The following is a 72,089-nucleotide window of genomic DNA, read 5'->3' as shown; positions in this document are numbered from 1 at the left end:
GGGCTTTCCTCGCCCTGTGCCTTCATGAGGGAAACGTGCCACAAAGCACGCCTCCAAGTGGTGCCCGAGCGCCTCCCTCGTGATGTTGGGGAGGTCTGAGGCCCTCCGGAAGAGAGCCCCCGAGCCCTTCCCAAGGAGGGCGCCAAGCGCGCCTTCCTATGTGATGGAAGGAGGCACCCCTAGCACGGGCGCTGATCCTGACACGGCTCCACCTAGGCCCCCGACCTCCTGAGGCCCTGCATGGAGCGACTGGTTCTTCTTCTTCTTAGGGATGGCCTAAGGAGGGTTCTCGCTCCAGGTGTCCGGGTGCTCGACTGCCGTGGCTTGGAAGGCACGCTCAAGGGAGCACACCGTGTCTCTCTCTTCACACAGGACCGTGATGATCCCACTACTTCCCGGCATCTTGAGGACGTTGTAGCCGTGGTGGGTCACCGCCATGAACTTGGCCAGGGCTGGATACCCAAGGATGGCATTGTACGGCAGGCGGATGGGAGCGACGTCGAAGTCAATGAGCTCGGTGCGGTAGTTGTCGCGCTGCCCGAAGGTGACAGGGAGGCGGACCTGCCCTATCGGGGTGGTGGAACCGTCGGTAACTCCTGAGAAGGGCTTGGTAGGACGGAGCTGATCATATGGCAGTTGAAGGTTGTCGAACGTCTCAATGGACAGGATGCTTAGACCTGCGCCGCCGTTGATTAGGGTCTTGGTGACTTGCACATTGCTGATGATTGGTGAGCAGAGCATCAGGAGAACGCGAGCAGTAGCCGCGCACTTGAGCTGATATGCCGAGCTGAAAGTGATGGCGCACTTGAACCACCTGAGCGGGCGCGTAGCCTCGAGCTTAGGGAGGGCTGCGTTCACCTCGCGAGCGAATTGCTTGAAGATGCGCTGAGAGGCTGTGGCCTGAGCTTCGCCTAGGATGCAAGCGATAGCTCGTGGCTCCTGGAAGCCCCTAGCCCCCTCGTCCTGATGGTGGTTGTCATTCCTTCTTGGCGATGGCGGCAGCGGAGGAAGTCCCGTGGTACCCTGAGGGCGGTCCTCACGAGGCTGATCCCTCTAAGTGCCCTCACGAGGCTGGTCCCTCTAGGCACCCTTGCGAGGCTGGTCCTGCCAGCGATCCTCACGAGGTCGGTCACGCCACTCCTGGCGAGGGCCACGATCGTCCCATCGTCCTCCGCCACATCCTCCTCCTCGTCCATAGCCTCGGTCGTTGCGCTCGGGGCATCGACCAAAGCGTCCTTCTCAAACGACCCTGAGCTCCTGTATCACATCCCTAGTTCTGGTATGCTCAAGGCTAGCTAGTCATGTGTGCATCATGTTTCAATTTCATTTAAATTTGAAATGGGGATTTGTGAAACCCTCAGAATCATTTCTGGAAATGACCCAGATAAAAATTGCTCCAAAAGGTCCAAGAAAATATTCATGTTGCTCTCTGAAAATATTGGACAGAGATAAAAACCAAACCAATATTTTTAGGAGCTCATAAGTATTTATTTTGGGCATTTGGAATTAATGCATAATTATTTGCATTGGATATATATTTGTTATATATATATAATATATGTCCAAAAATTATGCCATTTGTTGAGGAGCTCTGGAATAATATCACTAGTTCCTGCAAAAATTGGCATAAGAAATAAAATGATTTAGTATTTTTATTAAATCAAAACAAATATCAGAAAAATAGAAAAGAAAAGGAAATGGGAAAAACCTACCTGGCGCTTACCTCCCTGTGCAGCCTGGCCTGGCCCAGTGGCCCAACGGGCTGGCCCAGCCAGCAGGCGGCCCAACCCAACTGCTAGGAGCTTCTTCAAGCTCCTGCCAGTAGGAGCTGTTGCGTGGCCGCGCCACAGCCGGCCGTGGCCACGTCTCCCCGCCACCTCCTGCTTCTCCCCCTCGTCGCTCTGGCCTCCCTGGGCGTCGCCACGACGCCCCACACCTCTCTCCCTCTCTCTCATTCCTCCCCCTCCCCTGGTCTCTCTCCCACGCGCACGGCCGAATGCCACCGTCGCCACTACTCGCCGTCACCATAGCCACCGCCTCCCCCTCGCCTCTCTGACATGCGCAGGAGCTCCGCCTCCTCGCCCTGAAGCTCTCCGCGGGGCCACGCAAGCCGGAGCGCCCCATGGAGCCGTCGCTGTCGCCATCTTCATCTCCGGTCGCCGGAGATCATCTTCACCGCCCCGCCGTCTTCAGCGTGTCCCTGAGCTCGCCGACAAGCCCGTCGCGTCCGCTGTGAGCTTCTGCTCCGTTCCCCTCTCCCCACTCCTCCGTTCTCGCGTTGTAGCCCCCTTTCCCCGCCATGGCCGTAGCTCCTCGCCGCCGTCCATGTCGCCGCCGTCGCCCTGACCACCACAGCCCGCAACTGAGCGCGTCACTGTGCTCCTAGTGCCACGAGGGTGCCGCAGAGCCCCTCGGGTGGCCTCCCCGTGCCCTGCAGGCCGCTCCCGCTTGAAGCCGTGCTCCAGCCGGCGCCGCGAGCTCTGCTCCGGTGAGCTCCGGCCTTCCCGACTCCCCCCCTGCCCCAGTGGATGCGCGCGAGCACCAGCTCCTCGGAGATGGTCTCCACCGCCCGGATGGACGCCGGAGGGCAGATCCCGTGCCCTCCGCCGCGTTCGGCCTCGCCGACGGCTAAACGCCGGTGGGTTTGACCGCCTTGACCCCGCCGGCCTGACAAGTGGGCCCAAGCCCCTACTAATTGTAGTTAAATGTTAATTAAACTTAATTAGCCTACTGATACTGGCATGTGGGCCCCAGGCCACTAACTAAACTAGATTAGTGTTAGATTAAAGCTAACTAAATTAGATTAGTTAGGTTAGACACTGACATATGGGTCCCACTGGTCAGGTTTGACCTAGACCGACCTGTTGACCTGCTGATGCAGGCATGACGTCATGCTGACGCAGTTATCTATTTTCTGGATTTAAATTAATTAGGAAAATCTAGAAAATGATTTAAACTTCAAAAAAATCATAGAAATTTAACCGTAGCTCAGATTGAAATAATTTATATATGAAAAATTATCAGAGCTACAGAGGCTTGCGGTGGCAGAACTTCCGATCTAGGTTATTTTCTGGAGGTTTGGGCATTTATAGGAGAGGTTGGCATCGAGAACAAGTCAGGGGGCCCCATGGGAAGTCCATGAGGCATAGGGGGGCACCCTCCACCCTCATGGGGCCCACGGGCATCCCCTCCGATAACTCTTCGTTCAAGTATTTTTTTATATTTCCCAGAAAAATTCTCCATTGATTTTCATCGCATTCCGAGAACTTTTATTTCTGCACAAAAACACCACCACGGTAGTTCTGCTGAAAACAGCGTCAGTCCGGGTTAGTTCTAATCCAATCATACCAAAATCATATAAAACTATTGTAAACATGGCATGAATACTTCATAAATTATAGATACGTTGGAGACGTATCATGGAGCACGAAGATGAGGATGCGGAGGGAGCCATTTGAGCCAGACTCTCGGTGCGGTGAATCGCTGGGTCGAGCGGAGGTTGGAGGCGGTCTGGCGGAAGGAGAAGTAAAATTGCTCTTAATTTGGGTCGATCGACTTTTATGTGGATAATTTGGAAAATCCACAAGGGGGTGTTTGAGTCTCCAAGTTTAATTCACACACGTTCCCCATGCGACCTACGCGTGATGGACATGAAAATCGAGGGGACTGCCAATGATACTACTTCATGTGTGTTGGGGCCCGTAAAGGTTGCCATGATTAGATGCCTTGTGTTGGGACCATGAGCGGCATGAGCGCCCTCGAAGAACCCTAGATAGGATTGAATGGCGTGAAGATGATCAATGATGTCAAAAGTGGGTGCAGGATGCTCAGGCCCAATCGGGATACTTCACCCCTAAGGAACAGACATTTGAGTTAGCTCCCGGGCTTAAAAGATAACCTCGGGAAATTTTGTGGCTCTTAGATCTGGATAATTTCCTTGGATGCCCGGGATATACGACTCCCCAGAAAATCACGTACATGGTTGAACCAGCTTGCAAGACCGAAGACTGAAGATACAAAGTAGTTTGGGAGGACCGAGGAGTGTCCTCGGCTTGAAGACCGGTTCAGGGGCTACTAACAAAGTCCTGGATTAGGGGTGCTCGGTATGTCGGTCGCCCATTGACGGTGTCCTGGACTATGGGGTACTCACCACGTCATCTCCCGATCAGTTGGATTGGGCCGAGGACCCCCATGGCCGTTTACTCATGGGCCAGTTCGGACAGCCGAAGTATACACAAGGAAGATTCTACAAGACTTGGTGATCAAGACAAGGACTCCTCCCCACTGACATATTTGGCTTGAACTCTTGTTATCCTAGGCCTCTGGTACATTATATAAACCGAGGCTAGGCAAGTCGTAGATGATTATGACATTACTCATCATATCTCTAGGGTTTAGACCACAACATATGATCTCGAGGTAGATCAACTCTTGTAACCCATATACTCATTATAGTCAATCAAGCAGCATGTAGGGTATTATCTCATCAAGAGAGCATGAAGCTGGGTAAAATCTCGTGTTCAACCATTGATCCTAAGACGCACAACTTGGGACCCCCTACCCGAGATCCGCCGGTTTTGACACCGACATTGGTGCTTTCATTGAGAGCTCCGTTGTGTGATCGGCAAAAGGATCAATGGCTCAACTTTAGGTCAACTGCGACGTCGGCTTCTTCGTCACCAGCTCAGCTGGTCACCTTGGCTTGACCGAGGACTGCGCCGTACCTCCGATCGTCATGTTTGGATGAGGGCCTTCATCAACATCAACTCTGATCTCTATCAAGATCATGGAGGAATCATCCATGGAGCTCGGGGGCTCGACGTCAACATTGCCCTCGGGCGACCGTGCTGTTTTTCTGGACAGCAAACTCGTATCCGCTGCCACCGCCTCCTCAAGTGTCGCTTAAACGATTGCTTCGGTGGAATTATGCAGAATTAAGTCTACAACAACCCTGCAAAATTTTGTCGAGTTCCGATGGAGAAATCTCCGATATACCAGAGCCCTGTTGAATCTGGACGAGAATCCGGACGAGTTTGGAGCGTGGTGTCCAGCATCTAGCTCGGACGTACTTTGGAAGATCCAACCATAGATCGGCTGCGGAATTCCTATATCTACCACCTGTCAAAAATTCAGCTCGATCCGACCATCCAAACTCCAGGAACCTTCCGACTAGTGCATCACTTTCGGATCTGTTTTCTGCGCGAGAACGAATCCGACCCGAGTTCATCTTCTTTATGAACGGGATTTCGGACCTCCTTTTTGAAGGAAGTTTTCGTATGGGGTATTGTGTTTTATTCTAAAACACATCCCACTAGTATTAAAAGTATTTTTACAATACGATCTTCACCATCGCGCCAGTGTCAAACCAGCCCGACAACATCACTCCATGGCGGCCAACCTGCACTAGACACGTCGTCGCTTTGTTGAGCCGAGCTCAACTTCTTCGGATCATCATCTGAGCCGAACAATAGTTCAGCATCGCGAAGTATAAATCATCACCAACATCACCGCCCGACGGATTACACAGAGCGGGCACACCGGCATCACCGCGTGGTAACTTCATCAAGCCAACATTGACCATGTCACAAGTTACGACCTGCATTGACATGGCCGAACCGTTGCTTCATCGAGCCGATGTCCATCACGCTGAACTACTTCAACACCTCGGCTGACTTGGCAGCTGCAACATCTCCTTATCGACCTGCTCCGTCACCTCGGCTAGGCCGAGGGCTTTGCCATCTCTTCGTCAACTTACTTTGAAGACCTCGGTGTCACCAGCCGACCAACTTCATCACGTTAGCTGGACCACGGGCTTTGCCTCGGCTAGCCAACCTTTGCCAGCATCGCCATGCCTTCGCTTCATCACCCATCAGGAAATGGGTGTGCGGATCGAATCCCAATTTTGGGAGTAACCTTTCTTCGGACCGCTACGACAGATAAACCAGGTGCTATTAATCCTAGCAATTTTTGCTTGTTTGGATTTATTTTTCCCAAGGAATTGTTACTCTGCTTTGTTCCATCATCTATACACAGGTCTATCAAATGGTGGCCGCATCAACAAAGGTCGCGTGGTGGTTCGGACAGTTTTCGTACATAATTCGGCGAACACCGTATCCGGAACTCGGACCAACCTATGAATTCGGGCTTTGCCACGCCTTTACCACGCCTTTACCACATCACGCCGAGGCCCTGCATTGACATTGACATCGATGCTCAGGCCATATCTCTTTCATTATTTACTTCACTTGTATTAAATAAGTAGAAGAATTTTTTAAATATATATTATTATCTTTATTTGTCATTACTTTTGGTTTGCACTATTTTATCTGTGCAGCCAATCGACTTAGACTAAGCTGCGCTGTCGCCTCCGTCGACCGAATTGTGTTGTCGCCTTGGCGCGCCGACCTTCTCCATTACCGCGGCTGGACTGGGGGCTTCATCTTCTTGGAGTGCCGAACTCTCTGCTCGGCCACCTGGGGACCAGCCTGAGAAGCTGAAACCTTGTCCCGCATCAAGCTCGGACCGCGTCATGAATGCCGAACACATTAACTAGCTAAGTCGCTTTCATGCTCAAAAACTTTCAGTTTTAAATTTTGTTTGGTTCGACCAAGCATTATACTTCTTTGGCAAAAATTTGTTTGTGAGAAAATTCATTGTCATAACTTTGTTTGTGACATAGAAATTCAAATACCCCGTTTATTTGGGGGCTTCCTTTACGAAGTTTTTTCTCTTGCATATGATTATACTTGTACGGCTTCGTTCCTTGTTCGTGTATTACACCACAATATGCATCATATTGACTTAAGTGTTCCACAAGCTGGGTTGCCTGGCTCCTGTGCTTGCCCCTACATTCCCGATTGTTCGTCTAGGGAGTAAAGGGAGCACCTCTGCGATTGTCATGGCCGGGTCATCCGAGCTCTGACCTCAGACTAGGTGAAGCCGAAAGCTAGCGCTCTTATTTTTTTCAATCATGGTCGGCACACAAGGAACTCATGAATACAAAAAATCTATTGCACAAGTCTCATAGTAACAACGAGCAACCGAAGAAAGGTATCGGTGGAGGTACTATTTTCTTCGAAGATGCTTCTTACACTTTGTTAGTAATATAGCATAAGTTCCCTGAGCGCGCTTTGTCTGTTACAGCCTTATGGCCTAATTGCCTGGTTATCGGAAACACCGTCGATATTCTCGACAGGTGGAGTACATAACAATTTTCGGTCCTTGACCGAAGAGGGAGAAGCCGACGGTCGGTTAAGACGTGTTCAAAGTTCGGGTGAACACAGATATGATATAAGTACTTCGGTACATACAATCATTATACATAAAATTCTTTTACCCAAGTAACTTGGGGGCTCTTAAAATTTATATGAGTTGTTTTATAGTAAATGTGTTTTCTCCTTGGTCGTTGCAAAGGGCTGACCCGCGTGAAGTCTTGAGATCAGATGTGTCATGTTAAAGCACGACAGAAGCACATTTTTTTTCCAATTTTCGGATTGGTACCGAACACTTGATCTTGTTCGTACGTCAAGTTTTTACTGACGTTTTTTGGTTCTCCAAGCTTATGGCACTTTTAAACTATTTGTGTGTTTCCAGCACATGTCTCGCAGTGCAACGCCGGACACCTTTAGGGATTCGGCAAAAACATTCTCGGATATTACTATATATGCATCGATTTCAAATTGTGTCTTTGGTCAATAGTTGGGTTGCCCGGCTCCTGTGCTTGCCTCCTACGTTCCGCTTTATTCGGCTAGGTGTGCAAAGGGAGAACCACTACGATTGTGCTTCCAGCTCGCATGGTTAAGCACCTCAGTGGAGAAAGCCGAAAACTGACTGTCACAATAAGCGTAAACTCATCAGTGATCCAATGACTATGTTAAATGACGGGCCGTTCATAACATTGGCCGAAGTGTTTACGGCTTGACCTCGGCTATCGCTTAACACTAAGTAGGGGCTCATAGCTAGCTTCCCCAGTTTAAAGCTCCTATGACTAAGTGAAAGTTATAAAGCCCGCATATCTGATTGCCTCGTTTCCGCTAACACAACCTCCTTCGGGCACCGAGACATCGGTTAAGGGTTGTCTTTTTATTGCAGAAAAAACTTTGTGTAGTATTTACAAAGGAGTAGAAGCCGACGATGGGCTACTTTCAACTAATAAACGGTCGCAACAGAGTCAAAATAAACATATCATCAGCATTTGTATTTAATATACAAGGGCCGCCTTCCGTAATCATTGCTATAAAGCCATAAATATGCACCAATTTGACTTAAGATTTTGGCCAAGCTGGGTTGCATGGCTCCTGTGCTTACCCCTACGTTCCCGATTGTTCGGCTAGGTGGTAAAGGGAGCACCTCTGTGATTGTTACTACCGGTTCATCCGAGTAAGTACCTCAGACTGGGTGAAGCCGAAAGCTAGCAATCTTAAAGGATCACATTGGTCGGCAACGACGGAAGTGAAAATTGTTCTTCATTAATAAAATAGAGTTCGAACTTTCCCTGAAATAAATCCTCAATATTTTCCTCCCACATTGAGCAGAGGTGAGGTTTCATGATCATGATAAGCATGACGACCCAAAGAAAGGAACCGATAGCGGGACTATTTTCCTTGGAATATGTTTCTTACATTACGTAATATAACATATCTCTCCGTGTACCTTTGTTTATAAAACCGTATGGCCGGATTGCCTCGTTTTCCATAAATCTTTGCCCTTATAACGGCTTTATAAAATAGGAAAACACTCCTCGGCTACTAGCCAAAGAGGTTGAAGCCGATGGTCGTTCAACAAAGTTTGGTACAATGCGGATCCGAGCATTAATGATGAAAAGTACTTGGATACATAGAGTCATTACACATAATTTGTGATTTTACTATGGATATCGATCCTTAAATCAGCCACCCATGCCCGCATTAAGGCTCGGGGGCTACTGGTCTTGGCGCTCATAAGGGGCACATCGATCCCCTGATCTGGTGTTGCCACCCGACCAGTGTTTCTGGGGCTACTGCATTGCCTGTTCAATGCAAAAAATTCAAAGTGCTTAGGGTTTGGCTTGACCGAACTATGCGCAAACACGTCTTCAGAAAACAATAGGTACCATATGGACCTATCCGGCATCAAGCCAATATATTATGGCAACTTCTCAAGACCCTCTCTCAAGGGCCCGTTCGCCGATCACTACTATCTCTAGTATATTACACGGCGTTTCTATTCCTATGTATGCTGCCGAGCTAGAAGTTGATCCTCAGGCCGATTTCTCGCATTGACTTGAGTCTCAGGGGCTACTAGGATCAGCGGTTTCATATTTTCCTTCAGGTGCATCTCGGGGTTTAGACCGACACACACACCTTGAGAGCTACTGGCTATATATCTCGGTAGAGAATAAACTGCACCAATCAAAAAATCAGCCCGCAGTCAGGGGTGGTGCACCACCTCGGAAGCATTCCAGCATAAAGCTCGGGCGCGAGTGGTTGGCTCCATAGAGGGCATTTCCGGCATTAAGCTCGGCTAAACTCCTTCAACTTTCTTGAACCAAGGTGATCTATAACATCTCGGATACAGATCGGCGTTGGAGCTCGGATACAGTCTGGCCTTGGAGCTCAGATATAGTCCGGCGTTGGAGCTTGGACACAGTCCGGCGTTGGAGCTTGGATACATTATGGTGTTGGAGCTCGGAAGCAGTCCGACGTTGGTGCTTGGCTGCAAAAGATACCTCAAATGCAATCCGGTGTTGGAGCTCGGATGCAAGAGGACACTGCCGCCCGGGAGTAACTTCAAACCCGAAGTGTGGCGTAAAAAATAACAAGGCATTGATAAAGGCCGACAACTTAAAGGGGCTCCTTGGATACCCGACGTGTAAACTCTTCGAATTTACTTCGGCGATCCTCAAGATCGAAGATGAGAAGATTTGTTGAACTAGTTTTCAAGACCGACGACCGAAGATGAAGAACAGTTCGGAGGAATCAAGGAGCGTCCCCAACTTGAAGACCGGTTCAGGAGACTACTAACGGTGTCCTGGACTACAGGGTACTCACCACGTCATCTCCCGATCAGTTGGATTGGGCCGAGGACCCCCATGGCCATTTACTCATGGGGCAGTTCGGATAGCCGAAGTATACACATGGAAGATTCTACAAGACTTGGTGATCAAGACAAGGACTCCTCCCCACCGGTGTATTTGGCTAGGACTCTTGTTATCCTAGGCCTCTGGTACATTATATAAACCGAGGCTAGGCTAGTCGATAGATGATTATGACATTACTCATCATATCTCTAGGGTTTAGACCACAACATATGATCTCGAGGTAGATCAACTCTTGTAACCCCTATACTCATTATAGTCAATCAAGCAGCATGTAGGGTATTATCTCATCAAGAGAGCCTGAAGCTGGGTAAAATCCTGTGTGCATGTTACCATTGATCCTAAGACGCACATCTTGGGACCCCCTACCCGAGATCCGCCAGTTTTGACACCGATACCCATCCTTTGGGTTGGGTTGAGTACCCCCCTGCACAAGCCTATCCATGGTGGGCTTTGTCAATATGGTCTAGAAACTCCAAGAAGGAATGGTGAGGAGACTTGGTGAAAGTGCAACTAATCCCCGGGTGGTTTGGGTAATTCATAACAACATATAGCTCATTGAACTAATATCAATTCAAGTTAAATATTTCAGAAAGTTCAATGATTGGCATGGCATGGACTAGAGATGTGGACCCCTCAAAATGCTAAGGACAAAGAATGGAAAAAGCTCAAGACTCTTCATTTTCATTTTAATGATCCAAGATCACATGGAGTCCATAGGAAACCCAATACTATTAAAAGGGGATGAGATGTTGCTTAATGGTGTACTTGCTCAAAGTGCTTAGTGATATTGCTCCATAACCCTTAGCCACTTTCTCATTTCCAAATATGTCCAAAACCCAAAGTCAAACTCGGCCCTACCGATTTGATCTATCTGGCGCCACCGAGTTCTTTTGACATAGCCACTGCCAGAAACCATAGACAATTCAGTCTCACCGATACAGATCTCGGTCTCACTGAGATGTCCTTGCAAACTCTCTGTTTCCCTTTATAACATTTCGGTCTTACCAAAATGAGCGATCAGTCCCACCGAGTTTGTCTGACCAACTCTCTGTTAACTCATTGGTAAAATCGGTCTCACCGAGTTCATGCAATGGGTCACACCAAGATGAGGCTTTGCCTTAGCCCTAGCACATCGGTCCCACCGAGTTGATCATATTGGTCCGATCGAGATTCCTAACGTTCACATTTTGAACAAAATCGGTCTCACCGAGTTCTCCTATTCGGTCTGACCGAGTTGGGTCAAATGTGTGTAACGGTTGGATTTTGTGTGGAGGCTATATATACCCATCCACCCCCTTCTCTATTCAAGAGAGAGCCATCAGAACGTGCCTACACTTCCACTACTCATTTTCTGAGAGAGAACCACCTACTCATGTGTTGATACCAAGACATTCCAATCCAACCATAAGAATCTTGATCTCTAGCCTTCCCAAGTTGCTTTCCACTCAAATCATCTTTCCACCATAGCCAAATCTGTGTGAGAGAGAGTTGAGTGTTGGGGAGACTATCATTTGAAGCACAAGAGCAAGGAGTTCATCATCAACACACCATCTATTACCTTTTGGAGAGTGGTGTCTCCTAGATTGGTTAGGTGCCACTTGGGAGCCTCCAACAAGATTGTGGAGTTGAACCAAGGAGTTTGTAACAGCAATGAGATCGCCTACTTCGTGAAGATATACCCGAGTGAGGCAAGTCCTTCATGGGTGATGGCCATGGTGGGATAGACAAGGTTGCTTCTTCGTGTAACCTTCGTGGGTGGAGCCCTCCGTGGACTCGCACAGCCATTACCCTTCGTGGGTTGAAGTCTACATCAACGTGGACGTATGATAGCACCACCTACTGGAACCACGCCAAAAATCTCCGTTTCTACACTGTGTTTTCCTTCTCCAAACCCTTCTCTTTACCTTCATATGCAATGCTTTACTTTCCACTGCTACACTCTTAGAATTGCCTGTGTAGGTTGATTGCTTGACTCTTGCTAAGTTGCTAAAATCTACCAAGACTTAAAATTGGGAAAAGGCTAGATTTTTATTTGGTTAAGTGGTCTAATCACCCCCCCCCTCTAGACCTACTTTCGATCCTACAAGTAGTATCAGAGCTTTGGTCTGCATTTGCCTTGATTTCCATAACTTTGGTTATCATAGCCTTGGTTTCACAACCTAGGAGAGTATTGCGTCTAGCAAGGGAAATTACCACCATAGAGGTCCTTACTTCGATGGTACTAATTTTGCTAGTTGGAAGCATAAGATGAAAATGCATATTCTTGGTCATAACCCCGCCGTTTGGGCTATTGTGTGTACTGGTTTGCAAGGTGAATACTTCGAGGATGGAAGAGAACCGGATCGTGAAGCAGCCGCAGAAGAATTGAAGATGTTGCAATACAATGCTCAAGTTGGAGATATTATTTTCAATGGATTATGCCCCAAAGAATTCAACAAAATCAGCCGCCTTGAGAATGCAAAGGAAATTTGGGATACTTTGGTTGATATGCACGAAGGTACCAAGTCCATCAAGGAATCCAAATTGAATGTGTTTCAAAGTCAACTTGACAAGTTCAAAATGAAGGATGGTGTCGCTGAGATGTACTCTAGGCTTGCTCTCATCACAAATGAGATTGTCGGCTTAGGAAGCAAAGAGATGACCGGCAAATTCATCATCAAGAAGATCCTAACAGCCTTGGATGGAAAATATAACGTCGTGTGCACCTTGATCCAAATGATGCCCAATTACAAAGATCTCAAGCCAACCGAAGTCATTGGTAGAATTGTTGCTCATGAGATATCACTTAAGGATAAGGAAGAGCTTCACAACAAGTCTAGTGGTGCTTACAAAGCTTCATGTGATGCTCCTACAACATCAAGTGAGAAACAAGTCTTTGATGAAGAATTGAGCCTAATGGTGAAGAACTTCAACAAGTTCTACAAGAGTATAAGCAAAGAGAGAAGTTCCAAGTCAAGGTCCTACAATGACAAAAGATCTTCTAGTTGTGATTGCAATTGCTACAATTGTTGAAGACCCGCACACTACTCAAATGAGTGTACAACTCCCTACAAAAGAAGAGAAGACTCACCTAAAAGGAGAAGTAAAAGAGAGGAATCGCCACCAAGAGAGAAGGAGTAGAGATGATCATTATGAATGAAGACCCTCTCGTAGAAGCAAGGATTCAGAAAGGAAGGACAAGTCATCAAGGAGCTACACAAGACGACGACATCAAGCTCATGTTGGTGAATGGGTATCTGGTTCTGACTCCGACAACTACTCTGAGAGAAGTTATCACTCTGACTCCGAATATACTCAAGATGAAGGTGTTGCCGGTCTTGCACTTGTGTCGTCCAACTCCTACAACATATTCGACTCACCAAATGAAGGGATTGGAAGATGCTTCATGGATAAAGGCCCCAAGGTATCACAGCCCGAGTATGTTGATTTCAATAGTGATGAAGATGATTTGCTAGGTGATGATGATTTACTTGTTGACAACACTAGTGATGAAAACTATGATGAAATTGCTATTAATCATGCTAATCAAGATGAAGTGAATGACAATGATAAGAAGGAGATTGAGTGTCTAACTAAAGAACTAAACACTCTTAAGTTAGCTCATGAAACTACCTTAGAGGATCATCGAGAGCTTTTAAAGACTCATGAGAAGCTATGCTTTGAAAAGTTCAATTTAGAGCAAGAGCATAGGTTCTTAAAAGCAATCAATGATGATCTTTGTAAGAAAGTTTTTCTTACATTGCCAAGCGTTTACTCTTGTCTGCTTACATGCCCCAAGTAAAATCTAGCAACAAGAGCAAGAAAGATTCTTCTTCTAGTAGTAACAATAATCATGCTAAATCCAATATTGTTGCTTCTAGTAGTTCTCTTGATTCCACTAATTATTCTCTTAGCCAAGTTACACTTGAGCAAGAAAATAGCTTATTGAAGGGAATTATAGAGAAAGGTGTTTACAAGAGCCTTGCCGGAAGTAAGAAATTTGAGGAAATTGTACGCAAGCAAGGAAGGCACCAGAAGAATCAATGTGTTGGTTTTGAAAGCAAGTTCAATGCCAATGGAGTTGAATGGGAAGAACATCAATACCCCAAGACAAAGTTTGCTCCTCAACAAGAGAAGTATGATCCCACTTCTTTCAAGGGAACACAAGCTCAAGATGATCTTCCACCACAAGACCACAAACTAAAAGGCAAGGACAAGCTTCAAGAAGAGATTGATTCATTTGAAGAAGCTCCAAATTAAGGCCTTGGTTAAGTGGATTCCCAAGACTACATCAAGTTCTACTTCATCAAGTACAACTACAACTCCAAGGATCCCCACCAAGTTAATGTGGGTCCCAAAGAAGAAGAAGTTCTTGAGGGTGACTCTGCCAACATACTGCACTCATATTCATTTTGACAAGGACAAGTGCAATCAACTTCCATATCTTGCACTAGTTCAAGGAGTCACAAACCCTCTTGTTGGTAAGGCAAGGGACAAGGTAACCTAATGCTTTCATGGACATCATCTTATGTGTATTTCACTCTATGTCTATGAATATCCTTGTATGTTTCTTGTGGGACTAATCCATGTAGGTATTGAAAGTGCCACTCGCTCAAATGGATTGCTCCAAATGATCTACATCAACATTGAGCATCTACATACTGAAAACCTACATAAAGTCATCATCGACAAGACCCAAGGTTAGTTCATCCCTCTTAGGGGGATATCACATCTAGGGGGAGCTTTGCTCTAAGAATTGAGCTAAAGCAACTCTAATGGTGTGAACACAATAATGCTTTATGTAAAATTGGTAACCCCACTTGTGCTTAAACGATGAGTATGACCTACGATCAAATGTTCTGATTTGACTCCTCGGTCAATATACTCATCTATGGATGACCTAGTCATCGCCAATTGTTTGATAGATGCTAGAGTGTTCGTGCATGCTTTGCCACATATTTCATTTTCTATCTTATTGAGTGAGCATGTTGGTCGCATATTTTTCTCCATTCGAGGACATCCATTTGTTTATTTGATTGTTTGGTCTTTATTTTTGCCAAATGGATGGACAAGAATGCCTAAGAACTCCCTCTAGCTATCTATGCTTTTATCATCTCAAACTCTATTCATGCTACATAACAAAGTTTGAACAAGTTGAATTCGGACCCTCCGGGTGAGGAGCACTCGGGGCCACCAATCCGTCAAGGGCTTAAACTTCCAAAACCTCTTAATGGCTTTCGATCTGACCGATTCATTCCTCTTGGTCCCACCGAAATCATTGAGTTGATCTAGGTTTTCACCTCGGTGCAACCGATTAGAACTGTTTGGTCTCACCGAGTTGCAGTAACCGCTTGCGATTCTGCATCTCGGTGCCACCGAGTCGTTCCACTCGGTCACACTAACAGTGACTGGGTATTTATATGCCACGGGTTGAAATTCTGGAAAATTCTTCAAACACCCAACCACGCCTACCCAGCTCTACCGCCCTCCTAGACTCCGGATCGTCTCCGTTATCGCCAGCGTCCTCCTGCCACTGGTCTCCATCGCTATCAACGGAAATCTCACCGCCATTGTCACCGTAGCGAGTTTGTCGCCAAGTTAGGGTACGGATTCAACATCTTTGTGCTTTCCTTAACTCCATTCTTGCACAAAGATCAATGCCTAGTTTCTTGACACGATTGAGTTCAATCTATCCACCGAAAAGTTCCTTTAGAATAGATTTGATGCAAAAACTTAGGGTTAGGTTTCCGCCGAACTCATCTCAGGCCGACCGATCTGAAGATTTTGGTCTCACCGATTTGGCTCAGGCCATTGCACATGTACTAGTCGGTCTGACCAAAGTGTACTAATTGGTGTGACCGAGTTCACTTTCTCCGTGAAACCCTAGCATCTCAGAGTCACCGAACTGCATTTCAGTTTGACCGAAACTGTGTGTTTAGACTCTCATTGTGCTTCGGTGTCACCGGGTTTGTCATATCGGTAGCTCCAAAATGCTTTCTGCAGAAAACTAAAGTTATGTTTTTGTCTCAATGTTTTTACAAAATAGAAGTGCTTTGTGATGCTCATTCACTCTACCTATACCTATCTATTCACAGGGTCAGTTTTAGATATGTCAAAAGGCAGTGACAGTCAGAACAGGTCAGAGGAGCAAGTGAATCTTAGTGAGGGCACTAGTCCCTCCAACATCAGCTATGATGAAGGTAGCAGAAGTACACCCAGCAACTTGCCAAAGGCAGCCACAAGGACAAGAAAGAAGAGAACCTTAGATTGAAGATGAGGACTTTGTTGTTGATGACGAAGTAACCTCAAAGAAGAAGGCACTAAAGAAGGAGAATGTTGTTGTTGCTTGCCAAAGAAGGCTCCTGCTAAGAGGAAGCCGATGTCAAAAGCTAGAGCCTCCACTTAAGAAACCATGGAGTTCACTCTTGAACCAAGATAGGAAGAGGTTGTTGGAGGAAAGAAAAGGAAGGAGAGAGTCAAGAAGACTATGGCCAAAGTCATTGGCAGATCATCTATGATGAGAGAGTCAGATGAAGATGAGGAGGAGGAAGAGGCAGTTGCACCACCTCAAAAGTATCAGAAGCTCATGGGGGATGCCATAAAGTCTAGGGCTGCTCCATCTAAGCCCAAGACAGCCCCCAAGCCTCCCACTCAAGCTCAAGCTCCAAAACCTTCTACACCCAAGAGATCCACCAAGAACATTTATGCTGCTGAGAGGAACAAGGCCCCAGTGCCTGAAGTTCAAGAGGATGAAGAGCCACAATTGCCCAGAAAGTTAAAGCCAAAGATTCCTAATCATAGTGATGATCATCCTGTTGCTGAGAACATGAAGGAGAGAAAGGATGCAGGTATCAGACTGTGGAGACAGACTGATCCCTATGCCATCAGGAGAAGAACTGTTGTAGATTATCGTTTCCACACCAAGGAACATCAGGACTTCTATGAGACTGTCTTGCTAGACAAGAAGCCTATTGTCAGCGATATGAGATGGGTTGATTGGACATACATTGATGATAATGAGGACTACTTCCCATGTGTTCATGAGAGCTTTAGGATGAATGGAGTCGACAAGTTTGCTGGTCAAAAATTGACAAAATGGAATGATGAAATGATTATGCAATTCTACTCCACCGCTCATTTCTATCCAGATGGCAAAATAGTCTGATGACAAAAGGAACAATGTATCAATCTTCAACTATTGAATGGGCCAAGTTAATCAATGCCCCCGAGGAAGATGAAAATGACACGGATGTATATGTCAAGCCAAGGAAAGATCACAACTCCATGGCAAACATGTACAAGACCATTCCAGATGATGCCTTGGAGACTCACAAGCTTGGGTCCATATACTATCCACTGGCAGGTTTGACCACCATCAACACCATCTTGAGGCATACTCTGTTGCCCAAGTCAGGAGATCATAGGATGATCCATGGTCACTCCATCAACTTGCTCCATATGTTTGATGTGCCAGAGAAATTCAAAGTGATGAGCTTAATTGTTGAAACAGTGAAGAGAACTGCAGCTGATAAGAAAAGATCATGTGGATATGCCCCTCACATATAGATGCTAATCAACTCCAAGATGGGGACAGGGACATATCTTATTGATAAAGAGCATCTTCCCCTGAGACCAGAATTTGAAGACAATGAGATTGTCATGGATGAATCTCATCCAACCAGTGCAAAAGCCCAGGAGAAGAGAGAGAGAGAGAGAGAGAGAGAGAGAGAGAGAGAGAGAGAGAGAGAGCAAAGGCTGCTAAAGCAGCAAGGGTAGCTAGTGTACCAAATGCTTCACAAGTGATGCTCAAGACCAAGCAAGATCAACTCAGTTATCTGCTTGAGGCTACTGTGAGGATTGAGAAGGGCTTGGAAACCCTGACTTAGAATCAAGAAAGTCTTGAGAGGATCATTGAGACCAAATTCCATGATCTAGATGTGAAGGTCAAAGACATCCAGACTACTGTGGAGAAGCTCCGGGAAGAGATTGAAGACAAGAATGACAGACCTACCACCGACACTTTTTGGTGTGTGCCAAGGGCACAGAGGTCTTCAGCAGTGCCAGTAGTCAGTGATACAAGGACTACACTCTTAACACCTGCAGCAACAGCCACTATTGCACCTTCAGTTTCAACTCCTCCAGCTCCACACACGTTAGTTGAAGCTTTTGCAGACAAACTCCTCTCCACGCCATCTACGCACACCGGAGAAACCATCCAGAAGACCACTTCAGGAGCTCCCGGAGATCGTGCCTAGAGTGTCGCATAACACAATGCATTTTCGAGCTTTTTGGTAACTTGTTGCCAAAGGGGGAGAAAGTGTATAGATCATTAGGCTTCGAGAGAGCGAGAGCGCGCGTTTTGCCTTTTGTTGCCTCTCTTGCTACTTTGATCATTTGCTTTGATCGTTTGCTCGTTTGATTCCTATACTGCTATTTGTGCTTTTTTGTGAGATACTCTTGTGATCATGTGTTTGATCATATTATACTTTAATTTGTGCTTGAATGATGATATCTTGATACTTGTGTATGATCAATCATGTTTCCCTTGAATGATGATATCTTGATACTTGTGCATGTTCTTTATATCTTATCATTTTGAGCACTCCACCAAGATGTATGTGACATGGAAGAGTGACCCATGATCCTACGGTTGTGCATTTGCATTCAAAAGAAAATTTTAAATAATGCACAAATTTAGGGGGAGCTCTTGCTTATCACATACTTCTCAAAGCGACGATGTATTTCATTCATATTATCATTTGCCGAAACTTTGATCTATATGTTGTCATCAATTACCAAAAAGGGGGAGATTGAAAGTGCAACTAATCCCCGGGTGGTTTTGGTAATTCATAACAACATATGGCTCATTGAACTAATATCCATTCAAGTTAAATATTTCAGAAAGTTCAATTATTGTCATGGCATGGACTAGAGATGTGGACCCCTCAAAATGCTAAGGACAAAGATTGGCAAAAGCTCAAGACTCTTCATTTTCATTTTAGTGATCCAAGATCACATTGAGTTCATAGGAAAGCCAATACTATTAAAAGGGGATGAGGTGTTGCTTAATGGTCTACTTGCTCAAAGTGCTTAGTGATATTGATCCATAACCCTCAGCCACTTTCTCATTTCCATATATGTCCAAAACGAAAAGTCAAACTCGGCCCTACCGATTTGATCTATCCGGCGCCACCGAGTTCTTTCGACATAGCCACTGCCAGAAACCCTAGACAATTAGTTCTCACCGATACAGATCTCGGTCTCACCGAGATGGCCTTGCAAACTCTTGGTCTCCCTTTGTAACGTTTCGGTCTTACCAAAATGAGCGATCGGTCCCATCGAGTTTGCCTGACCAACTCTCTGTTAACTCATTGTTGAAATCGGTCTCATCGAGTTCATGCAAACGGTCACACCGAGATGAGGTTTTGCCCTAGCCCTAGCACATCGGTCCCACCGAGTTGATCATATGGTCCAACCGAGATTCCTAACGTTCACATTTAGAACTAAATCGGTCGAACCGAGTTCTCCTATTCGGTCTGACCGAGTTGGGTCAAATGTGTGTAACGGTTGGATTTTGTGTGAAGGCTATATATACCCCTCCACCCCTTCTCTATTCAAGACAGAGCCATCAGAACGTGACTACACTTCCACTACTCATTTTCTGAGAGAGAACCACCTACTCATGTGTTGAGACCAAGACATTATAATCCAACCACAAGAATCTTGATCTCTAGCCTTCCAAAGTTGTTTTCCACTCAAATCATCTTTACACCATAGCCAAATCTGTGAGAGAGAGTTGGGTGTTGGGGAGACTATCATTTGAAGCATAAGAGCAAGGAGTTCATCATCAACACACCATCTATTACCTTTTGGAGAGTGGTGTCTCCTAGATTGGTTAGGTGTCACTTGGGAGCCTCCGACAAGATTGTGGAGTTGAACCAAGGAGTTTGTAAGGGCAAGGAGATCGCCTACTTCATGAAGATCTACCCGAGTGAGGCAAGTCCTTCATGGGTGATGGCCATGGTGGGATAGACAAGGTTGCTTCTTCTTGGACCCTTTATGGGAGGAGCCTGCTACCTCTTGAGCATGCGTTGGTTTTCCCTTGAAGAGGAAAGGGTGATGCAGCAAACTAGCGTAAGTATTCCCCTCAGTTTGTGAGAACCAAGTCCTCAATCCAGTAGGAGGCTACACTCAGATCCCTCGTACCTGCACAAATAAATGAGAACCTTGCAACCAACGCGATAAAGGGGTTGTCAATCCCTTCACGGCCACTTGCAAAAGTGAGATCTGATAGAGATAATAAGATAAATATTTCTGGTATTTTTATGATATAGATTGGAAAGTAAAGATTGCAAGATAAAATAGATTGCAAACTTATATGATGGAAAATAGACCTAGGAGCCATAGGTTTCACTAGTGGCTTCTCTCAAGATAGCATAAGTATTACAGTGGGTGAACAAATTACTGTCGAGCAATTGATAGAAAAGTGCATAGATATGAGAATATTTAGGCATGATCATGTATATAGGTATCACGTCCGCGACAAGTAGATCAAAATGATTCTGAATCTACTACTATTACTCCACACGTCGACCGCTATCCAGCATGCATCTAGAGTATTAATTTCATAACATTAAAGTAATGCATTAGGCAAGATGACATGATGTAGAGGGATAAACTCAAGCAATATGATATAAACCCATCTTTTTATCCTCGATGGCAACAATACAATACATGCCTTGCCGCCCCTGCTGTCACTGGGAAAGGACACTGCAAGATTGAACCCAAAGCTAAGCACTTCTCCCATTGCAAGAAAGATCAATCTAGTAGGCCAAACCAAACTGATAATTTGAAGAGACTTGCAAATATAACAAATCATACATAAAATAATTCATAGGAGATTCAAATATTGTTCATAAATAATCTTGATCATAAACCCACAATTCATCGTATCTCAACAAACACACTGCAAAAAGTATTACAACGAATAGATCTCCAAGAAGATCGAGGAGAACTTTGTATTGAGATCCAAAGAGAGAGAAGAAGCAATCTAGCTAATAAATATGGACCCGAAGGTCTGAGGTAAACTACTCACACTTCATCGGAGAGGCTATGGTTTTAATTTAGAAGCCCTCCATGATCGATTCCCCCTCCGGTGGAGCGCCGGAAAAGGCCCCAAGATGGGATCTCACGGGTACAGAAGGTTGCAGTGGTGGAAATAGGGTTTTGTCGTGCTCGTGGATGTTTTCGGGGTATATGGGTATATATAGGCGAAAGAAGTCGGTCAGGGGAGCCACGAGGGGCCCATGAGGGTTGGGGGCGTGCCTACCCCCCCCCCCCCTGGGCGCACCTCCCTGCCTCGTGGCCGCCTCTTTGCTTCCTTGACATCCACTCCAAGTCTCCTGGATTGTGTTTGTTCCAAAAACGATTCTCCCGAAGGTTTCCTTCCATTTGGACTCCGTTTGATATTCCTTTTCCGCGAAACACTGAAATAGGCAAAAAAACAGCAATTTGCACTGGGCCTCTGGTTAATAGGTTAGTCCAAAAAATAATACAAAAGTGGATAATAAAGCCCATTAAACATCCAAAACAGATAATATAATAGCATGGAACAATCAAAAATTATAGATATGTTGGAGACGTATCAAGCATCCCCAAGCTTAATTCATGCTCGTCCTCGAGTAGGTAAATGATGAAAACAAATTTTTTGATGTGGAATGCTACCTAACATAATTTTCAATGTAATTTTCTTTATTGTGGCATGAATGTTCAGATCAAAAGATTCAAGATAAAAGTTTAATATTGACATAAAAATAGTAATACTTCAAGCATGCTAACCAAGCAGTTTATGTCTTATCAAAATAGCATAGCCAAAGAAAGCTTATCCCTACAAAATCATATAGTTTGTCCATGCTTCATTTTCGTCACACAAAATGCTCCCGTCATGCACAACCCCGGTTTCAGCCAAGCAATTGGTTCATACCTTTTAACGCGCTTCAGCCTTTTCAACCCTCACGCAATACACGAGCGTAAGCCATGGACATGGCACTATGGGTGGAGTAGAGTATGATGATAGGGATTATGTGAGAAAACAAAAAAAGGAGAAAGTCTCACATTGACGCGTCTAATCAACGGGCGATGGAGATGCCCATCAATTGATGTCAATACGAGGAGTAGGGATTGCCATGCAATGGATGCACTAGAGCTATAAATGTATGAAAGCTCATCAAAAAGAAACTAAGTGGGTGTGCATCCAACTTGCCTGCTCACGAAGACCTAGGGCATTTTGAGGAAGCCCATCATTGGAATATACAAGCCAAGTTCTATAATGAAAAATTCCCACTAGTATATGAAAGTGACAACATAGGAGACTCTCTCATGAAGATCATGGTGCTACTTTGAAACACAAGTGTGGTAAAAGGATAGTAACATTGTCCCTTCTCTCTTTTTCTCTCATTTTTTGGTGGGCTTCTTTGGCCTCTTTTTTTATTTGGGCTTCTTTGGCCTCTTTTATTTTTCATAAAGTCCGGAGACTCATCCCGACTTGTGGGGGAATCATAGTCTCCATATCCTTTCCTCACATGGGACAATACTCTAATAATGGAAATCATCACACTTCTATTTATTTACAACTCAAGAATTACAACTCAATACTTAGGACAAAATATGACTCTATGTGAATGCCTCCGGCAGTGTATCGGGATATGCAATGAATCAAGGGCGACATGTATGAAAGAATTATAAAGGCGGCTTTGCCACAAATACGATGTCAACTACATGATCATGCAAAGCAATATCACAATGATGGAGCGTGTCATAATAAACGAAACGGTGGAAAGTTGCATGGCAATATATCACGGAATGGCTATGGAAATGCCATAATAGGTAGGTATGGTGGCTGTTTTGAGGAAGATATAAGGAGGTTTATGTGTGATAGAGCGTATCATATCACGGGGTTTGGATGCACCGGTGAAGCTTGCACCAACTCTCAAGGTGAGAAAGGGCAATGCACGGTACCGTAGAGGCTAGCAAATTGTGGAAGGGTAAGAGTGTGTATAATCCATAGACTCACATTAGTCATAAAGAACTCATATACTTATTGCAAAAGTTTATTAGCCCTCGAAGCAAAGTACTACTACGCATGCTCCTAGGGGAAGGGTTGGTAGGAGTTAACCATCGTGCGATCCCGACCTCCACTCATAAGGAAGGCAATCAAAGAACACCCCATGCTTCAAATTTGTCACACAACGTTCACCATACGTGCATGCTACGGGACTTGCCAACTTTAACACAAGTATTTCTCAATTTCATAATTAACCAACTAGCATGACTCTAATATTACCACCTTTATATCTCAAAACAATTATCAAGTATCAAATTTATCATAGTGTTTAATGCACTCCATATGAAAGTTTTTATTTTACCCAACTTGGATGCCGATCATATTAGGACTAATTTTATAACCAAAGAAAATTACCATGCTGTTCTAAAAGACTCTCAAAATAATATATGTGAAGCATGAGAGATCAATAATTTCTACAAAATAAAACCACCACCATGCTCTAAAAAGGTATGAGTGAAGCACTAGAGCAAAATTGTCTAGCTCAAAAGATATAAGTGAAGCACATAGAGTATTCTAATAAATTCTGATTCATGTGTGTCTCTCCAAAAGGTGTGTACAGCAAGGATGATTGTGATAAACTAAAAAGAAAAAACTCAAATCATACAAGTCGCTCCAAGCAAAACACATATCATGTGGTGAATAAAAATATAGCATCAAGTAAAGTTACCGATAGACGAAGACGAAAGAGGGTATGCCTTCCGGGGCACCCCCAAGCTTAGGCTTTTGGTTGTCCTTGAATTTTACCTTGGGGTGCCGTGGGCATCCCCAAGCTTAGGCTCTTGCCACTCATTATTCCAAAATCCATCAAATCTTTACCCAAAACTTGAAAACTTCACAACACAAAACTCAACAGAAAATCTCATGAGCTTTGTTAGTGAAAGAAAACAAACCACCACTTTAAGTTACTGTAATGAACTCATTCTTATTTATATTGGTGTTAAACCTACTGTATTACAACTTCTCTATGGTTCATACCCCCCGATACTAGCCATAGATTCATCAAAATAAGCAAACAACATCATGAAAAACAGAATCTGTCAAAAAAAGAACAGTCTGTAACAATATGTAACTCTCGAATACTTCTGGAACCCCAAACATTCTACCAAAATAGGAAGTCCTAGACAATTTGTTTATTCATCCTCTACAAAAATAATCAACTGTAAAGCATGTTTCTATGATTTATGAAAATTATTCTCTTGCGTGCAAAAGTTTCTATTTTTCAGCAAGATCAAATTAACTATCACCGTAGGTTATCCTAAAGGTTTTAATTGGCACAAACACTAATTAAGACACAAAACCACATCTAACCAGAGGCTAGATGAATTATTTATTACTAAACAGGAACAAAAAGCAAAGAACAAAAATAAAATTGGGTTGCCTCCCAACAAGCGCTATCATTTAACGCCCCTAGCTAGGCATAAAAGCGAGAATAGATCTAAGTATCACCATAATGATAAGGTAAATCACGAAAACTCATCTCATATTCCCTATGTTCAGCAACAAGTTTTTTCTAGCAAGCAAAAGTAATCAAAAGGGCTAAATTTAATGGGACAAAAGTCCCCAAGATCGAGCTCGGGAGGTATGGGTTCCTCCTTTGGCCCCTCATATTGCACAACCAATTCATCATTATAAGCATTCTTTTGGCAAAAAGTCATGAGCCTTTGCTCAAGAGAAAATCCTAACCCATTGTTTTGAATAGGAAAATCATCATTAAGTTTGGAGATTCTATCAACTAGAACATCGGTAGGAACCTTTTTTCTAAGGTTTCATTATAAGCAACATGATCTAAAGATCATAAACGCATTATGTCTTCTTGATTAAAAAGGATCGCCTCTATGGGAGAACAACCAATGTCCACCCTATAGTGCGCAAAAATTTCTTTGGCTTCTTTCATTATAAATCTGAACTCATGTGCCAAAAAGATAGTAACTGCACGCTTAACAGAAGAATGCTCAATATTGGAAAATTCTAGGAAAATCCTTTGTATGCAAGGATGCATATGAATAAATTGTATTTCAAGTTCAACTATAAGCTAGGATATAGCATCCGCAAGACTACTAGTTCTATGAAGAATAGATCCACCCATAGCAGGCAAAGCACCGGCACAAGTAAAGAAATCTTGAATAAACCCTTTTCCAATAATATTACCACTACCGATTTGAAACTTTTTAGTATGTAAGATAGTGGGTTCTTCAGCGGGATCATCAAAAGATCAAAGTTTCCCATGTTATTACTATTGTCCTTATCAACGATAACCTCCCCAGTTTCAGACATGGTGGCAGCAAATACCACAAGAAGCAAGCGAAAAAAAGGCGAATGGGAAAAGGAGGGCGAATAAAATGGCAAGGGTGAAGTGGGGGAGAGGAAAACGAGAGGCAAATGGCAAATAATGTAATGCGAGGGATAAGAGTTTGTGATGGGTACTTGGTATGTCTTGACTTGTGCGTAGACTCCCCGACAACGGCGCCAAAAATCCTTCTTGCTACCACTTGAGCATGCGTTGGTTTTCCCTTGAAGAGGAAAGGGTGATGCAGCAAAGTAGCGTAAGTATTTCCCTCAGTTTTTGATAACCAAGGTATCAATCCAGTAGGAGGCTACACTCAAATCCCTCGTACTTGCACAAACAAATAAGAACCTTGCAACCAACGCTATAAAGGGGTTGTCAATCCCTTCACAGCCACTTGCAAAAGTGAGATCTGATAGAGATAATAAGACTAATTTTTTTGGTATTTTATGATATAGATTGGAAAGTAAAGATTGCAAGATAAAATAGATCGGAAACTTATATGATGGAAAATAGACCCGGGGGCCATAGGTTTCACTAGTGGCTTCTCTCAAGATAGCATAAGTATTACGGTGGGTGAACAAATTACTGTCGAGCAATTGATAGAAAAGTGCATAGTTATGAGAATATCTAGGCATGATCATGTATATAGGCATCACGTCCGCGACAAGTAGATCGAAACAATTCTGCATCTACTACTATTACTCCACACATCGACTGCTATCCAGCATGCATCTAGAGTATTAAGTTCATAAGAACAGAGTAACGCATTAGACAAGATGACATGATGTAGAGGGATAAACTCAAGCAATATGATATAAACCCATCTTTTTATCCTCGATGGCAACAATACAATACGTGCCTTGCTGCCCCTGCTGTCACTGGGAAAGGACACCGCAAGATTGAACCCAAAGCTAAGCACTTCTCCCATTGCAAGAAAGATCAATCTAGTAGGCCAAACCAAACTGATAATTTGAAGAGACTTGCAAAGATAACAAATCATACATAAAAGAATTCATAGGAGATTCAAATATTGTTCATAGACAATCTTGATCATAAACCCACAATTCATCGGATCTCGACAAACAGACCGCAAAAAGTATTACATAGAATAGATCTCCAAGAAGATCGAGGAGAACTTTGTATTGAGATCCAAAGAGAGAGAAGAATCCATCTAGCTAATAACTATGGACCCGAAGGTCTGAGGTAAACTACTCACACTTCATCGGAGAGGCTATGGTGTTGATGTAGAAGCCCTCCATGATCGATTCCCCCTCAGGCGGAGCACGGGAAAAGGCCGCAAGATGGGATCTCACGAGTACAGAAGGTTGAGGCGGTGGAAATAGGGTTTCGTCGTGCTCCCGGATGTTTTCGGGGTATATGAGTATATATAGGCAAAAGAAGTTGGTTAGGGGAGCCACGAGGGGCCCACGAGTGTGGGGGTGCGCCTACCCCCCTAGGCGCGCCTCCCTGCCTCTTGGCCGCCTCTTTGATTCCTTGACGTCCACTCCAAGTCTCCTGGATTGCGTTTGTTCCAAAAATGATTCTCCCGAAGGTTTCATTCCGTTTGGACTCCGTTTGATATTCCTTTTCTGCGAAACATTGAAATAGGCAAAAAAACAGCAATTTGCACTGGGCCTCCGGTTAATAGGTTAGTCCCAAAAATTATAAAAGTGTATAATAAAGCCCATTAAACATCCAAAATAGATAATATAATAGCATGGAACAATCAAAAATTATAGAAACGTTGGAGACGTATCATAGCCCTCCATGGACTCGCGCGGTCGTTACCCTTCTTGGGTTGAAGTCTCCATCAACGTGGACGTACGATAGCACCACCTATAGGAACCATGCCAAAAATCTTCATGTCTACATTGTGTTTGCCTTCTCCAAACCCTTCCCTTTACCTTCATATGCAATGGTTTACTTTCCGCTGCTACACTCTTAGAATTGCATGTGTAGGTTGATTTCTTGACTTGTGCTAAGTTGCTAAAATCTGCCAAGACTTCAAATTGGGAAAAGGCTAGATTTTTATTTGTTCAAGTAGACTAATCACCCCCACCTCTAGACCTACTCGATCCTACACTTGGCGTATACTCCAAGGCATAGAGATAGTCCTCAACAAGTTTATCCCTTAGATATGGCTGACCATGTTTAAACTCTATAGCCCCGGTTTCTATATAAGCCGAGGTGCTAGGGCCGTAGAGGGTAGATTTATTCACATCCAATCTCACGGTAGATCACATGTATTATGTGCCCCATCCGCAATCGATACAAACAAATCATGACATAGGGTTTTACCGCCTCGAGATGGCCTGAACCTGGGTAAATCTCGTGTCCTTTGTGTCCTTACTTTTTGTCCTTGTTACCATCTAGCCAAGACTAACAGATCGGGACCCCCTACCCGAGATTTGTCGGATCTAGCTCTGACATCCACCGTCTGGAACAACAGCTTCGGCATCCACTGCCTCGGCATCCCACCACAAACACAAAAGCCACAAGCGCTAACGAACCTCGTCTCCAATAATGGCGCCTCCAAGAAAGATAAACGATGCCACGAAAACACCGTCGCCATCCGATCCGGCAAACTAAATCTTGGTTTTCACCCGAAAGACAAGGTCCCATTGGTTGGAGGTGGGTCGGGGCTCCTCAACGGCACCATCAAGATGGAAATGGCGCAACAAAGCACCACCGTTGCCACCGACTAAGTCAGGAAAATCTTTCTCCTAGAACACCACAAAAACCACCATCACTTGGTTGTCGCAAGGACAGTCCACTGTGCCGCAGCTCTTGACAAATCCAGGGAGCCGTCGCCTTCACTAGAAGCACCACCAACCATGCCACTGCCGCCCACACGAGCAGGGGCATGACACAGATCCACCATGACCTGGAGTCGTCACTCCAGCAATCACGAGCATACCATCGCCAAAAGCCCCGACCACCACTCTGTCGCACGCACGACCGAACTTGGCAGTGCAAAGACCACACCGGAGGCCAGGGGCCCTCCCCCCACGACAACCACAACACACCCACCTACGTGGCGCCGCCGTGCCATCGTCTAGGAGTTGGAGCACACCGCCACCCATGGGCGGATTTGGGCCCCAGGCAGCCCAGGCCATTGCCTGGGGCGTGGGGAAGTTTCTCGGCCTATATCTATATTAAAAAAAAGTTTGGCCTGGGGCGCAGCCCACTTCCCCGCCCAAGCCAACTGGCCCAGCCGCTCAGGCCGAGTACCCCGCAGCGCAGAAACACGCAAGGCGCAACCCCCAGCCGTAGTCGCCTCTGTTCCTTCGCCGACCTGACGAACCCTAAGCTAGGGAATCACCTGCCGTCGGAGCCGCCCATCGCCACCGCCTACCGTCGCTGCCATGTCGGTTAGATCTGTCCGGCAGCGCCCCCTGGCTCCCTCCTTCCAGTCTTCGTCGTGCCGGTCAGTGCCCCCGACTCCCCTCCCCCTTCCAATCTTCATCAGCTCGTCAGGTTGCACCGCTGCCGGTTGCTGCCCTGCCCAGTGTACGGCGTGGTGGTCCTCAAAAATCAGTTGTGCTGCCCAGTGCAAAGGTACTGGTTTGATCCTTTGATGGCTTGATGCCCATGTGATGCCAGTTTTTTTCTAGATGCCACACTACCACTGTTTGATGATGATTTTAGTTGCTATATTCCACTGTTGTTGCTTGATGTGTTTTTGGTTTGATGGACCATCTAGTCCTGATGATGTGTGTTGGTGAACAGTTGCTGCTATGGTTTGGTATGAATAAGTGAATTTGAACCCATATGCTTGTTCATTTTACTTCTGATTTGATATCTCCCCGGTTGAATGTTTTTCCAGTTTTTATCTAGCAACTAGCAGTGATCTTACCATAGCGGCTCTCTGTGATTGCATTATATGGGCTATAGCTCCCAATGTTCCTGTGAAATCATTAGATTTTGCAAGTTATATATCCATGTTTCTTCTATCTTGGAATGCTATTGTGTTGAATTTGGGCACATTGAATCTACTGCCTGAATTCTTCATTCTGTTCTCTAAAACCTTCTGCTTACAATAGAAGAAATTCAAGAAATGGGCACATTGCCACTGTTTGTTAGATGTCGAAATTGATTTGGACATTCATTAATTTTTGTTTCTATCAAATTTGACAGGAAGGCAAGATGAGTAAAAGAAACAAGACATTGAATTCTTTTTTCAAGTTTGAACCACAGGTTATCGCACACGCAAAGGCCTTTTGCCTCGTCCCAGACGTAAGTTTTCACATTTTGCATCTGTTGTTAACTAGTTTTACCTGCTATATTATGCACTGATTTGCATTTCAAAATTTTTGATTGAAGGTTTAGCTTCTTCTGTGATCGAAGATGTAGTCATGGGAGGCTTAGATCAACCAATCCTTTGATTTGGTATCTATCTTTTGTATCATCAATATATGCTACATATTGTCTTTTGATTTGTCTTGCTTTATTATTTGACCCATCATGGAAGAAATGCTCCATTGAATATTATGTTTGGTTTCTTATTAGTTATACAACATACTTTGGCTTTTATATGCCTTGAAACTGGAGTTTTTTAGGGGTAGTTTTTAACCCTTAGTTTCTCGCCTGGGGCGTCAGTCAATCCTGGGTCTGCCAGTGCCGCCACCACCACAGCTCGACTAGCCGGATGTGCAAGTGTCGCAACCACATGCCTGGGCACCCCCACCGACGGATCCCGGATTCAGGTGCTAGATCTGCGGCGACCGGCCCCAACACCGCCCTGCACGACGCCTAGTGAGGGAGGAGTGAGGGAGTCCTAGATTAAGGGGTCATCGGACAGGCAAACTATATGCGTATGCCAGACTGTTGGGCTATGAAGATACAAGATAGAAGACTTCGTCCCGTGTCCAGGTGGGACTCTCCTTTGCGTGGAAGGCAAGCTTGGCAATTCGTATGTGTAGATTCCCTTCTCTGTAACCGACTCTGTGTAACCCTAGCCCCCTCCGTGTCTATATAAACCGGAGGGTTTAGTCCATAGGACAAGAACAATCATAATCATAGGCTAGCTTCTAGGGTTAGCCTCTACGATCTTGTGGTAGATCAACTCTTGTAATAAGCATATAATCAAGATCAATCAAGCAGGAAGTAGGGTATTACATACATAGAGAGGGCCCGAACCTGGGTAAACATCGTGTCCCCCGCCTCCTATTACCATTTGCCTTAGACACACAGTTCGGGACCCCCTACCCGAGATCCGCCGGTTTTGACACCGACATTGGTGCTTTCATTGTGAGTTCCACTGTGTCGTCATCATAAGGCTTGATGGCTCCCTCGATCAGCTACAATGATGCGGTCCAGGGCGAGACTTTTTTCCCTCGACAGATCTTCGCATTTGGCGGCTTTGCACTGCGGGCCAACTCACTTGGTCATCTGGAGCAGATCGACAGCTACGCCCCTGGCCATCGGGCCAGGTTTGGAAGCTTGAACTACATCGCCGACATCCGCGGAGACTTGATCTTTGATGGATTCGAACCCACGACAGCCGCTCCCAGTAGCCACGATGAACATGACTTAAATCTGTCATCGGACTACGCTCAGGAGACAGCGCCTGTGACTGTCCTGGCCCTAGATCCGGAACAGATCGCGCCGTCCGCGGACGGGGGGCTGGACCCCACCACGGAAGTCGCATACTCTATGGCGCTTGAGCCGAACACAGATTCAACCTCAAGCGAGGCCTGTGCCATTGGACCCTTAGACTCGTCTCTGGATATAGGTTCTGAACCGCGTGTGTCCGCGCCCGTCGAATCTGATTGGGCGCCGATCTTGGAGTTTACCTCCACGGACATCTTTCAACACTTGCCCTTAGGAAATGTATTAAACTCATTAGGATCTCTCTCCTTGTCAGGAGATTCTTGGCTGAACTATGTCCGGCTTGAGTGGGAAACGGACGACAAAGAAATTCGTTGCCCACCCACCACCCACTTGATAGCCACTATCAACGACTTGACCGACATGCTTGACTTCGACTCCGAAGACATCGACGGTATGGATGACGATGCGGGAGAAGAAGAGGAACCACCGCCCACAGGGCGCTGGGCATCCACCTCATTATACGACATCTACATGATGGATACCCCCAAAGAAGATAATGGCAAGGACAAAAAGGATACAGGTGAGGACAAACCTCTAAAAAAGCAGCCGAAGTGCCAACGTCAGCTACGCCGCTCTAAACCACGCCATAGCAAAAACAGCAATACCGGCACCAGAGACAATAGCACTTCGGATGACGCCGAAGACGAAAACAACCCCACCAAGCCAAGCCTCGAACAGGCCGGTCGGGAGAACGAGCAAGCCAGCCCCGACGAACAGGCAATGGATGAAGATTCGGAGGATGACAATTACATGCCCCTCCTTGAAGATGAGGTGAGCCTCGGCGACGAAGAATTTATCGTGCCTGAGGATCTCGTCGAGCAGGAGCGCTTCAAGCGCCGGCTTATAGCCACTGCAAAGAGCCTGAAGAAAAAACAGCAGCAGCTTCAAACTAATCAAGATCTGCTCATTGATAGATGGATTGAGGTCCTCGCAGCCGAAGAATATGGACTTGAGCGCCTAACCAAAAGCTACCCAAAGCGCAAGTTGTTGCCTCAACTCGATGATGAAGCACTAGAGCCCAAACTACCAGCGCACGATGTGGCTGACCGACCACCGCGTGGCCGAGACAAATCGGCACATCAGCCCGAACACCAGCCCGCACCATGTCGCCAAACAAATAGAAACACAAAAGCTCGGGGACATAGAAATGACCTGCGGTACACCTTGGAAAAGAGAGCAGGTCAGCCCAGATCGATCTACGGATCACAGGGGCACGCCCCAGCGCGTGACGACGGCCGCCACACCAGATACAATAAAAACCAACCTGTCCGGGCCAAATACCACAGACCAGCTCCATCCGAAATGTGTCGCGACATAGCCCGGCATAGAGGCGCCGCAAATCCCCTATGCTTCACTAATGAAGTAATGGAACATGAATTCCCATAAGGGTTTAAACCCGTAAACATTGAATCGTATGATGGGACAACAGATCCTACGGTGTGGATCAAAGACTTCCTTCTCCACATTCATATGGCCCGCGGTGATGATCTCCATGCCATCAAGTACCTCCCACTAAAACTCAAGGGACCAGCTCGGCACTGGTTGAACAGTCTACCCGAAAATTCCATTGGCAGTTGGGAGAACATGGAAGACGCATTCCTTGACAACTTTCAGGGTACTTATGTATGACCTCCGGACGCTGATGACTTAAGTCATATAACACAACATCCCGGAGAGTCAGCCAGGAAATTCTGGACTTGGTTCTTAACTAAAAAGAACCAAATCATTGACTGTCCGGATGCCAAAGCCCTAGTGGCCTTTAAGCATAATATCCGGGACGAATGGCTTTCCCGACACCTCAGATAAGAGAAGCCGAGATCCATGGCAGCCCTTACGACGCTTATGACCCGCTTCTGTGCGGGCGAGAATAGCTGGCTAGCTCATAGCAATAGCACCTCAAGTAAACCTAGAAATTCTAAATCCAGAGACGACAACGGCAAGTCCTGACGCAGCAAACACAAACGTAGAAACAACGGCGATAGCGCCAAAGACACATCTGTCAACGCCGGATTCAGTGGCTCTAAGACCATTCAAAGGAAGAAACCATTCAAAAGAAACAATCCGGGCATGTCCAGTCTGGACCGCATACTCGACCGACCATGTCAAATTCACGGCACCCCAGGTACACCAGCTAATCATACTAACAGAGAATGCTCGGTCTTCAAACAGGCTGGCAAGTCAAATGCCGAAAGCAAGGAGAAGGGGTCGCAAAGCGATGACGATGACGAGGAGCCCTGGCCACCAAAGACAGGATGGCAAAAGAAGTTTCCTCCGCAAATTAAAATGGTGAATATGATATACGCCACCCACATTCCCAAGCGGGGGCGGAGGCGCGCACTCAGGCACGTCTATGCGATGGAGCCAATCATCCCAAAGTACAACCCATGGTCATCCGGCTCGATCACCTTTGATTGCAAGGATCATCCGACCAGCATCCGTCACGGTGGCTCAGCCGCACTGGTCCTTGACCCAATAATCGACGGATTCCATCTCACGTGAGTCCTTATGGATGGAGGCAGCAGCCTGAACCTGCTTTATCAGGATACAGTGCGCAAGATGGGCATAGATCCTTCAAGGATCAAACCCACTAAAACCACCTTTAAAGGCGTCATATCAGTTGTTGAGGCCTGTTGTACGGGCTCAATCACTCTGGAAGTGGTCTTCCGATCCCCGGACAATTTCCATAACGAAGAGTTAATCTTTGATATCGTCCCTTTTCACAGCGGCTATCACTCACTGCTCGGATGAACCGCATTTGCTCGATTCAATGCGGTGCCACACTACACTTATCTTAAGCTTAAGATGCCCGGTCCACATGGCGTCATAACAGTCAATGGAAACACTGAACGCTCCCTCCGTACCGAAGAGCACACCGCCGCCCTAGCGGCAGAAGCACGGAGCGACCTCTTTTAATCGAACATTCATTTGACGGCCAAGTTCCTGCACACTGTCAAAAGAGTCCGAACTACCTCGCGGTAGGATAGCCCAGCTCGTCAAGAGCTCAACTAACCACTTCGGCTATAGACGGAGGCACAGCAAGGTTATGTCCCACAATACGGCTCACCTGGTGACCGGACAGATGAAGGGACGGACACACCATGGAGGGAAACAGCTCAAATGAGTAGGGGAATCCCTAGATATTCCTCTTGATGATCATCCTACTATTCTCCGGATCCTCACACAACTCCCCTGGTCTCAGCAGGTTCTGAGATCATATTTGTTTTTATCGCACTACTTGTACTCATACGCTTTGACGTACTATTCAATTAAAAATCTGCGGCTTTATATGACGTTCACTTGTTGTTCCTTTTTATTTGATATTTTTTGTCAAGTAGCAGCCGTACACTCTGGTACGCCTTAATATGCCAGGGGCTTCGTTGTACCCATAATACGGCAAGTCGAACACCTTCACGGTCATTCGGCACCCCAAACTTATAGCATTATATGCATCAGCTCCGAATCATGTCTTTGGTCAAATGTTGGGTTTGCCCGGCTCCCATGTTTTGCTACCTTACGTTCCGCTATATCGGCTAAGGTGGCACAGGTAGAACTACTGCGATTGTGTCCCGGTTCTTCCAGATGAGCACCTCAGTAGAGAAAGCCGAAAACTGACTATCATGATGCAGCGAGAGCTGGTCAGCTATTCGAGAGGTTACAAAATCTTTAAAGATTTCTTACGCATTATGCGGTAACTATGCAGCGTGCGATGGATCGGTTTTTCCGATCAGGTTCTTACAGAGCCCCTAGTTCGGTCTTCCGAACTCTAGGGGCTGCGCCTACCTTTCTTTTGTCAAACTCCTATGGCTAAGTGAGGGTGGTAAAGCCTTATAGTCCAATTGGCTGGTTCGTTGTGCTGAACACCTCCTTAAAGGACCCAAAATTGGGGTAAATAGTGTTTAGATTTATCCCGAACACCCCCGTACTTCCTACGTGGGGGTAGAAGCCGACGACTGGCCAACTCTCAGAATTAATATAAGTAACAGCCGCACAGGAGGTAAATTTTTTAAAAATAACAAGCACTACATAGTAACCTTGTTTCATATTACAACGCCGGACGACATGAATATTCATGGGTAAATAATGTCCTTGGCACAATGCTCCGCCACAAGGCGAGATCCCTCCAGGACACCTTCATAGTACAATTCAGGTTTGTGGTGCTCCTTCCCTTCGGGTGGTCCTTTGGTCATCTGTTTAACAGCGTCCATCTTCGGCCAGTGCACTCTGACATAGGCGAAAGCCATTCGGGCACCTTCAATATAGACCAACCTCTTGATCACGTCAATCCAAGGACAGACGCTAACCAGCCGCTTAACGAGCCTGAAGTAGCTGCTGGCAATTGCTTCGGCAGGCCATAGCCAAATTATCAAATCTTTCATGGCTAGTTCGGCAGCCCTATGCAGCTCGACCAGCTGTTTCAGCTGATCGATAAAGGGCACAGGATGTTCTGGTGCAAAGTATTGCGACCAAAACAGCTTCTCCGTAGAACTCCCTTCTTCGGCTCGAAAAAATTGCGTGGCATCAGATATGCTGCGTGGCAAATCCGCAAACGCCCCTAGAGAGCCCCGAATTCGGGTTAGCAATAGGAATCTTTCCTTCACATAATTGCTTTGCATAGAAAAAGCCTTACCTGCCGCAATCTTTTTGGCCTCCTGGATCTCCTGGAGGGCGCCTTGGGACTCATCCTGGGCATCACGTGCAGCTTGCTGAGTCCTGCTGAGTTCGGATTCTCTATCCAATAAGCTTTACTCCAGGGTCTCGCACCTTTCCACAGCTTCCCACAGTTCTTGTTGAACCTCAGTTACCCTAGCTTCGTGTTTTTCACGATCGGCCTGCTCCTTGGTTGCCCTCTTTTCGGCTGCGGCCACCGCCTTCTTAAGAGCTTTGACTTCAGACATCGCTCCTGGCACACAACATGATGTTCTTCGTCAATATCAATCATCGATTGATAATAAATACAAACAAGGTTTTACATACCTTGGTTATCCTCCAACTTCTTCTTCACTTGGCCGAGCTCTTCTCCGGCCTGCTCCAGACGCTGCTTCAGTCCGGAGACTTCCGCAGTATGAGAGGTGGCAGTCAATAAAGATGCCTGCTTAGACAAAAAAACAAGGGTATTATATGGTAAGTCTCCTGCGAGCATATATTCGATCCTCTGTCCGGCTTTTCTTTTCGAATACCGAACAGTGTATCAGGGGCTACTATCTATACTATGACACTCTTTAAACCTCACCACTTACCTCAAAGCATGTTAGGAGGCTGGTGCAGGCTTCAGTTAGCCCGCTTTCCGTGGACTGGATCTTCTCAATCACCGCACCCATAAGGGCACGGTGTTCTTCAATGATGGAAGCGTTCTTTAGCGTTGTCGACAAGGTATCTGGCACCTCTGGCTGGACAGAGGTCGCTGGTGGAACAGGCGCACCCCCTTCTGTTGAAGAAGGTTTTCTACCTGATTCTGGAGCCGTGTTGGTCTCCAGAACTGTGTCCGGCTGGGGGCCGAATTCAAGCTGACCCTCGTCGTTATTATCCATGGGGGTCTCCTCCCCCATGTGTCCGGCTGCCGATGTTTGACCCTCTGGCGCCACCTTGACGGTCTCCCCAGCTTCTCCTTGGTCCGGGCCCTGTTGGGACAACACCTCGGTGTTGTCCACGTGTTTGGGGGAGGAGGCCGTCGGGGAAGTCCCACTGTCCATCGCTTCTGAGCCCAGTTAATCCTCCGATGAGGATTGCTCGACGCGGGACCTGGCCGGACGGCAAGATGCGTCACTCAAGGCGTTAACATTGTGCGGTAGTGAGTCTGGATATACAAATGTGTCCAGACTTTATGTACTCACGATTTAACCAGGGGTTGGACCCTGGGATCCCACTCTGGGCTGCTGTCGGTGGCGGTGGTGGAATCGTCTGGAAAGGAGGCTTTCCTCCTCTTAGACGACTTGGCCTCCAAGCATATGGAGGCCGTCCTCTTCTTCCTCCCCCTCGCTGGGGGGGGATTGGCTTTCCTCCTCCTCTTTCTTGTCCTCTTCGGAGGAGGAGCGTGCCTCAGAGTCTTCGGACACTATGTCCGAAGTACCCTTGCGACGAAGGCTGCCCCTGGTCTCTTTGGCCTCCTTTTCGGCCTTCCTCTTCGGCGCCTTGTAAGGCACCGGGACCAGCATCTTCATCAAAAGTGGGCCAGCTTATTCTTCTGGCAGCGGGGCCGGACAGTAGATCCGCTCCGCCTCCTTCATCCAGCCCTAGGAGAATTATTGGAAAATATATTAGGCATTTCCCTCAGAGTACGCAGATAAAGCGTACATCTTGCTAATACATGAAAACTTACCGAACTTGCGGGACGGGACAATTTGTACCCACGGTCCTCGGCCGAGTCCGGCCACGATTTGACGAACTTGAAGAGCACCTTCCAGATATCTTTGTGCGTTGTGCCGAAGAACTCCAGCAAGGTCTGGTGCTTGGCTGGGTCGAATTCCCATAATTTGCAAGCCCTGCGTTGGCATGGGAGAATCCGGCGAACCAACATCACCTGGACTACGTCAACAAGCATGATGTTCTTGTCTCCCATACTCTTAACGCGCGCCTGGAGCGTTGCCAGTTCGTCTGATGAAGACCAGTCCAGGCCCTTCTCGGGCTAGGATGTAAGCCGCAATGGGGCTCCGGATCAAAATCGGGAGCCGCGGCCCATTTAGCGCGCGTGGCTCAGTGACATAGAACCACTGTTGCTGCCATCCCTTGACGGAATCATTGAAGGTACCTGATGGCCATGTAATGTTGGGCATCTTGCTCACCATGGCTCCTCCGCACTTAGCGTGCTCACCACTCACCACCTTGCGCTTCACATTGAAAATCTTCAGCCACAAGCCGAAGTGTGGGGGAATGCAAAGAAAGGCCTCGCACATGACAATGAATGTCGAGATGTTGAGGAAGGAATTGGGGGATAGATCATGGTAATCGATCCCATAATAATACATTAGGCCGCGAACGAATGGGTGGAGGGGAAACCCTAGCCCACGGACAAAGTGAGGGAGGAATACAACCCTCTCATGGGGTTCCGGAGAAGGGACAATCTGTCCCTCCATTGGAAGGTGGTGGCCGATCTTCTTAGCCAGATACCCGGCCTTCTGGAGTTTCTTGATATCCTTCTCCCGGACGGTAGAGGCCCTCCACTTGCCTCCTGCTCCGGATCTGGACATTTTCGGAGGGCCTTTGTGGGCGGAGAAGGCGGATGCTTGAGTGCTGGAGCTCGAGCGAGAGAGGATGGATGAGCAGAGGAAGAAGAAGGTGTGGTTAAAAAAGGGGAGTCCTTATCTCCTTATAAATGTCGCAGATCATGCGCCTCCCCACTTGCCCTGGAAACTCGCTTAGTCCCCGAGCGCCGTGTTGATGGTGCGGTTGGGTTACCCATACCCGTATTGATGAGAATCTCGTGATAAGGGGACACGATCTCTGCTTCGATAAGATGTGCCAATAAAACCACCTCGCAATATGTGCAGTAGCAGGTTGAGAAAAACGGTTCAAATAATGACCGGGCTGCGGCGTGATGTCACACTATGAAAAATTGTCAGCAGATTAGACTCGTGGAATATTGTACTCTCTGCGGTGGTATGTGGAATTTGTTTTGCAGAGCCGGACACGATTCTTGTGTTCAAGATCTACTTTGGAGTATTCGGAGAAGGAACCCGCCTTGCAATGCCGAAGACAATCTGCGCGCCGGACTCATTGTCATTGAAGCCTGGTTTAGGTGCTACTGAGGTAGTCCTGGATTAAGGGGTCCTCGGACAGCCGGACTATATGTGTATGCCGGACTGTTGGGCTATGAAGATACAAGATAGAAGACTTCATCCCGTGTCCGGGTGGGACTATCCTTTGCATGGAAGGCAAGCTTGGCGATTCGGATGTGTGGATTCCCTTCTCTGTAACTGACTCTGTGTAACCCTAGCCCCCTCCGGTGTCTATATAAACCGGAGGGTTTAGTCCGTAGGGCAAGAACAATCATAATCATAGGCTAACTTCTAGGGTTAGCCTCTACGATCTCGTGGTAGATCAACTCTTGTAATACTCATATCATCAAGATCAATCAAGCAGGAAGTAGGGTATTACCTCCATAGAGAGGGCCCGAACCTGGGTAAACATCGTGTTCCCCGCCTCCTGTGCCATTAGCCTTAGACACACAGTTCGGGACCCCCTACCCGAGATCCGCCGGTTTTGACAACGACAAGGAGGAAAGAAGCGGTGTCACCGGCATGCTCGGGGCGCCGCCCCTGCTTACCTGCGCCAGTGAGACGCCGCCGTCAGTAGTCGATTAGCTTTGTCCAGGGCCGCCGCTACGTGCCTCGCGAGGAGAAGTCCCTGCCGCCGCCGTACGCCTAGCGTGCTTCGCCCGTCGGTTTCACCTGGCGGCGGCAAGGAAAGCTGGGGTGGAGGTGGAGAATGGGGCGGCAGTGGCAGCTACCAGCTATGTTTCGGCCGTGCCGCCCCCCGTGAGCGACGCGAGCGCTTCAGCTTTCCCCAAGTGCAAGCATGTGAATGTCGTTAGGCTGGTCATAGTGAGGAGTAACTTAAACTAGTGTCATATACATGACACTAGTCTAAGTTACTATCTTTATAGTGCAAAGTAACATAGTAGTAGTGTCATAGAGGACTTCATTTATTAGCTTGTAGACTCATCTTGCCTTGGAAAGCGTTATGTTACAGTAACATATTATGTTACCACTTCTCATTAATTACACGCCACATAAGTAAAAGTTTCTTAAAGTGCGCTATGTTAATAGTTAAGTTACTCCCACTATGACTAGCCTTATCAACAGAATCTAGATAGTACAGTACAAGTTTTGGCTTTACCGACCAATTGCTTGACTGAATTGAGATTGGAATGAGTAAAACATGTCCAGGGCAATGGTAAACAGAGCAGGGAAAGAAGCCATCTCCAAGCTTGCACTTCGTACTATTGTACTAAGCATCAAAGGACCATGTAATTGCTGGGAAGACATCCTACCCGAATATGAAGTTTTCTAGGATTTCCTTTTGCTGGGGGCATATGTCACTGAGCAATAGTTTAATCTATAGCCGCTCAAAGAGGAGGTAGATGCTATGCTGGATTAGTTGTACTCTACAGGCCAGTTAAACTGAGATACTCAAACCCCATGTATTCAGGGCTAGTCAGGTATCCTTTATACGAGAAACAACATAGACAACGAGAGCAGACAAGAGCCGGCGACCAGCCACCGCTGCACCGCCGAGACACGCACGTCCCAGGCCGCATTGGGCAGCGAAGGGTACTGATCCGGCGGCGGCATGACGCACTCGTGTCCATTGAAGTAGACCCTCCTCGGGAACGCCCAGCCCCCCGAGAAGGTGAAGTCGCTCGGGTCTTTCTCCAGTATCATCTCGGTCTGCACGTTCCCGTCCCTCAGCAGCATCTCGTTGTAGTTCTTGATCCCCCAGAACACCCCCGTGTCATCTGCAAAAACCCACATTTCTTACCCATTCTTGCTTCTTATCATCTTCTTGTCGAAGATCGTGTACTTACTGATGGTGCCGTACTGGATGAGGGGCTGGTAGTTGAAGCTGAAGAGCTGCGTCAGGCTCCGGAGGTTGGGGTGCTGCACCACCAGGTTCCAGTCAGTGTAGTTGCTGACCACGTCGTAGTTCGTCACCGTTGTCTTCACCCTCCAGTACCCCCGATAGCTCTGCTTCACGTGCCAGTGCACCCGGATCGGGCACATGTGCTCCGTGCACCGGATGACCGGCACGGGCGGAGCGCCGTCGGCGTCAGGCAGCGCCGCCAGTACCTTGGACTGCTCGCCGCCGCTGAAAAACCGGACGAACATGCAAAAGCAGGCACGAATCAGAAAGACGGCAGGAATTCAGAAGAATGCAGAGTGTGTGGCAGGGTGTCAGGTGGCTTAACCTGAGGCACTGATGCGCCGAGGGAGAGTTTGCACCACCGCAGCTGTCCCGCGGGCACCCCACGATCGTGTTGTTGTAGAAGGTCGTGAGGGAGACGCAGCAGGACGGCGACGGTGCGTCCCTGAACTGCGAGTACGAGCAGATGATCTGCCATGTCCCTGCACCCCACCAAGCCAAGAAAGAGTCATCGCTCGATGCACGGCGCGTCACAAGACAGTGGGTCGTTGGCAAGAAAGAAAGAATCAAGTGCTTACGCAGAACTTGTACGTGGCGCTGCTCGTCGACCTTGGACCTCGTCGCCGGCACGTTGGTGGCGTTGCTGCAGGTGTAGCCCGGCACGCCGATGCTGAAGGTGGTCGGCATCTTGGGGTCGCCGTGCTCGTCGAGCGCGAAATTGACTATGTACATCTCGAACTGCGAGGTGGCCGTCCTGTTGTTCTGCGTGACGGACGAGAGCACGCCGCCACGGCAGCAGTTGGCGGACTGCCTGTTGTACGGCGCGCCCGGCAGCAGGTCCGCCATGACCGGTTGCTTCTCGCAGCAATGTGCAGTTGCCCCGCTCCGTCGTCTCCGCGCCGATCACGTCAGAGATGAACTCGTGGCCGGCCCACACCCAGCTCAGCCGCCACCCCGGGCGCTCGATGTGGCGGTACAGCTGGTAATTGTGGATGCTCACCTTGACCTGCGCGCACAGGAAATCGATTGATTCCTACGCAGTTTCAGTGGCAGAAAATCGCAATTTCTGCGAGGAGCATTGCGTTTCAGAGAGAGAAAAAAAATCACAACTATGCGCACCGCGTACACATTAGGCTCGATGGACGGAAAATCCCAGTTGATGGTGATGTTCCCGTTTGGATCCACCGGATCATACGCATCTGCCAGAGAGACACGGCGAAATCAACAATCATCAATCGCAGAATCAAAGGAAACGCAGAAAGGGGCAAGAATCATGACACATCAGGAGAAAACCAAAGGGTACCAGCGAATCGGGAGGACAGACAGCAGATGAAGATGAACAGGACGAACTGCTCCCTGGCCATCTGTCTCAGGATCGAGTGCTTCCTCACGCACCGAAACAGAGCAGCGGCGCGCCGGAGCCGGACAAAACGACGGCGCCTTTTGCAGGCACTTGGCAGTTGGCACCTGGTCTGGTCTGCGTAGGTAGGGGACGAGAGAGGGGAAGAGATGGCAAGACTGTGGGTACGAGGAAGAGGACAGGGATTGGATTTGGCACGCATATAATCTCCTAGCACCGCCGATGTGACACGCGCGTCGTCATGACTCGTGGATATCTCAGCATTTAGCCTCGAATTAAACGCCCGGAGTGGAATGGAGGCGCGTCCGCGCACACACACACGGATTACTACTCGAGTCAGGCAGGAACGGACACTGATTACTCTCCTTTTCGGCACCTAGTCGACAGTGGGACTGTGGGAAGTCCAGTTGGCGTCCGCTCACCGTGCGGCTGCGTATATGGAAAGCCATCCCGGATTGGCACGCTAGCCGCGTTCGTTTCCTCTCTGCACATCTGTCACCTTGCCGTACACGTTCCTGCCTGATTTGGAGGGAAGTTTGAATCGGTGGGCCGTGCTCGCCGACACGCGGGTTCATGGTGCCATTTAGCGAAATGACCAAAACTTGGCGTGTGTCCATGTGTAGGTTGTAATTGATGCTCTTGGTTGGGCGATGAATTCCACATCCCTATGGTAACAAAAAAAAACATTTTTAGAGGATCTGTGGTACTAGATTGTTGCCATGTTCAAGGCAGTGCTACGCGTCCTTCGGGTGATAAGCCGATTAGATCAACCGCGGTCGGATGCCGCCCAAATCAGTCGTCTGATCTACCATCCCAGCCAACTGAGGACCTTTGCAACACTAGCTTGTTACGCTCAGGGGTTTTGCAACAAGGGCCTTGCTGCAAAGGTTCATCGGGACAACACCGCTGCCCCGCCATGGCCTGAGCGCCTCAGCTATGGAGCGCCGCCGGCAGTCGGAGTTGTCACGCCTCCTCTGACCCAGCACCTCGAGCAGCTGTCTCTACTCCAGCACTACGGCGACGAGCTCTCACCCGGCACTCCCCGTCACTTTCTGCAATCGGAGCCATGTTTCTGAAACAAGACTCCTGTTGCAGAAGAAAACAATCTTCACCATCGAAGCATTTTTTTCTTTCTGAAAGAAGACTTTTGTCGCAGAAACCTTCTGAAATTAGACCTTTTGTTGAAAAGACTTCACCGCCGAACCATTATTTTTGTTTTGAAACAAGACCTTTGTTGGAGAAACCTTCTGAAACAATATGCCTGTTGCAAAAAGAAAGAAAATTTGGCTGCACGAGACTTGTGGCCAGCGTGAGCGCTCGATCAGGATCAATCTGGCGGTTGCACGGGCATCAGTCGGCTGAAGGGTAGCATTTTCCCTCAACCTTCTACTTCCTTCGTCCACGAATAAGTGTACTTCTATTTTTTTCTAAGTCAAAGTCTTAGAATTTTGACCAACTATAATAATATATATGACATCAGATTGATATATTATAAAAGTACATTTCAACACGGATCCAATGATACTAATTTATTGCCATAAATGCTACTGCTTTTTCATATAAATTTGGTCAAAGTTTTAAAACTTTGACTTCCAGTAGTACACTTATTCGCGGATGGAGAGAGTATGCTCTTACCTTTTGTGCAATCGTGTATACATGCTCTCAATGTTTTAAATACGGATTTGCTAATTCTCGTCTGGATGAGAATTAAGAAAGTCATATCTAACTCCTATACTATTTGATTAACCAAACAAAAAATAAAAGAAAAAATCCCCACAAATCTTCGCGTAGAATCCAACGGTGTAGGAATTAGATGAGATATAATTATTTCTCATATAGATAGGACTTTTAACTTGTACTATTAAAAAGCAGTTTACATAATTCAGAAAAATGGAGAAAAATATACTAAAACGAACTATTTATTTCAAGTTCCTCGTGAAAAAATGTGTTAATCTATAGCCTACGTGAAAAAGACAAGAATGAGTAGTTACAAAGGCATCTTTGGATGCTTTAAGTTTGGCTTCTGTGCACAAGCCACGACAATGCAGAACTTCTGCGCACCAAACTTTAGATCTCTATATAGACTGTTTCCAAATGTGCTGGAAGAATAAAAATATTTTTAGGAAAAGACGGCCGGCGTGTGCTCTTGCAAGCTCTCACTATCACACCATCACAGGAAGATACGACAACCCTGGCATAAACCTTTCGCTTAGAAAAAAAAAACTAGCACAGCTTCCATATATCGTCTCACTATCACATGAAATTTAAACTACAAAACTGATATATATGCACGTATACATGGAGAATCAGTAGAGACAAATCTTGCTGTGGATGGTATCGGCCGGTTCTATCCGCTGTGGAATTTGTCTTTGCCATCTTTGATGTGTGGATCAAATTTATATTTGAAAAATACATGTTGCGGTTTCTGACGAGACAAGCTAATTGAAGCTCCCTCTAGTAAAAGTATTACACGTTGATTGGTTCAAACAGTGTGCCTCTTCATGCTGCAGACTACTACTGGAAAGTCACGACCAAGCAACATCTGAAATCACGTTAGTCATAAAATAACGGACGGTACGGCAAAAGCTACGGTGTATTGACATTTGGCACCATCGGCGGCCTGCATTGCTTACTTCATGTGACCGGCGGAAAGAAATCTGAGTAGAATTAGAAACCATTGGCATAAGCAGGTGGAAGATTCCAAAGCAACGTTCTACAGAACCTTACAAATCGTTCGTTTTCAGAACAATTCTCCCTGTCCACATACCTCACTGCCATGACAATGAACATTATTATTTTTAGGATACTCTAGGCATCAGCCTGGTGGAGGCGCCTTATCGGCCGCCTTCCCCACCGCCTGAACACACATAAAATCAAAATCTGGAATGTCTAATCCATACAGAATTGAAATACCATGTGTAACATTGACATTTTTGCAATATCGTAACATTTTTCGTGCGGCGCATCAATAACATGTAGTAACATTTCAAATATGCCCGATGTGGCAAAAGAAAATTGGCGTATGCAACAAATCCTCCCTAGTTGTACAAAATTGCCGAGAAATTCACACATATGTAACATAGAAGCCAAATTTTGTACCAAAGCGAACAAAATTTGCAACTGAACACACTATTTGCAGCGGATACCCAAATTCATCGCCACCCATGTGTTTGCAACAAAAGACGCAAAATATTGCAGCATGTTGAAACAAATGACGTACACAACATCAAGAATTTCTAAAATGATTAACCTCACACACATCATCCAAGGAGCACTGGTCTGAGCCTGTCACAAACCTGACTAGTCGGAGCCGAATCGGGTGGGCCTGAATCCATTCTCGTTGGCCTAACATCCTCCTCGGACCTCGGCACCACATAGGCCTCAGTTTCGAGACCTCCTCATCAGCGCCTATAGTGCCAAAACAAGAAACCGGTGCTCACGCGAGGGGGAAACGGGCCACGGCCATCAAGATTCGGACCCTCGCTTTGTTGTTCGTTCGCTCGCTTAACTCGCCTTTTTCGCCTCTTATTTTTCTTGGTTATGTTGTACTGCTGGTTCAAGAAATAAAATGACCACCATTTTTTGTGATTTTAAAAAGCTTATAGATTTGCACAAAAAATAATGAATTAAAAATTAAGTTTTGAAATTGGAAATACTTCATCGATTTGAATTTTTTTCACGAATTTGAAAACAGTTCACAAAAATAAAAGAAATTATTGATTTAAAAAAAGTACACGAATTTGGAAAATGTGCAATTGAAAAAAACCATCTATTTAAAAAAAGGTTCACGCATTTGTCAAAAAAATTGAAAAAGTTTCTGAATTTCAAAACTTTAATGGATTTGATTTTTTTCATGAATTTAAGAAAAATTTCATGGATTTGATAATGTCCACGAATTTCAAAATTTTCAAGATTTTTTAAAAAGTTCACGGATTTAAGCAAATGAAAAATAAAAAAGAACTAAGAAAAACAGCCAAGAAAAACCAAAAACAAAAGAAGAAAACCAAACAGAGAAGACGTACAAGAAGAAGAAAAACGAAAGTGACTATGCACTGCGGATTAGCTTTCTCAGTTGGTTACTGCGGGTGAATGTAAACACGGCGGTCGAGAGTTTGAATCTCACTTCACACAACTATTTTTTATGGTTGAAAAGAGAAAAGCAAAAGGCAAATGGGTCGAGCCCGGAATAGAGGGGGTGTGCGCCAGTTTGTAGAATACAGAATAACCGGCGCTGAGCGCACCAAATAGGAGTTGGGCCTTCAAACCAAGATGAAGGATGGCGTACAGAAGAAGCCTAATGGAGCAAAATAGGGGAGCACCTAACTGGTGCCTTACGCGTTCTTCTATGGGGTGTTTCTACGAAGGCGTATAGTCATTTGCTCGCTGATTCATAGTCGTTCACACGCTGATTCGATCACTATTCTACTGCTTCATGATTTTCTTTTTAAAAAATCTGAGAAATTTTAAAAAAATGCTCATTGATTTTTAAAAAGGTCACTAATCTTGAAAAACGAAGTTCACGAAATTTTAAAAAAATCATTGCCTTTGAAAAAGTTCAGTGATTTTGAAAAAAACAAAAAAAATTATAAAAAAAATAATTGATTTTGAATTTTTATCACAAATTTGAACTTTTTCATGATTTTCAAAAAACGTTTAACAATTTGGAAAACAAATGATCAATTTGGAAATAAAGTTCATGGATTTTTGAAAAAAAAGAAAAAGGTTTATGAATTTGAAAACAGATAGAAAAAAGAGAAAAAGGAAAGAAAAAGGAAAATGAAGAAAGAAGAAAATCACACGGTGTCATGTGGTCGGGTGGCTATCTCTTGGGTCACTGAACTGGCCCGTCGTGGGTTTGAATCCCAGCTCTCACGCATTTTTTGCAGTTTACAAACAAAAAAAATGTAAAAATGCCCGGCCCAATGCGACGAGTGTTGTGCGCCGTTTTGTAAATAATGAAGGAAAGGGCATTACGGGCGCCGTTTAGGAAACGCCACAGAACTATTGCACACTCACTATATCATGTGCATGGGCAGACCCATATAACGCTTGCTATGTCCTTTCGCTTGTCGCTAGCCTTTTACTCCTCTTAACAAATGACCAATAGTAACAATTGACGAATTTTTACAAGAAATGTTCCAGGAGACAAGGATATAAAAAAATTTCCATGAGTTTGAAAATCTTCAAGAATTTATAAAATGTTTACAGTTTTTTAAAAGATGTTCATGTATTAAACATAATTGTTTAATGATTTTTAGAAAACTTCATGACTTTGAAAATGATTAACATTTTCGAAAAATGACATGAATTTTTAAAAGTGTTAACATATTTTTAAAATAGTAATGTGCTGTAGAAAATATCACAACCTAGAAAATGTTTATGTTTTTTATAATCTTTATGAATTTTGGAAAATAAAAAAGGAAAAACGAAGAAGGAGAATGAAAGATAAATAAAAACGAAAAAATGGAACAAAAAAAGAAAATAAAACGTGCAACAAAAGGAAACCAGTAGGAAGAACAAAGGGAGAAAGGCAATAAAATTTGTAGAACCATGCATACAGATGGGTAGAAAACGGGGTGGATTTTCCTGTCTGAAAATTTGTGTTTGTAAATTAGATTGAGAGCATTATTCTGCAGGAAGGGAGCTAAATAGGGTATTCCAGAGAGGGTGCCTCGCAGATCCAAATGCGGGAAGGAAGAAATAGCATTATTCTGTGGAGGGTCATCCCTATTTGCCGCTCGGTGCGGCAGAGAGTCGCTGAAACGCATAAGGGAGAGGAAGCGGACGGATAAATGGGCTAGCCCATTTTAGCTAGCACACGCGACTACAAAACCTGGTTATGGGAACTTTCTAGAAGGTTTCTGAGCCGCATTTTTTCTTGTTGGTTTCTTTATTTTATTTTAGTCTTCTGTTAAGTTTTCAGTTTTCATTTTTCCAGTATGTTTTTCTTTTCTTTTCTTTCTGTTTTTCTTCAAAAAATCACAAATTTTTAAAAATGTTCATGATATTATAAGAAGTGTTAACAATTTAAAACAATGTTTGTAAATTCGGAAAAAGTTCTTTTTTTCCAAAAAAAATCAAAACTTGGAGGAATATTCATGTTATCAAACCAAGAGAAAATTTGAAAATGTTTTCTTTTTTAGGAAAAAATGAAAATTTGGTAAAGTGTTTGTGCTTTTTGAAAAAACATTCGCATTTAGAAAATGGTTACATTTAAAATAATTCAAAGTCTAAAAAATGTTCACATTCTCAAAATATATTCAAATATAAACATGTTCCTTTTTCCCAAAAAATCACGTTTTCAAATAAATGTTCAAAATTTTGAGAGAGAAATTGCTTTCTGAATTTTGAAAAAATTGCTCGCAATCGTCAATAAATGTTTTTTGTTTGTTAAAAAATTTTGAAGGTAAAAAAATGTTTATATTTTGAAAAAAGTGTTGACAAACTCTCTTAAAAATCACTATAGTATCGATGTAGCTGTTATTGTATCGGTCGCTACAGAACCGGTCACGATGCTAGTCGAATTATGGGTAAATATTATACTTTGTTGATCAATGTTCATAGAAATGGTTACAACAACATGGGGCTAAACAGGCCAAACGTGCCTACCTTGAGTGAACGATAGAGAGAACTTAGCTAAAGTATCAACTTCAGAAAATTACTGACCATAAGGTCAACACCTAACGCTTGATCTTCTCTGCATGCAAGGAGTCCAAGCTTGCAAGATCATTGATGGAAATAAATTTGATTGACGAGGACACAAGATAAGCCCAATATAACCCCTTCACACTCTCGCAACAGCACCGCACGTCCCATTCCTCGCCACAGCGCCATCTATGTTGAATTTGACAACTCTCAGCGGTTTGGCTTTATCATGAATGGCGAAGAATCTCATGTCTACAACAAGTTTAGTGGAACTTCAAAAGCATTTTTAATCTTGTATGTAGATTGATTGGCAATGATGTAAAATTTCTTAGTGCAATTAAAGAGTCATTGAGAAGGTGTTTTCAATGAAAAACTTAGGCGGAGTGGCATATATAATAGGTACTAAAATCTATAGAGATAGATCAAGACGCCGAATAGTTAGCGAGAGTACGTACATCATCCAATTTTTAAATAGGTTTAAAATGGAGAATGCTAAGAAGGACTTACTCCTAATATCACATGGTGCAACACTTAGCAAGAGTGAATGTCCACGCACAGTTGATAAGTGAGTGCAACTGAGTGATGTTTCATATGCCTTGGCAATTGGTTCCATCATATATGTCGTTCTATGCACAAGACAAGATGTTTTTTATGCGCTAAATGTTTGTAGCAAGTACCCAAGGGATCCGGGCTCACTGGACAGCAATTAAAAATATTATTAAGTACCTCAGGAGGACTGCTACTTCTTGAGCTTGCATTGGTTTTTCCTTGAAGAGAAAATGGTGATGCAACAAAGTAGAGATAAGTATTTCCCATAGTTAAGAACCAAGGTATCAATCCAGTAGGAGGAACGCACAAGTCTGAAATTATCGCACCTACACAAACAAACAAATACTTGCACCCAACACAATAAAGAGGTTGTCAATCCCTTCGCGGTTACTTGCAAAGATGAGATTGATAGAGATGCATATAAAAGATAAGTAAAAGTGCACAACAAGATAAAAGTAAATAAATTGTAGCAAGATATTTTTGGGTTTCTGTTTCTGTAGATCTAAAAATAATATGATAAAACTAGACCCAGGGACCATAGTTTTCACTAGAGGCTTCTCTCCTCAAAGAAAGCATATGGTGGGTAAACAAATTATTGTTGAGCAATTGATAGAAAAGCGATAATTATGATGATATCCAAGGCAACGATCATGTATATGGGTATCACGTCCGAGACAAGTAGACCGACTCTTGCCTGTATCTACTACCACTACTCCACATATCGACCGGTATCCAACATGCATCTAGTGTATTAAGCTAACAAGAATGGAGTAACGCCTTAAACAAGATGACATGATGTAGAGCGATAGATCCAATCAATATGAATAAACCCCATCTTTTTATCCTTAATGGCAACAATACAAATACGTGTAATGTCCCCTTCAGTCACTGGGATTGAGCACCGCATGATTGAATCCATTACAAAGCACCTTTCTCATTGCAAGAAAAATCAATCTAGTTGACGAAACTAAATCAATAGAGCAGAGAGAAATACAAAGCTATATAAATCATGCATAAAGGAGTTCAGAAAGCACTCAAATAATATTCATAGATAATCTGATCATAAACCCACAATTCATCGATCTCAACAAACACACCGCAAAATAAGATTACATTGAACATATCTCCAAGAACATTGAGGAGAACATTGTATTGAGGATCAAAAAGAGAGAGAAGAAATCATCTAACTATAGCTATGGGCCCGTAGGTCTGTGGTAAACTACTCACACATCATCAGAAGGGTAACAAGGTTGATGAAAGCCCTCCGTGATTGAATCCCCCTCCGGCGGAGTACCGGAAAAGGATCCAAGAGATCTAATGAGGACAGAAGCTTGCGGCGGCAAACATTATTTTTGGTGTACCCCTGGTCTACGGGGAATATTTGGATATTTATGAAAGAAAAATTAGGGTTGGAAGTGCCATGAGGGGCCCACAAGCTCGCCCCCTCCCGCTAGGGCACACCCTCTGAGCTTGTGGCCATCTCGTGGCCCTTCTGACCTCCTCTCTAAGCTTCTAGTATGTCTTGTGGTCCAAGAATTTTTTTCAAAAAGTTTCATTTTATTTGGACTCCGTTCGGTATTGATTTTTTGTAAAGGCAAAATAAGGAAAAAATCAGCAACTGGCACTTGGCACTAGGTTAATAGGTTAGTCCGAAAAAGTGATATAAAAATATAAAATAGTATAATAATGCAAATAAAACATCCAAGGTTGATAATATAATAACATGGAACAATAAAAAATCATAGATATATTGAAGACGTATCAAGCATCCCCAAGCTTAATTCTTGCTTGTCCTCGAGTAGGTAAATGATAAAAACAGAATTTTTGATGTGGAATGCTACCTGACATGTTTTATCATGTAATCTTTCTTTATGTGGCATGAATATTCAGATCCGTTTGATTCAAAACAAAAGTTTAATATTGACATAAAAATAATAATGCTTCAGGCATACTAAAAAGCAGTCATGTCTTTTCAAAATATCATGGCTAAAGAAAGCTATCCCTACAAAACCATATAGTCTTATTATGCTCCATCTTCTTGACACAGAGTATTTATCATGCACAACCCCGATGACAAGCCAATCAATTTGTTGATACTTTTTAATGCGCTTCAGCTTTTTCAACTTTCACACAATAAATGGGTGTCAGTCATGGATATAGCACTTTAGGTGGAATAAAAGGTGGTAGTAGATAAAAAAGAAGGGAGAAATTCTCACATCTACTAGGAAAATTAATGGGCTATGGAGATGCCCATTAATCGGTATCAATGTGAGTGAGTAGGGATTGCCATGCAACAGATGCATTAGAGCCATAAGTGTATGAAAGTTCAAAAAGAAAACTAAGTGAGTGTGCATCCAACTTGCTTGCTCATGAAGACCTTGGGCATTTGAGGAAGCCTATCATTGGAATATACAAGCCAAGTTCTATAATGAAAAATTCCCACTAGTAATATATGGAAGTGACAAAATAGGAGACTCTCTATCATGAAGAATATGGTGCTACTTTGAAGTACAAGTGTGGAAAAGGATAATAACATTGTCCCTTCTCTCTTTTTCTTTCATTTATTATTATTATTATTATTTATTATTTTTCTTTTTGTTGGGCATTTTGGCCTTTTTTTTTCTTGGGCTCTTTTGGCCTCTCTCTTTTATTCCTCACATTGGACAATGCTCTAATATTTATGATCATCACACTTTTATTTACTTACAACTCAAGAACTACAACTCAATGTGACAACTCAAAATAACGGAACGGTGGAAGTTGCATGGCAATATATCTCGAAATGGCTATGGAAATGCCATAATTAATAGGTAGGTATGGCGGCTGTTTTGAGGAAAGGTGTAAGGAGGGTTTAATGCACCGGCGAAAGTTGCGGGGTACTAGAGTGGCTAGCAAAGGTGGAAGGGTGAGAGTGCGCATAATCCATGAACTCAACATTAGTCATAAAGAACTCGCATAATTATTGCAAAAGTTGATTAGCCCTCGAAGCTAAGTACTACTATGCATGCTTCTAGGGGGATATATTGGTAGGAAAAGACCATCGCTCGTCCCCGGCCTCCACTCATAAGAAAGACAATCAACAATAAATCATGCTCTAATTTCATCGCACAACAGGTCAAGTCCCAAGTCCCAAGTCCCAGAAGGCCGGCTCATGTTACGGTAGGCCGGCTTAAGAGGAAAGGCATAAGGAATATTTCCCTTAAAAGAGAACCAAGATTAGGATTCCACTAGTAATAGAGTAGTCCTAATCCTACTAGGACTAGTCATGTAACCCGCCCCTTCAACTTATATAAGGAGGGGTAGGGCACCCTCAAGAGGGACAAGTTAAGACATACAAGTCAATAGCTCTCGAGATAGAGGTAGCGAAAGAGCACCCTTGTAATCGTGAGCATGATCATCATCGATATCAGTGAAGCAGGATGTAGGCTTTTACCTCCACCGCGAGGGGTCGAACCTGGGTAAAAACCTCGCGTCTCTCATCCCATTCAACCCCTCTCAAGCTACTACATAGATGCGTTGGCCTCATGAATAAGTCCTCACACTAGGACATCTGTCGTTGACAAAACCACGACAATATCTCTCTTGAATACCCATCATATTAGGACTAAATTCATAACTCAAGAAAATTGTCATACAATTTAGAAGACTCTCAAAATAATAGAAGTGAAGAATGAGATATCATCAATTTCTTTAAAATATAACCACCGTCGTGTTCTAAAAGAGATAAATGAAGCACTAGAGCAACTATCTAGATCAAAAGATATAAGTGAAGATCAAAGAGTATTCTACTGAATTCACGATTAATGTGTATCCCTCTCAAAAGGTGTGTCCAGCAAGGATGATTGTGGCAAACTAAAAAGAAAATAAAACAAAGACTCATATAATACAAGATGCTCCAAGAAAAACACATATCATGTAGTGAATAAAAATATAGCCTCAAGTAATTTACCGATGGATTGTAGATAAAAGAGGGGATGCCATCCGCGGTATCCCCAAACTTAGACGCTTGGTTGTCATTGAATATTGCCTTGGGGTGCCATGGGCATCACCAAGCTTAGACTATTGCCACTCCTTATTCCTTAGTTGATCAAAACTTTACCCAAAACTTAAAAACTTCACAAGTCAAAACTCAACAGAAAACTCATGAGACCCGTTAGTATAACAAAGCAAAACCACCACTTTAGGTACTGTTGTAAACTCATTCTAATTTCATATTGGCATTATATCTACTGTATTATAACCTCACCATGGTTCATAATCCCCATACTAATCATAGATTCATCAAAATAAGCAAACAACACAATAGAAAAAGAATCTGTGCAAAACAGAACAGTTTGTAGTAATCTGAACAATGACCATACTTATGTAACTCTAAAAATTCTCAAAAATTAAGAAAGCGCGGGAAATTTGTATATCAATATTGTGTACAATATTCAGAGCGAAATCTCGTTTGTGTGAATTTACTAAATTCTAGAACTGGGCACTAAAGTTTCTTTTTTTCACAGAATCAAATCAACTATCTTCCAAATCACCCCAAAGGTCTTACATGGCATAACCACTAATTTAAAACACAAGAACACCATCATAACAGAAGCATAATGGCATATTTATTGGAAAACAGAATAAAAAACTATTGGGTTATCTCCCACCAAGCTCTTTCTTTATAGCCATCAAGATAGGCTTGAGGTTTTATTGATACTCACATGAAAGATAATAATTGAAACACAAAGAGAGCATCATAAAACCTGTGACAAACATATTTAAGTCTAACATACTTCCTATGCATAGGCATTTTATAAGCAAACAAATTATGAAGGCAAGCAAAAACTAGCATATGCAAGGAAGAAGAAAGAAACAATAGCAATCTCAACATGACGAGAGGTAATTTAGTAACATGAAAATTTCTTCAACCATATTTTCCTCTCTAATAATTATTACATGTAGGATCATAATCAATTTCAACGATACAGCTATCATATAAAATTTTCTCTTCATGATCTACATGCATAAAAGTTTTATAATCTTCCAAGATAGTGAGATTAACACCAACTAAAGTCATGACCTCTCCAAACCCACTTTCATAAAAAAAGTCATAAGATCGAACACTCTCCAAATATTTGGGATTTTTTTAAAAAAGTTGACACTCTTCCAAACCCACTTTCAATATTAGTATAAACATTATTATCAATAGCATATTCATCATGCGGCTTAAATAAATTTTCAATATCATAAGAAACATTATCACCTCAATCATGATCATTGCAATAAGTCGTAGACATAACAAAATTATAATCCCCAAACTTGTAGCTTTGCATATCCTTAGCACAATTGTCATTAGTAAAATTTGTAATAACATCATTGCAATCATGCTTTTCATTCAAGGGGCTATCAAGTGTGGGTTGCTACTTCTTGAGCTTGCGTTGGTTTTTCCCTTGAAGAGGAAAGGGTGATGAAACAAAGTAGAGATAAGAAGTCCCCTTAATTAAGAACCAAGGTATCAATCCAGTAGGAGATACACGCAAGTCTCTAATCTATGCACCTGCAAAAACAATCAAACACTTGCACCCAACACGATAAAAGGGTTGTCAATCCCTTCATGGTCACTTGCAAAGGTGAGATCTGATAGAGATAGATATAAAAGATTGCTAAAACGTAAAACAAAGTAAAAAACAAATAAGTTGCAGCAAGGTATTTTTGGGTTTTTTCATTTATAGATCTGAAAATATATGATGGAAAATAGACCCGGAGGCCATAGGTTTCACTAGAGGCTTCTCTCTTGAAGGAAAATAATACGATGGGTGAAGAAATTATTGTCGAGCAATTGATAGAAAAGCACAAAGTTATGATGATATCCAAGGCAATGATTATGAATATAGGCATCACGTCCGTGTCAAGTAGACCGACTCCTGCCTGCATCTACTACTATTACTCCACACATCGACCGCTATCCAGCATGCATCTACAGTATTAAGTTCATAAGAACAGAGTAACGCTTAAGTAAGATGACATGATGTACAGGGATAAACTCAAGAAATATGATGAAAACCCCATCTTTTTACCCTTGATGGCAACAATACAATACATGTCTCGCTACCCCTACTTTGTCAGTAGGTGAGATCACCGCAGGATTGAACCCAAAACTAAGCACCTCTCCATTGCAAGAAGAACCAATCTAGTTAGCCAAACCAAACCGATAATTCGAAGAGAAATACAAAGATATCAAATCATGCATATAAGAATTCAGAGAAGATAAAATAACATTCATAGATAAACTGATCATAAATCCACAATTCATTGGATCTCGACAAACACACCGCAAAAGAAGATTACATCGGATAGACCTCCAAGAACATCAAGGAGAACATGGTATTGAGGATAAAAGAGAGAGAAGAAGCCATCTAGATACTAGCTATGGACCCATAGGTTTGTGGTAAACTACTCAGGCTTCATCGACAGGGCAATAGAGTTGATGTAGATGCCCTTCGTGATCGAATCCCCCTCCGGCAGGATGCCGGAAAAGTCCCCAAGACGGGATCTCATGGGAACAGAAGGTTACGGCAGCGGAAAAGTATTTTGATGGACGCTTCTGTAGGTTCGGGAATATTTCTGAATTTATAGGCCAAAGATTATGGTTGGAGGAGTCATTTGGGGCCCATAAGCCAGAGCCCCCCAGGGCACACCCTGAGGGCTTGTGGAACCCTCGGGACTCTTCCGCCTTCCTCTCCAAGTCATATGTGTCTCTTCTGGTCCAAGAAAAATCATCATAAAGTTTTATTCCGTTTGGACTCCGTTTGATATTCCTTTTCTATAAAACTCAAAAACAAGGGAAAAAAATAGAAACTGGCACTTGGCTCTGGGTTAATAAGTTAGTCCCAAAAATAATATAGAATAGCATATTAATGCATATAAAACATCCAAAACAGATAATATAATAGCATGGAATAATAAAAAATTATAGATACGTTGGAGACGTATCAAGCATCCCCAAGCTTAATTTCCGCTCGTCTTCGAGTGGTAAATGATAAAAACTGAATTTTTGATGTAGAATGCTACCTAACATATTTATCCATGTAATTTTCTTCATTGTGGACTGAATATTCAGATCCATAAGATTCAAAACAAAAGTTTAATATTAACATAAAAATAATAATACTTCAAGCATACTAATAAAACAATTGTGTCTTCTCAAAATAACATGGCCAAAGAAAGTTATCCCTACAAAATCATATGGTCTAGCTATACTCCATCTTCATCACACAAAATATTAAATCATGCACAACTTCGGTGACAAGCCAAACAATTGTTTCATACTTTTGATGTTCTCAAACTTTTTCAACTTTCATGCAATACATGAGCGTGAGCCATGGATATAACACTATAGGTGGAATAGAATATGGTGGTTGTGGAGAAGACAAAAAGAAGGAGATAGTCTCACATCAACTAGGCATATTAACGGGCCATGGAGATGCCCATCAATAGATATTAATGTGAGTGAGTAGGGATTGCCATCCAACGGATGCACTTGAGCTATAAGTTTGTGAAAGCTCAAAAAGAAACTAAGTGGGTGTGCATCCAACTCACTTGCTCACGAAGACCTAGGGCAATTTGAGGAAGCCCGTCATTGGAATATACAAGCCAAGTTCTATAATGAAAAATTCCCACTAGTATATGAGAGTGACAACATAGGAGACTCTCTACCATGAAGATCATGGTGCTACTTTGAAGCGCAAGTGTGGAAAAAGGATAGTAGCATTGCCCCTTCTCTCTTTTCTCTCATTTTTTGGGGCTTCTAGGCCTCTTTTATTTTTTGTGGGCTTCTCTGGCCTCTTTTATTTTTTGTAAAGTTTGGAAACTCATCCCAACTTGTGGGGGAATCATAGCTTCCATCATCCTTTTCTCACATGGGACAATGCTCTAATGATGATCATCACACTTTTATTTACTTACAACTCAAGAATTACAACTCGGTACTAGAACAAAACAGAACGGTGGAAGTTGCATGGCAATATATCTAGGAATGGCTATGGATATGCCATAATAGGTAGGTACGATGACTATTTTGAGGAAAGGTATATGGTGGGTTTAATGCACCAGTGAAATTTGCGTGGTACTAGAGAGGCTACCAATGGTGGAAGGGTGAGAGTGCGTATAATCCATGGACTCAACATTAGTCATAAAGAACTCACATACTTATTGCAAAAATTATTAGCTATCAAAACAAAGTACTACATGCATGCTCCTAGGGGGGGGTAGATTGGTAGGAAAAGACCATCGCTCGTCCCCGACTGCCACTCATAAGGAAGACAATCAATAAATAAATCATGCTCCGACTTCATCACATAACGATTCACCATACGTGCATGCTACGGGAATCACAAACTTTAACACAAGTATTTCTACCAATCCACAATTACTCACTAGCATGACTCTAATATCATCATCTTTATATCTCAAAACAATCATGAGGAATCAAACTTCTCATAGTATTCAATGCTCTTTATATGAAAGTTTTTATTATATCCCTCTTTAATTCCCATCATATTAGGAATAAATTCATAACCTAAGATAATTACCTTGCTGTTTAAAGAGACTCTCAAAATAATATAAGTGAAACATGAGAGTTCAACAATTTCTATAAAATAAAGCCACTGTCATGCTCTAAAAAGACATAAGTGAAGCACTAGAGCAAAATTGCCTAGCTCAAAAGATATAAGTGAAGCACATAGAGTATTCTAATAAATTCATGATTCATGAGTGTCCCTCTCAAAAGGTGTGTACAACAAGGATCATTGTGGCAAACTAAAAAGCAAAGACTCATATCATACAAGACGCTCCAAGCAAAACACATATCATGTGGTGAATAAAAATATAGCCTCAAGTAAATTTACCAATAGACGAAGACGAAAGAGGGGATGCCATCCGGGGCATCCCCAAGCTCAGATGCTTGATTGTCCTTGAATATCACCTTTGTGTGCCTTGGAGCGTCAAAAGTTTCTGTTTTTCAGTAAGATCAAATCAACTATCATCGTAAGCCATCTCAAAGGTCTTACTTGGCTCAAACACTAATTCAAACACCAAAACACAATTACTACAGAGGTAATAATGTGTATCTATTAAAAAACAGAACTAAAAACATAAAAATAAAATTGGGTTGCGTCCCAACAAGCGATATTGTTTAATGCCCCTAGCTAGGCATAAAACATAGATCTAGGTATTGTCATCTTTGGTATGCAATCCATACGTAGCTCTCATAATAGATTCATATGGCAACTTAATTTTCTTTCTTGGAAAGTGTTCCATGCCCTTCCTTAGCGGAATTGAAATTTAATGTTCCTTCTTTCATATCAATAGTTGCACCCATCATTCTAAGGAAAGGTTTACTAAATAGGATTGCAATCTATATCAAGCACAAAAATTCTACGGGGACATAATTTCTATTTGTAACAATAAGAACATCATTAATCCTTCCCATAGGTTGTTTAATAGTGGAATCCGCAAGATTCAAATTTAAAGAACAATCATCAAATTCACGGAAACCTAACACATCACATAAAGTTTTCGGAATTGTGGAAATGCTAGCACCCAAATCACACAAAGCATGGCACTCATAATCCTTAATTTTAATCTTAATTGTAGGTTCCCACTCATCATAAAGCTTTCTAGGGATAGAAACTTCCAACTCAAGCTTTTCTTCAAAAGATTTCATCGTAGCATCAACAATATGTTTAGTAAAAGCATTACTTTGATTATAAGCATCAGGAGAATTCAACATGGATTGTAACAAGGAAATACAATCTACCAAAGAACAATTATCATAATGAAAATCCTTGAAATCCAAAAGAGTTGGTTCATCGCTACTTAAGTTTTGACCTCTCCAATCCCACTTTTATCATTTTTTGCATTAAGATCTATAAACTCTGAATCATTGGGACGCCTTCTAGTTAAAGTTGACTCACCTCCAGTCCCATCTTTATCAAGATTTATATTAGAAAACAAAGATTCAATAGGAGTCACACCAATCACTTTAAGATCTTCATCACTATTTTCACAAAAATTACAAGAACACGCTTTTACAAATCAATCTCGCTTAGCACGCATCCTAGCAGTTCTTTCTTTGCACTCATCAATGAAATTTTAATAGCTTTCAGAGATTCATTAATATTATGCTTGGGTGGCATAGATCTAATTTTCAGAGAATCAATCTCAAGAGAAATCTATAATACCTAAATAGTTCATCCCCACTATCCTATTTCTCTTGACATGCAAGTTATCCACGTCATCAGGTAGGCCCATTTCTTCCTTTCTCTTGACATGCAACCATCCCACCGCAGCACATGTGCCATGTCAGCATCACAATATACCTGTAACTGAGTACGAGGTCACGTCTTTTCTTCTCCACGCTAGCATTATTTCCCCATGCAGCGTCTCCTCTCCTTCCTATTTACTTCACTGAAGCTCCTCTCCCTCTTCATCTTCTTCAATCCCCATTAAATCAAGTCAGTGGAAAGGATGCATCCTTTGCCTCCTCCTCTCCCCTGCCTGCCTATGCTACCACATTTTTTCACCATTATTAATACCCTCCTCGTCCTCCAGTCTAGCCCACACCCACCACTTCGTTCATTGTTGCCAACTAATTTCTTCTCGTCTTCTCTGCAGCCCTCTCTCCCCGGCACTACCATCACCTCCAAATAATCAACCAATGTGTGCTATAGCTAACGGTATCAGAAGCCAATAGGGGCATTGGCTTGGTCAGGAGAAGGAGAGTGCTAGTCAACTTTTCAGGGACAATTGTGCCATGATCTGTTGCGGCGAGAAGAGAAGTTGGGCAGTCAAGAGCATATATTGGCACACTGAAGATCTCAATGATATTGTGGTTCATGCCACCGATTCGCCTCCTGCATACGGCCAAATCTTTTCCTACAAACCATGATACGTCTCCATCGTATCTACTTTTCCAAACACTTTTGCCCTTATTTTGGACTCTAACTTGCATCATTTGAATGGAACTAACCCGAACTGATGTTGTTTTCAGCAGAATTGCCATGGTGTTATTTTTGTGCAGAAATAAAAGTTCTTGGAATGACCTAAAACTTCACAGAGAATATTTTTGGAATTAATAAAAATACTGGTGAAAGAATCAAGACCAGGGGGCCCACACCCTGTCCACGAGGGTGGGGGTGCGCCTACCCCCTGGGCGCACCCCTACCTCGTGGGCCCCCTGAGGCTCCACTGACCTCAACTCCAATTTTTCACGTCCGGGGAGGAAAAAATCAGAGAGAAGGATTCATCGCGTTTTACGATACGGAGCCGCTGCCAAGCCCGAATCTCTCTCGGGAGGGCTGATCTGGAGTCCGTTCGGGGCTCCGAAGAGGGGAATCTATTGCTGTCGTCATCATCAACCATCCTCCATCACCAATTTCATGATGCTCACCGCCGTGTGTGAGTAATTCCATCGTAGGCTTGCTGGACGGTGATGGGTTGGATGAGATTTACCATGTAATCGAGTTAGTTTTGCTAGGGTTTGATCCCTAGTATCCATTATGTTCTGAGATTGATGTTGCTATGACTTTGCTATGCTTAATGCTCTTCACTAGGCCCGAGTGCCATGATTTCAGATCTGAACCTATTATGTTTTCATGAATATATGTGAGTTCTTGATACTATCTTGCAAGTCAATAGTCACCTACTATGTGTTATGATCCAGTAACCCTGGGTGACGTCACTCGGGACCACTCCCGGTGATGACCGTAGTTTGAGGAGTTCATGTATTCACTAAGTGTTAATGCTTTGGTCCGGTACTCTATTAAAAGGAGGCCTTAATATCCCTTAGTTTCCAATAGGACCCCGCTGCCATGGGAGGGTAGGACAAAAGTTGTCATGCAAGTTCTTTTCCATAAGCACATATGATTATATTCGGAATACATGCCTACATTACATTGATGAACTAGAGCTAGTTCTATGTCACCCTATGCTATAACTATTGCATGAGGAATCACATCCGACATAATTATCCATCACTGATCTAATGCCTACGAGCTTTTCACATATTGATCTTTGCTTAGTTACTTTACCGTTGCCACTGTTACAATTACTACAAAAACTGCTACTGTTACTTTTGCCACTGTTACCGTTACTTCCATATTACTTTGCTACTAAATAGTTTGTTGCAGATATTAAGTTTTCCAGGTGTGGTTGAATTGACAACTCAACTTATAATACTTGAGAATATTCTTTGGCTCCCCTTGTGTCGAATCAATAAATTTGGGTTGAATACTCTACCCTCGAAAACTGTTGCGATCCCCTATACTTGTGGGTTATCAAACCATCATATGGCTCTCAATCTCTCCCATCTGCTCCTCTAGGTGGCTCCCTTGCTGCTCTTATGGTCCTGCTCAAGGTAATTAATCACCCCCATCCTCTATGCTCTCCAGTTTACTAGGACCCATCCCAACGCCACTTGCTTCTCCTCACTCTCGACCCCTGTCCTCTTTGAGGCGCATGCATCTGTGTTGCATCAGATTATGGTGAGGAGACTCGAGCTCCCTAGCAATTTTTACATCAGAGATAACGAGGTAGGTATCTAATCAAAGTTATTACATTTCTGTCTCTAAGTTACAGGAGATGTTAGCATTAAAATAACATCAAATCTTATATAGGTTTTACCAATCCAACTGCTATCCATGCAATTCGTCGTCCTCACATGACAAGCGAAAGTAATTTTGTTGCATCCGAAAAATACTCTGTGTAATTAATTGAGCTTAGGTGATAGTGCAGTTTATGAGCTTTCAATCAATCGGGAGCTAATATATGCAATTTGTTTTGCGTCAATGTCAGTGTAATTACCGCCACAAAATGACAATTTAATTAAACTAGAACATAGTTTGATATGTAATTTGACACCGTTTTGAAGGATATGAAGGCTCATCAGCTGCTTCCGTCCTTGCTTTTCATCTGATGTTTGGAGGAGCTGTGTGTGGATGTTAGTGTGGGTGTTGCCATGTGAGTCAGAGTCCCGGGTCATGGTGTAAAAGCTGTGTAAGACCTCAGTCGCAGAGAAATCCTCGAGGTGTATCAATGTATGTGTACGATGTAGATCTGGTGGAGTTGTGGTGTAGCAGCAAGAATGCCCGCACAAAAAGCTAGCATGCCCAGCCCTGGGTATTGGGAGGGAAGTAGCATTTCCAATGAACGCAAGCAGAAGTTTCTATACTATAGAAGCAATACAAACATAGCGCCGTGGTCACAACGAAATTATGGTTTAAGGCAAATGGTAGCACGAATAAATTGGAGAATGAGGAGTCGTGGGCTTTAATTACATGAAGAATATTACTACCAACATACGTGATATGAGGCATCTCTCTCTCTCTCTCTCTACTTGTTGTAATATTTTTTGTTTGCTTTTCTGCTCTTCGATTATGATAAGGTAATTCATTGGTCCTAAATATAAGATTGCTAAAATTAAATTATTTTTTAGATACCATGCTACACTTAAATCACTCACAATTACCTTTTGCAATATATAAGCATTCCAACCCATTAGAAATGCATTTGTTGACTACAATGTACTAAGTTATGTGTTTTGTATCATTCCAATGAACACTCTAATAAATTTATATATTGCTTTAATGGTTTCACTATTTTCTCATCTCCATAATGCTTCTGTACCATACTACAAATTCCCACCGCAACGCGCGGGGAAATCATCTAGTTCTATCAACGTTCCTAGCCAAATCATCGATCTTAAGCAATCTTTCTTCAACCATAACATTGAAAACTTTTTGGGAATTAATAAATTCTTTAATATTGTTCTCAAGATCAGAGGGCATCTTATTAGAATTTTCATAAGAATTGTTGTAGGAATTACTAGGAAAGAGCCTAGGGTTGAAATTACCTTTATACGCGTTTTTACCAAAATTGTTCCTACCAACAAAATTCACATCCATAGATTCACTATTGTTATCAATCAAAGTAGACAAAGGCATATCATTAGGATCAATAGGAGCACTCTTGCTAGCAAACAATTTTATAACCTCATCCATCTTTCCACTCAAAGTATTAATTTCTTCAATCGCATGCACTTTTTTACTAGTGGAACATTCGGTATGCCATTGAGAGTAATTAGCCATAGTATTATCTAGGAGTTTAGTAGCTTCTCCTAATGTGGTTTCCATAAAAGTACCTCCCGCGGCCGAATCTAAAAGATTTCTAGATGCAAAATTCAATCTGTCATAAATTTTTTGTATGATCATCCATAAACTTAAACCATGAGTAGCACAATTTCTTATCATCAATTTCATGCTCTCCCAAGATTGTGCAACATGTTTATGATCAAGTTGCTTAAAATTCATTATATTGTTCCTAAGGGATATGATCTTAGCGGGAGGAAAATACATGGAAATAAAAGCATCTTTACACGTATTACATGAATCAATACTATTTTTAGGCAAAGATGAAAAGCAAATTTTAGCACGATCTCGTAGTGAGAACGGAAATAGCTTCAATTTAACAATATCGTTATCCACATATTTCTTCTTGTGCATATCACACAACTCAATTAAAGTATTTAGATGGGATGCGGCATCTTCACTAGGAAGGCTGGAAAATTGATCTTTCATAAAAGATTCAGCAAAGCGGCATTAATTTGATAAGATTCCGCACTAGTGGCGGGAGCAATTGGAGTACTAAAATCATTATTATTAGTATTAGAAAAGTCACACAACTTGGTATTCTCTTGAGTCATCATGATAAAGCAAGCAATCTAGCACACAAACAACCAAAAAGCAAACAAAGAGACAAACGGAAGAAGGGCAAATAAAAAGGCAAATATTTTCTATTTTTCTGAAAACGTTTTAAAAGTGGGGGAGAGGAAAATGAGAGGAAAATGGCAAATAATCTAATGCAAGAGATGGGAGTTTATGATGGATATTCGGCAGACTTGATGTAGATCTCCCTGGCAACGACGCTAGAAATTCTTCCTGCTACTTCTTGAGCTTGCGTTGGTTTTTCCCTTGAAGAGGAAAGGGTGATGCAGCAAAGTAGAGATAAGTATTTCCCTCAGTTAAGAACCAAGGTATCAATCTAGTCAAGGGATAATTAGATTTATGCCCCTAGTTGTGTCCCACTTGTCTGTTTTACCCCTAATTTCCAAAAGTCACCGGTTCTGTCCAAGTCACTTTGCTCCTGTTATGCTTTTGCCCTTTGACCGTTTGACCGCTAGTTTGAAAACTTCATAACTAATCCATACTAAATCATAAAAATGCAAATAATATACCAAAATGTTCAGAAAAACATCACATATATGTCAGTGTCATTTGCATTCATGAAAAAAGTGTTGGATAGTGCACATCCGAGTTTTAGCTCTTTTGATACCACCATGAATAGAAAAATCTAAAAAAATGCAAAAAAAATTCAAAAAAAATATGGTGGCAACGAACGAAAAATGTTCTAAGTGCTTGCCAAGTTTCATTAGGGAACGACATTCGTAGAAGTTGTAGCAAAAGAAAATCTATTTTGGAGTGCTGATTGTTTTTTTTTGCCACGACTTCCACGAATGCCGTTCCCTGATGAAACTTGGCAAGCACTTAAAACATTTGTCATTCTTTGCCACCAATTTTTTTTGAATTTTTTTTAGATTTTACTATTCATGGTGGTAGCATAAGAGCTAAAACTCGGATGGGCACTTTCCAACACTTTTTCATGAATGCAAATGACATTGACATATGTGATGTTTTTCTAAACATTATGGTATCTTATTTGCATTTTTATGATTTAGTATGAATTAGTTATGAGGTTTTCAAACTGGCGGTCAAACAGTCAAAGGGCAAAAGCATAAGAGGAGCAAAGTGACTTGGAAAGAACCGGCGACTTTTGGAAATTAGGGGTAAAACGGACGAGTGGGACACAACTAGGGGCATAAATCTAATTATCCCAACAATCAAACACTTGCACCCAACGTGATAAAGGGGTGTCAATCCCTTCACGGTCACTTCCAAAGGTGAGATCTGATAAAGATATATATAAAAGATTACTAAAACGTAAAACAAAGTAAAAACAAATAAATTGCGGCAAGGTATTTTAGGGTTTTTTTGTTTATAGATCTGAAAATATATGATGTAAAATAGACCCGTGGGCCATAGGTTTCACAAGAGGCTTCTTTCTTGAAAGAAAATAATACAATGGGTGAACAAATTACTGTCGAGCAACTGATAGAAAAGCGCAAAGTTATGACAATATCCAAAGCAATGATTATGAATATAGGCATCATGTCCGTGTCAAGTAGACCGGCTCCTGCCTTCATCTACTACTATTACTCCACACATCGACTGTTATCCAGCATGTATCTAGAGTATTAAGTCCATAAGAACGGAGTAACGCCTTAAGTAAGATGACATGATGTAGAGGGATAACTCAAGTAATAGGATGAAAATCCCATCTTTTTACCCTTGATGGCAACAATGCAATATGTGTCTCGCTACCCTACTTTGTGACTGGGTGAGATCACCGCAAGATTGAACCCAAAACTAAGCACCTCTCCCATTGCAAGAAGAACCAATCTAGTTAGCCAAACCAAACCGATAATTCGAATAGAAATACAAAGGTATCAAATCATGCATATAAGAATTCAGAGAAGATTCAAATAATATTCATAGATAAACTGATCATAAAGCCACAATTCATCGGATCTCGGCAAACACACCGCAAAAGAAGATTACATCGGATAGATCTCCAAGAACATTGAGGAGAACATGGTATTGAGGATCAAAGAGAGAGAAGAAGCCATCTAGCTACTAGCTATGGACCCTTAGGTCTGTGGTAAACTCATATAGCTTCCAAGCATAGCATAGCAAATAATTTATTTGATTCCATAAGAGTCTTCCTTTCGGAGATAAACGATGACGCATAAAATGAGCATGCTCATCTAATGATTTTCCCTCAACTAGACTAGTTGGGGTTTCAGCATGAGCACAAATGGATCGAAGATGATCTAAGTAGAAAACTTTAAGTGGATCCATAGTTATCTTTATTTTTCTTGTTTCTGTTTTGTTTTTGAGTCATGAAGGAAAAACAAGCGAGCAAACAAAGAAGCAAACACAAAAAAGGCAAACGGGAAGAAGACAAATAAAAAGGCAAATATTTTTTTATTTTTCTGAAAATGTTTTAGAAGCTGGGGAGAGGAAAATGAGAGGCAAATGGAAAATAATGTAAATGCAAGAGATGAGAGTTTATGATAGGTACTTGGTAGGCTTGATGTAGATCCTCCCCGGCAACGGCGCCAGAAATTCTTCCTGCTACTTCTTGAGCATGCGTTGGTTTTTCCCTTGAAGAGGAAAGGGTGATGCAACAAAGTAGAGGTAAGTATTTGCCTCAGTTAAGAAGCATGGTATCAATCCAGTAAGAGGAACACACAAGTCTCCAATTTTCTCACCTACACAAACAAACAGATACTTGCACCCAATGCGATAAAGGGGTTGCCAATCCCTTCACGGTTACTTGCAAGGATGAGATCTGATAGAGATGGATATTAAAGATAAGTAAAAGTGCAAAAGAATATAAAATTAAATAAATTGCAGCAGGGTATTTTTGGGTTTTTGATTTTGTAGATATGAAAATAATATGATAAAAATAGACCCGGGGACCATAATTTTCACTAGAGGCTTCTCTCTTGAAAGAAAGCATACGGTGGATAAACAAATTACTATTGAGAAATGGATAGAAAAGCGAATAATTATGACAATATCCAAGGCAATGATCATGTCTATAGGCATAACGTCCGAGACAAGTAGACCGACTCCTTCCTGGATCTACTACTATTACTCCACACATCGACCGCTATCCAGCATGCTCTAGTGTATTAAGCTAACAAGAACGGAGTAACGCCTTAAGCAAGATGACATGATATAGAGGGATAGATCTAATCAATATGAATAAACCCCATCTTTTTATCCTTAATGGTAACAATACAAATACATGGCATATCCCCTTCTTTCACTGCGATTGAGCACCGCAAGATTGAAACCATTACAAAGCACCTCTCCCATTGCAAGAAAAATCAATCTAGTTGGACAAACCAAATCAATAGACCGGAGAGAAATACAAAGCTATATAAATCATGCATAAAGAGTTCAGAAAAGACTCAAATGATCTTCATAGATAATCTAATCATAAACCCACAATTCATTGGATGTCAACAAACGCACCACAAAAGAAGATTACATTGAATAGATCTTCAAGAACACCGAGGATAACATTGTATTGAAGATCAAAGAGAGAGAATAAGCCATCTAGCTACTAGCTATGGACCCGTAGGTCTGTGGTAAACTACTCACACATCATCGAAAGGGCACCAAGGTTGATGTAGAAGCCCTCCGTGATCGAATCCACCTCCGGCGGAGTACCGGAAAAGGCCCCAAGATGGGATCTCACGAGGAAGGAAGCTTGCGATGGCAAAAAAGTATTTTTCGTGCGCTCTTGGTCTACAGGGAATATTTGGGTATTTATAGAAGAAAAATTAGGGTTGGAAGTTCCACGAGGGGCCCACAAGCTCGGGGGTGCCCCTAGGGCGTGCCCCCTGAGCTTGTGGCTATCTCGTGGCCCTTCTGGCCTCCTCCCGAAGCTTCCAAGGTGTCTCGTGGTCCAAGAAAAATCGTCAAAAAGTTTTGTTCCATTTGGACTTCGTTTGGTATTGATATTATGTAAAGGCAAAAACAAGGAAAAAAACTATAGCTGGCACTAGGTTAATAGGTTAGTCCCAAAAAGTGATATAAAATAGCATAATAATGTATATAAAACATCTAAGATTGATAATATAATAGCATGAAACTATCAAAAATATAGATACATTGGAGACATATCAAGGACTAAGGATTTCCTCCTTGTCTATGGAGGTGGTGAAGAGCTCATTGTAATTATTACAATGATACTAGCTTCATGGCTGATAAAGATGACTATAAATCTCAATTATGCTACATTTTCACAGTCAAGGGTGGTGTAGTGTGTTGGAAGCGTTCTAAGTAGAATGTTGTTGCGGATTCTACGATGGAGGTGAGAGCTTCAGAAGTTTCGAAGGAGACGGTCTAGATCAAGAAGTTTCTTGAATAACTAGGTGTGTTTCCAAGCGCATTGAACCCAATGGAGCCCTATTGTGATAATAGTGGTGTTGTGGCTCGGGCAAAGGAGCCAAGGTCCCACCAAAAGTCCAGACATATTGAGTGCAAGTATCACGTTATCCGAGGTCATCTAGATAAGGGTTTTGTGAAGTACCCAAGATTCACATGGATCAGAACTTGCTAGACCCAATGACGAAGCCTCTACAAAGAGCAACACATGAACAACACACGATTACCATTGGTGTAAAATAAGTTACCAAGAGTAGATTATTGACTCTAGTGCAAGTTGAGACTGTTGAAAATATGCCCTAGAGGAAATAATAATTGTGTTATTATTCATTTCCAAGTTTATAATTAATGTTTATGTTCTATGTTATAACTACAATGGTTTTCGAGTCTGCAATAACCATGAGGCTCACAGAAAAACTCATGTGCACATGTAGAATAATAAATGGTAAAATAGATTCCCAGTCTTGCCTCTAGGACTAACTCAATTGTTGCATGATGGTTATGTCTTCCTAATCATAGGCACAAGTTAAGTGTAATAATGATGTCAGCAATATTAAGGGAACGATGTTAGAAGAACACTTGCTTTGAATTAATCCTTGTTGTATGTTATACTAGGAGACGATTTCATCACAAGTCCATAGTCTATAACACGAGAAAAATAATGTATGCATATTCCTTAGACCATGATAGTGTCGAGTCACTTCATACTTCAACAGGGTGGTCATAACGGGAACTTACAAGTTCATCAAAAACGTATGACAAGGGACTAGAAACCTGAGACTGGGATTTGTTCCTCCGACGATGGAGAGATATTCTTAGGACCCTCTCGGTGTGACGATATCCATCATCATCTGTTCAGACAGAGCGTGAATTGCACAGGGATGCCGACACACGGGAATGAGACAATGAGAACAAAACCAATAACGAGGACACTGGCATAGTGATCATGAGTTGACTCACGAGGATGCTGATACATCTCACCTCGGGTTTTGTAAACTATCGCAAAGCAAAAGGAATAACATATGGTAGCTACAGGTTCACTCGATCATCATTCGTGGGGATATAGGAGTCAATATGGAAGTCCACGGTTCTGCTATTGATCATTGAATGAAAGGTGTTTTGGTCATTTCTATATTTCACGGAATCTGTAGGGTCACATGCTTAAGGGTCTTCGATTTGTTGAGTGCTAACTGATTTAGGAGCTTCGGAGAATATCACTAGAAAAGTTTCAGAGTTAAGGTAACATAAATTGTTTTGAGAGAGAATCGGAAGTGTTTCGAAGAAACACAGATAAAACCAAGAAGGTGGAAAAGTTTTTGAAAGATGTATAATTGCGTAGGGGGGCTTCGAAAATTTTCTCGGAGCCCCCTAGGATTAAAGAGGCGCCCTGGAGCCCCTATAGGGGCAGCAACATGGGCCTTAAGTCCTAATAAGGGCGCCCCTTAGGCCTTGCGCCCAAGTTAACTTGGTGCGGCTAGGGCTTGGGGGGCACCCCTTGGTGCACCACCTCCCAAGCTTTAATTTCTTGAATTTGTTATATCTTTTGAACCAAAAGTTCAATTTATATTTCGTTTGCATATTTCATATTTCTTCTGATGAGTGCTTTAAAACAATACCACTTTTCAATATGTTTTGAATTTTTTAAAAAACTTCGTCAAGTTTCAACTAACAAAACTTGATAGGAACAATTGATACATTCACCAAGTTTTACAAACTAAATTTAACCATAAGCCCTAAACTCTAAAAGCAAATGAAACCATGTGAAACTTAGTAAAAACTTAATATTACCACTACTAAGTTTTAACATTGAAACTTAGTAAAAAAATAAAAAATTATTCAAAATCGTTCTTCTTCAAAAGTACTTGTTGCAACGAACACAAATGTGCAAAAAAAAGTGGACAGTTCAAAAGATACAATAGATTCAAATTTGAAGAGGAAATGAAAAGACACGAGAGGTGGGGTGGATGGGGCTACGAAAAATGCATGCCAGCGGCACCATTTCCACAACTCCAAGTTCTTCTTCTGGCGAGCATACGACTCCAATGTCCTCATTTTCGCAAACCTAAGCTATCGAACATCTACAATCAGGCTCGTCAACCCCCCCCCCCCCCCCCAATCCACCCTACGTCCGGGCGGACGGCCTAGTCAGTGACCAATCACAAAAACGTGACCCAATCGGAATCCTCAAACTGGCCCTATATGTCCGACCTGATCGGCACACCTCATATCCAGTTCAAATTTGGGGTGGATATGAGGAGGCCTGCCATGTTCGATCCGATAGACAGGACCCACCATAAAATTTCACCAAATTGACCAAGTCCATGAAATCCACTGCCTTTCTCTCGCACCCGTCCTCCATTTCCCATGTCTTAGTCGTTGATGTCCTCCACCCCCCCCCCCCCCATATCCGAGCCACCACCGCACCCGGCGGCCTCGATGCTGTCGCTCGATACCCCCGCCCCCATCGCCGGGACGGATGTTGCCTCGATGTCGTCCATGCACTTGTTGGCGGACGCAAACCACTTGGATGCGGAAGTCAAGAAGTGCCTTGAGAGAAAGAAGGAGATCAACATGCGTAGAGAGTACGAGAGGACGGAACCGAAATGGATGGCCGCAGAGGACTTGGCACAGATGGCGTCCGACAAGTGTCCTATCACACTGGCCAGCCGTGACCTGGACTTGAATTTATTTTGGTATGTCCAGAATGTTGAACCGTGATATATTTTGCTTCTTGCATTGTGAATTGTTGAATTTGTGTTATATGATCTGCATCCATGGATCACATGGATTTAAGAGTTTAGATTTGAAGAGTGTGGCTGTCCGCAGGGGCTGTCCAGCGTTTAGGGGGACGGATAAGTCCGGCTGATAATCTAGACGTATACACTTCGATTTACAGCACGGAAGACGCGCAACTGTAAACGGGCATGTTACAGTACAGTTGACACCCTCAGAAATGAGCAGGGTTCGTTCCGAAAAAACAAAGGCGCAGAGTACTTCAAAGCTCAAACAGTCCAGTGATCCAGTGTTCCCAAAGACTCAGAAGCGACGGCATCCAGGACGAAGTAAAAAAATGGCAGTAGATTTCAAAGCGAGCAGCTACAGATCAAACAAAAATTCATGGTCCAGGTCATTTTTCTGATCTTATCTGATTTTATCCGCTACTAGTACTAGTACTGGAAAGCGCACGTTTTCACCAGTAGGAGGAGGAGCCGAGAGACGACGGCCGAGGTCGCTTGCTGCCGGTCCACGCCGCCCCCGCGTGCATCTGCGGTACCCACAGCTCGCGGCTGGCCCGCTCACCCGCGGCGACAACGACTCCACCGATCAGCTGCTCCTGGCCCGCCCACGCCGGGTACCCTTCTTGCGGCCCACCGATCCGAGCCAGCCCTACCTGCTGAGACGCCCAAGTTGCCAAAATTAGTCCAAGCCAAAGAAAAAAAAACATGTCTTTTTTGTACATGCAGATGGCTTAAATCTGGAATGCCAAAAGTGGTACTAGGAGCGAGTAGATATTCCCATGGCCATTTTGCGTTAGAGCATCATATCCTGATGGTCTCCACTAGACATTATCCTGACACCCTGGTCAGCCGCTTCGGATTTTTCTCGGTGCTAGTTGCGAGCATGACAACAAACTACCTTAATGATTGCGAGCTCAAAGGTGTTGGGAGCGGGGCGTGGTTACTGGTTAGAGCAGACGAACTGTCTAAATGATTGCGAGCTCAAAAATATTGGGAGTACTGGAAGCATGCGCGTGTTCATGGTGC

The 72,089-nt window shown here is 43.6% G+C and overlaps 1 protein-coding gene and 1 pseudogene across 2 annotated transcripts in view; both read right to left on the bottom strand.

Annotated features, from left to right (window-relative positions):
• Window positions 1-39,855: 39,855 nt before the first annotated feature.
• Window positions 39,856-42,020, bottom strand: LOC123039313 (COBRA-like protein 7; annotated as a pseudogene).
• A 29,368-nt stretch (window positions 42,021-71,388) lies between these two features.
• The window catches only part of LOC123041721 (B-box zinc finger protein 20), a 1,695-nt gene continuing 994 nt past the window's right edge, over window positions 71,389-72,089 (bottom strand). The window contains exon 3 of one of the 2 annotated variants that reach the window (XM_044464293.1): window positions 71,389-71,719. In XM_044464293.1, coding sequence (XP_044320228.1) covers window positions 71,516-71,719 — 204 coding nt within the window. In that variant the 3' untranslated portion in view covers window positions 71,389-71,515. The remainder of the gene's footprint in view (window positions 71,720-72,089) is intronic. The other variant, XM_044464294.1, reaches the window with a different exon arrangement.

This window comes from Triticum aestivum, chromosome 2B, assembly GCF_018294505.1.
Source record: "Triticum aestivum cultivar Chinese Spring chromosome 2B, IWGSC CS RefSeq v2.1, whole genome shotgun sequence".
NCBI lineage: Eukaryota > Viridiplantae > Streptophyta > Magnoliopsida > Poales > Poaceae > Triticum > Triticum aestivum.
Note: the sequence above shows the minus strand (reverse complement) of the source record. Positions and strands in the feature narration are given on the sequence as shown.